The sequence below is a fragment of the Mirounga leonina genome, unplaced genomic scaffold (genome assembly GCF_011800145.1).
Source record: "Mirounga leonina isolate KUSES-001 unplaced genomic scaffold, KU_Mleo_1.0 Mir_151, whole genome shotgun sequence".
Classification (NCBI taxonomy): domain Eukaryota; kingdom Metazoa; phylum Chordata; class Mammalia; order Carnivora; family Phocidae; genus Mirounga; species Mirounga leonina.
Window position 1 is genome coordinate 66,396,585 of NW_023270377.1, and position 72,089 is coordinate 66,468,673.

A 72,089-nucleotide genomic window follows, 5' to 3' on the forward strand; every position below is an offset into this window, starting at 1 on the left:
GCTATAACTCCCCTTCGGGCAATTTAACTGTTAATATCTTTCCCTTATTTTCCTCTTATGGATAAAGACAGGTTATATCACCCTTTCCCACTCAGCTTACCAGTCTCTCAGGTTATATATCAGTTTCGATCTGTGTTAAATAAAGCATATATATATCCGGGCTTAATGGAGAAAACACATAGGAAATGAAAGTTTAATAACACTCACTAAACATTAGGGTCCTAGAAAGGTCTGCCATTAACTTGGTTATAAGATATTGAATATTACTTGTTTTACAATATGGTTAAAACTAATCTCTTCAGACTGCATTTATCTACCTTCTTCTAGCAGCCCTGGTTCAGAGGTATTCCCAGTGGAGAGATTGTGATTTGTCTCCTGGTCTAGATTTATAAAGACTTCTGAGATTTTATTCATCCTACCAAAAGTCAAAAGAGAAATAGCAACTCCCTTAATATACATCAGAAGCACTGATATTTTAAGAATTATTTCTTCCAAACTTAAAAATATATATTTCTCTCTTCCCTTAGGAAACTTGGATCTTAAATAGGTCAATAACCTGATGAGTTGCTTTATTTTAAATTCCTTACTTTGTGTTACTTTTCTTTTAATAGGTTTTAAAATGCTAAATTAGTTCACTTAAACATGTACCATTAAATTTAGCTAATAATGTTTGGTTAGACAGTATATGGATTTTACATAACATTTTTCTAATTTCTTTATATCATGTTTTTGTAAAATTGTAAGATTGGGAAGAATTAGTTATAATCCCACAAATGCATAGGATCTTAAAGTTGGAGTATTAAAGATTACCTCATTCAATTGCATATTTGCTCATCACTTAGTCCGAGTTTCAGTTTCTCCCCATCAATGATAACCCCCACTTGCTAAAACTTCCCGTGTGGCCAATGATGTGCTAATGCTCTTCCAATATTCTTATATTTAATCCTACAAGAATATAGTGAGGTGGGTCTTAGTATCTACATTTTGCAGACAAAGAAACTGACACATAGGGAGCTCGAGACATTTCTCAAAGTTTTGCAGCCAGTGAGTGGCAGACTTGACAATCAAGCCCAGGTCCACATGATGACACAAGCTGTGCTCTTAACCACTATCAACCATATTGTATGCCTAAAAAGCAAGGAGAGTATGAAAATTGAATGAGATAAAAGGTGAAACTGGATAGCTCAGTGTCTAAGAAATGGGCACTCAGGAAATGATAGTTTTCTAATACTGTGTGAGCATGTCACAACAGGTGGTCAATTTATCCTCCACTGGAATTCTTATGGTGACAGAAGGTTGACTATTTCACATTCTGCTCCATTTCTGGATAATTCTCCCTCCTAGAAGATGCTTTCTTACACGGAGCTGAAAACTGTTCCCCTATAGCTATCACCTCTTTGACCTATTTCTGCCCTCCGGTTGGAATATTGATTGCAATTTCATTAAATTTAGAGCTTAATTTAGGGAGAATTGGCATCCTTACAATATTGAGTCTTCCTATCCAAGAATAATTTGAAGCTCTGATTAATTCAAGTTTTCTTCCAAGATGTCCTGCCCAGGTGATTTTGAATAGTATATGCTTTTTGGTGGTACTGTGGCATAATGGAAAAAGGGTGAGTTTCACTTCAAAACAATTCAAGTTTAAATTTTGGATTCATCTTTTATTGAATGAGCCTTTGACTTGTCTGAGTCTGTTTCTTAATTGATGACATGGAAATAAAATCATCTCCCTCTCATGGCTGTCGTATGTAAAAATGCCTTGCACAGTGTCTGGAACATAATTGATATTCATTGACATTAGCTACTATAATTAATATTGATCATCCTGCCTATTTTCTAGCATTTTAAGAAAAGACTCAACACACTCTTTTGGAAATCTATGCTAACACGTCCTAGCCTTCACTACCAAAACATTCTTCTCAAAGTAATGATAATAGCAGAAGTATTTTTGTATTATCTTAGTTTTCTTCCAGAAGATGAAAGTATACATAGACTAAGGCTGTTGCAAGCTCAGGATCTCAAAACAGACACAACTGGGTTTTGATACTGATTTGTACATTTATTAACTGTGTAACCTTGGGCAAGTATTATTACTTGTTTAGGCTTAGTTTCCATGTCCGTTAAAATGGGGAGGAAAGATAGCACCTCTCCATAGAGCTGCTTCAACTATTAAATGAGACTGACACCTGTTAATTCTTGCTGCTCTCAGTATTAAATGAGATCATGGATATTAAGAGCACACAGGACAGATATGTTACCACAACTATTGTAATCTTTATTCCTTAGACCAAGCCAGATTTGTAATAAGATACATAAAACAGATTTGTAGAGCCTGCATTAACAGTGGCTTGTTCCCTTGATACAGTCTGCTCATTGGCAAAGGCTGCTAATCCCCATGATTAAGTTCCTTAACAGAACTGTCACTTACTCATGCATTCCAAAGAAATGTGTGGTTTTTTTTTTTTTTTTTTTTTTTCCCTACAAGTCAGGACTGGAAGAAGGCAGAGCCAGCTAGAAACACTTCAAGAATCTCATTTTTCCAGCAACACAAGGGTGTTACTTTTTAGGATGAGTCTAAGCAAAAATTATAAAACGGATGACCTCTCAATCCCATCTTCTTTGTCCCTTCATGCTTCTTTTATTGTCTCTCATTTGTCCCATTTTATATCTCTTTATGACCCTATACTCATACCTCATGTGTCTGAATACGGTAGTATTGCCACCATTCCTTTTTTTAAACCAATGATTTGATCAACTAATACTCATCAACATGTTTGTAAATACTTAAGGCTTTTTGCATCTAGGAAGATGAGGAGAAACAGAGTATTGCTTAGTCAGAGGACTGACTCCACAATGTGAACATTCTGGATGTCTCAATAAGAAAGATAATTTCAGACGGGTAGCCTTTTTTTTTATTGTTATGTTAATCCCCTACATTACATCATTCGTTTTTGATGTAGTGTTCATGATTCATTGTTTGTGCATAACACCCAGTGCTCCATGCAGAACGTGCCCTCCTCAATACCCACCACCAGGCTAACCCATCCTCCCACCCCCCTCCCCTCTAGAACCCTCAGTTTGTTTTTCAGAGTCCATCGTCTCTTGTGGTTCGTCTACCCCTCCGATTTCCCCCCCTTCATTCTTCCCCTCCTGCTACCTTCTTCTTCTTTTTTTTTTTCCTCTTAACATATATTGCATTATTTGTTTCAGAGGTACAGATCTGAGATTCAACAGTCTTGCACAATTCACAGCGCTTACCAGAGCACATACCCTTCCCAGTGTCTATCACCCAGTCACCCCATCCCTCCCACCCCACCCCCCACTCCAGCGACCCTCAGTTTGTTTCCTGAGATTAAGAATTCCTCATATCAGTGAGGTCATATGATACATGTCTTTCTCTGTTTGACTTATTTCGCTCAGCATAATACCCTCCAGTTCCATCCACGTCCTTGCAAATGGCAAGATCTCATTCCTTTTGATGGCTGCAGAGGGGTAGCCTTTTAATTGTATTCCTTAGGTTAGTTCCAGACTTAGTCCTAACTCAACCATTTCCATCTTCTGGCAATTTCCCATAGACTATTTGTGCAGAATGTAAAAATACAGGTGTCTCATACCACATAAGTAAAATACATTTTTTAGCAAATGTGGATCTAGATGACATGCCTTTTTCTCTCTGCCCAGTGACCACCTTCCCTGCTGTAAAGGGAAATTTCAACTGATAGTATTAGTTATCAAGTATAAACCTTCATGAGGTAAGGACAAATTGGTTATTATTTATTTTTTATGTATGAGAAAAACCTTTTAAAAAATCATTGTAGTTAAGGGGTGCCTGGGTGGCTCAGTCGTTAAGCGTCTGCCTTCGGCTCAGGTCATGATCCCAGGGTCCTGGGATCGAGCCCCACATCGGGCTCCCTGCTCAGTGGGGAACCTGCTTCTCCCTCTGCTGCTCCCCCTGCTTGTGTTCCCTCTCTCACTGTGTCTCTCTGTCAAATAAATAAATAAAATCTTTAAAAAAAAATCATTGTAGTTAAATTAACTGGTTAATTATAGTTATACAGAACTATTTATCAGAGCTACAATCTCCTGTTTCAGTTGTGGGCTGTCTGTTCCTTATTATAGTTGATCTGAAGATTAGAATGAGCTTGCAGACTTATTCCTCGTTGTGACAAAGGAAATATTCTAGAATTTAGAACACAATGAAATATACATAGCCAAATAACCAGAATGTAATTAGTGCCTTTTGTGTTTTTTATTTTAGTAACGATTAAAAGTCTAAATCATTACTTTTTCTTTTTCTTCTTTTTTTCTTTTGTTGAGAGGGAGAGAGGTGGGGTAGGGGCAGAGGAAGAGGAAGAAGGAATTTTAAGCAGGCTCCACGCCCAGCAGGGAGCCTGAGGTGGAGCTCATCTCACAACCCTGAGATCACGACCTGAGCAAAAATCAAGAGTCAGATGCTTAGCCGATTGAGGGGATTAACATTACCCAGGCGCCCCTAAATCATTACTTTTTAAAAATGGTTGCAAAACTCCCCTCAGATTGCATAGTTATGAAACAACTTGCTGGTTGAGGGAAACTCAATTGTTTCTTGACTGAGGAAGAGTGCACAAAAAAGGTGGGGTTTTTTATTGGTTCTAAACATTTATTCTCAAGGAAATAAACAGATGGAGTAAGCTGGGTTATTAAAAGGAAGTCAGTAGTTCTAGTGATAAATTATTCTGTGGTTGTTCCTGTGTTACTCTATCAGTTATGAATTTAACTCAAGTGAAACAAAGTTGAAAGTTCCTCCTTTTTTCATAGCACAAAACAGAGGCCCTCATTCATCTGGTACTGTGACTCTTCCCCAATTGGATCCCAATCTTAAACCTTAACTTATTCTTAATTTGTACTAAAAAAAAAAAAAAAGAATCTGGGCCTAATCCTGTCCTTTCATACTAGTAGTGAATTATCTGCAAATTAGTAAGGCAAATAAAAACTTCTAATCAAAATATATTACCAAGCACCTCATTTTTATATTTCACATACCTTGCTATCACCAAATTTTGCACATTCTAGAGATTTAAAGTTATCACTTTATATTCTAATGTGCTGAATAAATGTCTGCTTTGAGTAACAACAAAAACAAGCAATTGTACTTTAGAAAATAGTTCACAAAAACGTTTTATCTTTTAAAACAGGAATCAAATTGTTAAAACTTCAGTTTGTCACACACTTGAGCGTACACCAATAATACATTTTTTATCATTTCTTAATAGGTGAAATTTATCACTGAACAATTTTATGTGACCTTTGTGAATTTAGCAGATATTTTTCTCAATAAAAGTTGCAGTTTATATATTGACAAGATTTTTAGAGTTCCATGAAAAGGTTGCACTTACAAATAGCTAAATTTGAAGCAGGCTTTGAAATAAGCACTGAGAGAAAACTCAGACAAGGGCTTGTTCCTACGCATCCTGATGCTGTTGCGAGGCCAAAAGAAGGGGGGAGGGCTAACTTATTACCTGCCTAGCTGGTTCTAGGCACTCTGATAGGGAATTTATGAATAGTATTGCATTTATATTCAAATAATTTCTCAGTAATTTATTATTGATACCATCTTACAGATAACATTAAGGCTCAGAGATATGAAGTGATGTGCCCAATTCATGTACGCAATGAGTAAGTTTCAAGAAGGGGACATAGCATGTGGTTTGGTCTGATTCTGATATTCCTGCTCATTCACAAAGTTGCTTGTTTATTCAGCAAGCATATAATGAGTTCTTATTATGGATGTAGCCCTACCCTACCAGGCTATGGAGGTTTTGTTCCTTTTTAATGATGATAGGATTCCAGTTATATATGAAGGATTAAACACAAATATTATCTCACACCCATATGAAAGCCTACTACAATAAGAGCAGAAGAAATGATCAAAAGTGTGAGATAAACAACAAAATTTTGTGATTTGGAAAACGAAGAGACTATTAATAACTGACTTATGCCTCAGCAATTTCCATTCAACTAAATCACTAATGGTTAAGGATATGCTGGAAAGTTAAGCTCTTCATTTCTGGGAAACTCTTAGTATTTCTTTGACAGTGTCTTCTCTTCCATGTTTTCTGTTCTTTCCTTCTGGAGTTCTACATTTGTTAGAGGATGAAATTCATAAGATTATTCCCTAATTATCTTGTTTTTACTCTTCCTTCAACTTTCTAAGGTACTTTCTTAACGTTAGCTTCAGGGCTTCTAAATTGTCTTTTTTATTGTTTCTTTTCTGTTTTATTTTTAGTATCTTAATACCGCTTTTTCATCCTTTTAAACATTTTTTCTATCAATAGTTTTTCAAAAGCTTTTGCTGATTTCCTGAATATTCCTTTTGTAAAGAATAACATTTTTTTAAAAATGAGTCCAGTATTTTCTCTTATCTTTCTGAGGATATTACTATAGATTGCTATTTAATTGATTTATATACTTGTTTAATGCATCTATTGATTAATTAATGAGGTTGCTTCCTTTCCCACTACCCAATTCCATAGTTGGAAAGAGTATATTAACATGTCTGGCTATTTCATTTTTCATTATTACTTTCATGAAATACTATCATGTTTCTCATTTCTTAAATTTCAAATTCATTACCATCTCTCACTACTTCTCCCTCCATCCCCCCAAAAAGGCAGAGATAAATCTTTACATAATAGAAAAAAGTCTTATTTTTAATTCCCCATTCATAAAGAAGGCCCTTGCTTGACAGCAGATAAGTAGGAAGAAAATTTACAAGAGCCGAGGACACAAGTTTTCTGGGGGGACCCAATTAACTCCTTCAGTCATAATAACCATGCACTGAACACTTGCTATGTGCCAGGCAGTGTACTGAATGCTTTGCAGTTATGACCTAATGTAATCCTGATTATAAACCAACAGTGCAGGATTATCATCAGAGATGAGGAAACTGAGGCATGGCTGGGCTTAATAAAATATGCAGTATCATCTGAGCAATAAATGTCAGAGCAGGAATTGCATCTTATCTCTAAACCAGTTAAGAGGTAAAGTTCTTATTAATCTGAAATGTAACAACTGCCTATTTCTCTCACCAGAGAGTAAAACGGAGCAAGGTTGGAGCTGTGGTAGGCTCATCTCGCTTCTGTTCCTTAAAAACGCTCATGCCCTGAAAGGTAGGATTGGGAAAGAGAATAAAAAAGATGAAATGTTTTCTTTTTCAAATGGAACAAGGGTAATAATCAGAGGGACCATATAAGAGCTCATTAGCTCTTAATGAGAAACTCTGATTTATTGTTAATGAAGGTTGGCCTCAGTATGTCCAATGTCTTCTAATGTACAAATGATACTGAAATGGCAATGAAACCTGGTCAAAAATTAAGTTAGAACAGATACAAATGGAGACCTGCATACAAAGGAAAATTGGATATTATAAATGATGATTCAAAACTAGTAAATAAAAGAAGACAACTTTGGAACGATTTAATGAACTATTTTCATGAAAGGTACCCCCCAAAATGAACCAGTACATAGAAATTAGCTTTTATTTTACTTATATATATATATTTTGCCTGTGCCAGGGTAAATGAAATTTTTTTATTGATATTCTTATGGAATCGGAAATATCACTAAAATCAAGGCCGAATAAATGCAGTACAGTCAGAAAAACCGGAAAGTAAAAGAACAGAAAAACTCTTTTACTATTAAGTGTTTAGTTTATAGAAACAAGGTGAAAGTTAACAATTAATCATAAAACTTAATATTACCTTTAGAAAAGTTAATTATAAGCCCATAAACTATAATTCTTAAAGCCAGTTTATTATAACCCTAAAATCTTTCCAGTAGCTTGAGGGTTTTGTCCTCACCCATATTTCAGTAGCAGAGGAAGAATCAATATTACTAATCCTCTTGATAAATCATAGTAAGCATTTAAAGAAATCAGAAAATGGAATTAGGAAAGTTTAAAACTCAGAAAGATATGATTTCCTTTATCTTACATTTGCTGCAACAGAATAATGAGGGTTTTTTTCTATCAGTCAAATTTGTGTATCATGATTCTGCCATTTTCTAGCTATTTGGTTTAGTAAGTTAAATTTGAGTCTCTCTGTGCCTCAACTTACCATCTATAAAATAAGGTTAATAACTCATTATTCATAGTTTTTGGAGGAATTAAAGGAGGTAATATCTGAAAAGTATTTAATATTTGGCCCTTAACGGTAAATAAATGTTATTTATTACTAATATTATAGAAGTTCATATTTTGGTATTTCCGGTTTTAATTATCTATTTATACAATCAATAAAAGTCCTAATTCTAAATTTTGCCAAAAACATCTACATCTTCTAAGTTTCTTTACATATATGGAGATAGAGAGATAGAGAGAGAGATACTCAGGTTATTTCACAGGGCCCATAGAGAATTGTTCATTTATGTATAATAATAGTGATTTCCCTGGTAGTTGAGGGATGTTTAAAATATCCATGTTTTGAGACACGATTTATTTTAAAACTGTTTTTTTTTTTTTTTTTGTAGAGTATTGGGAAAAGCTCTCTTTGGAGTTGTAAAGGAAAATGCTTAGGAGACACGCTTTGTGAAATTAAACAGAGTGCTGGACTGTCAGCTAGGTCATCTGGTACTTCAGTAGCTGCCACTTGGAGCAAGCTCCTGAAAATCTCTAAGTCTCAACTTTCTCACTTGCAAGATTAAAAAGTAGACTATCAGTTTTGCACGGTATTTTGTGGATTAATGAGACAGAGTGTGGCAAATGCCCAGAATGGTTGTGCCCACGGAGGAGGCACCTAGAAAGCAGAGGTGTGTCCTTCAGCCCCTGCCAGTGTGCTCAGCGTTCTTGCAGGCACATCTTGCCCCTTACAGGTAGGACAGCACATATGGTGAAGCCAAACTGCTGAGGCTCCAATGGTCCTCTGGTACTTACTAGCTGTGTGACTTTGAGCCGCTTACTTAACCTCCCTGTGACTGAATAGTCTCGTATGTAAAAAGAGGATAATAGTACCTACTTCAGAAAACCATGCAGAGGATTCAATGAGTTAAGATTAGCAAAACTCTTAGGATAGTGCCTGGTATATTATAAACACTGTGAAGTATGGGTTAAATACACTTTTGGTTTTACTCTAAAACATACCACCCCCTTTTTTGATGTTTAAAGTATCCAATCGGGTTTCAGAAGGGGGGAGGGGAGTGGGTGGTTGGGGTAACCAGGTGATGGGTATTGGGGAGGGCACGTGTTGTGATGAGCACTGGGTGTTATATGCAACTAATGAATCGTTGAACACTACATCAAAAACTAAGGATGTACTGCGCGCCTGGGTGGCTCAGTTGGTTAAGCGACTGCCTTCGGCTCAGGTCATGATCCTGGAGTCCCTGGATCGAGTCCCGCATCGGGCTCCCTGCTCAGCGGGGAGTCTGCTTCTCCCTCTGCCCTCTTCCCTCTCGTGCTCTCTGTCTCTCATTCTCTCTCTCAAATAAATAAATAAAATCTTTAAAAAAAAAACTAAGGATGTACTATATGTTGGCTAGCTGAACATAATAAAAAAATAAGCATCCAATCATATTAAAATTTTTCTTCATTTTAACTCCAGATACACTCTATATTACTTAAGGCATTGGTTCTCAAACTTTTTGGTATTAAGATCCTTTTAGACCCCTAAAAATTATCAAGGACTCCAAAGAGTTTTTGTAATATGGATTATATCCATTGAGATTTAGTGTATTGGAAACTAAAACAGATAATTTAAAACTCTTTTCTTTATTAATTAATTGGAAAAAGACATAATGAACCCAGTACATGTTACCATAAGCAACATATTTTTGTGAAATATAAATATATTTAAAAAACATTAGTGAGAAGAGTGACAGTATTTGCATTTTTGCAAATATCTTTAATATCTGGCTTAATGGAAAACAGTGTGTCAAATCTGTATCTTCATCTAATCTATTGGAAATACGTCATGTTGGTTGAAGTACATGAATAAAATCTGGCCACCCACAGATATATCATTCGAAAATGAAATGATCGGAAAATCATTCACAGATAATCGTGAATGTTCTTTTTTGATATGTTACCAAAACTGACAAAGGGTAGTGTCTGAAAGGTTAGTTGTAATGTGGAAACTGAAACCATATCTTATGCTCTGTTACATTAAAATACATCTATCTTTCTTGTATTTTGAATGGATCTTTATGAATGCAAGATTTTATACCATCCCAAATTAGTCCTTTGAAGAATATTGGTTCACTGACTAATGTGAAATTTCCAATGATACATTTCATTACACAGGATCAAAAAATCGCATTCCTTACTACCACAATCTCATCAGAAAAGTATTTATTTTTATTTTTTTATTAACATATAATGCATTATTTGTTTCAGGGGTACAGGTCTGTGATTCATCAGTCTTACACAGTTCACAGCACTCACCATAGTACATACCCTCCCCAATGTCCATCACCCGGCCACCCATAGCACATACCCTCCCCAATGTCCATCACCCAGCCACCCCATCCCTCCCACCCCCACCACTCCAGCAACCTTCAGTTTGTTTCCTGAGATTAAGAGTCTCTTATGGTTTGTCTCCCTCTCTGGTTTCATCTTGTTTGATTTTTCCCTCCCTTCTCCTATGATCCTCTGTCTTGTTTCTCAAATTCCTCATACCAGTGAGATCATATGAAACTTGTCTTTCTCTGAGTGACTTATTTCGCTTAGCATAATACCCTCTATCTAGTTCCATGTCATTGCAAATGGCAAGATTTCATTTTTTGATGGCTGCATAATATTCTGTTGTATATATACACCACATCTTCTTTATCCATTCATCTGTTGATGGACATCTAGGCTCTTTCCGTAGTTTGGCTATTCTGGACATTGCTGCTATAAACATTGGGATGCATGTGCCCCTTTGGATAACTACATTTGTATCTTTGGGGTAAATGCCCAGTAGTGGAATTGCTGGGTCATCGTGTAGCTCTATTTTCAAGTTTTGGAGGAACCTCCATACTGTTTTCCAGAGTGACTGCACCAGCTTGCATTCCCACCAACAGTGTAGGAAGGTTCCCCTCAGAAAAGCATTCTTAATTATTCATAGCCATTAGGCTTACAGTGAAGGAGATCTCCCCCAAATTCTTATTTTCACTGAACTCTCCAGTTTCATCACTGATGGTTTTTCTTGAAGTGATAGGCTCCCTTCATTAATTTTTGAGAAAATGTCTGCCAAGTCCCCACATCTGAAAAACTGCAGTTTGTCTGTCAATCTTTTTTTAAAGCAAAAATTGTGTTCAGCTTGCAGCTCTAGCAATCCCCAGGGTATATTTCTTAGGGACAACTGTCACACTGCACTCTCCGGGAGAAGCGCTTTATGCATACTTCCCATTTTGTCCAACAGTATACTAAAAATAGGTGCACTCATATAATATGAGATATTTAATAAAAGTAACAACTTTCCAGGCTTCACCAGAGACATTACTAAGTGAAACCGACTTGCCTCTTTCCTTACCCTGAGGAGGTTGGCGCAGAGAATAGGACTGCAAGTGCAGAGCGCTACAGCCGTGGTTTGTGCGTCAGTGTGGGCAGGTATACCCATCCCTGGTGTGGTTTTTCTTAAATAACAACAACTTTATTGAGATATAATTCACATACCATAAACTTGACATTTGTGAAGTATATATATGTCAGTGGTTTCTAATATATTCAACAAGTTATTCTGCCATCACCAAATTCTGGAAATGTTTCATCATCTCCTAAGAAGCCTTCTACTCATTCCCTGGCGCTCTCCAGCCTCTGGAAACCACCATTCATTCTCTCCCTTTAGATTCCTCCTCTCCCTTTAGATTCCTCTATTGCAGACATTTCATATAAATGGAATCGGACAATACGTGATATTTTGTGTCTGGCTTTTTTCATTTAATGTAATGTTTTTAGGATTCATCCATGCTAGAGCATGTTGTATTGCCAAATAATATTACTGGAAATAATTTTATTGCCAAATAATATTCCATTGTAGAGGTATGTGGCATTTTGTTTATCCTTTCATCATTTGATGGACATTTGTGTTGTTCCCATTTTTTGGCCACTATAAATAATGCTGCTACAAATTGTCAGGGACAGGTTTTTGTGTGGAATATGCTTTCAGTTCTCTTGGGTATATACCTAGGAGTAGAATTGCTGAGTCATACGGTAACTCTATATTTAATCACTTGAGGAATTGCCAGATTATTTTCCAAAAGGGCTGCACCATTTTATATTTCCACCAGCAATGTGTGAAATGTTTAATTTCTCCAGATTCTAGCTAGCACTTTTTATTACCTGCCATCCTAATGGATATCAAGTAGTATTTCATGGTGGTTTTGATTTGCATTTCCATGATGACTAATGATATTGAGCATCTTTTCATGGGATTACTAGCTTTTGGATCTCTTTCTTGGAAAAATGTCTACTAGGATCCCTTGCCCAAGCTTTAATTGGATTATTAGTCTTTTTATTTTTGAGTTGTAAGAGTATCCTAGATAATAAATCCTTATGTGATCTATGATTTATAGATATTTTCTCCCATTCTGTGGGATGTCTTTTCCATGATGATACCATTGAAGGATAAACGTTTTTAGTCTTGATGAAGTCCATTTGACTTATTTTTATTTTTGTTGCTACTTCTTGTATTGTCCTATCTCAGAAGCCATTGCTTAATCCAAGGTTAAAAAAAATTATTTATACATGTGTCATGTACTTTTAGCTCTTACATTTACATGTCTAATCTATTTTGAGTTAATTATTTTTATTTATGATGTGAGGGGGAGGTCCAACTCTTTTGCGTGTGGATATCCAGTTATCCCAATACCATTTGTTGAAAAGACTATTGTTTTCCTATTTAATTGTCTTGGCACCCTTGTTAAAATCCATTGACCATAAGTGTAAGAGTTTTTTGTGGTCTCTTGATTCTATTTCATTCATCTATATGGCTATTCTTATGCCAGTACCCCACTATCTTGGGTACTATAGCTTTGTAGGAAGTATTGAAATTAGGAAGTGTGAGTCCCTTAACTCTGATTTTCCTTTTAAGATTATTTTGGCTCTTCAGGATCCTTTGCATTTCCATATGAATTTTAGAATGAGCTGTCTCAATTTATACAAAAGAAAAGGCAGCTGAGGTTGTAAAAGTGATTGCTTTGAATCTGTAGGAGAATTTGGGGAATGTTACCATCTTAACAATATTGACTCTCCTGTTCCATGAACGTGAGATATCTCTGCATTTATTTAGTTCTTTAATTTCTTTCAACAGTGTTTTATTGTTTTTGGTGTATAGGTGTTACACTTCTTTTGTTAAATTGATTCCTTAGTATTTTATTCTTCTTGATGCTATTGTAAATAAAATTGCTTCCTTTATTTCTTTTCTGGATTGTTCATATTGATAGTCTATCCAGCAACCTTGCTTAACTTGTTTACTAGCTGTAATCTTTTTTTTTAATTTTTATTTTGCAGTTTCTTATATATGAGATTATGTCACCTGCAAGTAGAGAGAGTTTTATTTATTCTCCCATCAATGACTTTTTTCTACTTTTTGCCTAATTGTCCTAGCTAGAATTTTCAGTATAATGTTGAATACAAGTGGTAAAAGTAGACAACTTGTCTTGTTCCTGATTTTAGGGGGCAAGCATTCAGTCTCTCAAAACTAAGTATGATGTTAGCTCTACTCACAATTGTTTTTGCATAATCAGTGCAAATGTCAACAAAGTAAAAAAGGCAAATGTCTTTTTTTTATTATTATGAGCATACTTTTTACCCATAGATTGTCTAACAAGTGTCTTGGGGATCCACATGGGTCCACAGACCTCTTTTTGAGAACCCCTGAATTAAAACATTGGAATGTAATGTAAAATCTTTCTCTTTATCCTACATCTAGCCATGGTCCTAAGAGATTTCAAGATACATATACGTGATCCATCTTACACTACATTCCTTCTAGTACAACAGCTCTACATTACCTACACTAAATCTATGTCCCTCACTCTAACAGATACTGCCTGGATATTGTCATTGTTTTAGCTGCAATATCCCTAAAATCTTAATCTACTGCCTATTTTCAGAACACTTTTATTCTTCCAGGCTCCTTACTTTCTCATTTGCACAATGTCTGATTTTCAACCTCACACTCATAGCAACATCCAGAGTTTTGGTTATTCTATTTCTCTGAGACCACCAGCATCACCCTTTCAACATGGAATCCCACTGTTGATAGCTTCAACAATTCTTTATAGCAGCCTTGTTCTCCTGCAGTACCCCTAATGATATTATAATGTGAAAAAAAAAAACCTATACAAATCAGAAAAATAGCAATCAGGAATGGAGTAAGATGTGTTCAAGTGAGTAAAGATCTTGGAAGAAATTAAAGAAGGGCTTATACAGTGAACAAAGGATGAAACCACTTGGTGAGTATATGTTATCTTGAAATTCTCTAGTACTACAAGCCTGTGACATATCCACTACCTGGGATGTTTCCATGTATATAAAGAGTTAAATCAATTTTGTCACCACATTGTTTCACCTCTTCCATATGAATTTTAAATCAATTTTGTCACCACATTGTTTCACCTCTTCTATTTGCTGTAATATCTGAATGGAAACAACCCCAAGAGAAAACAAGCTATTTGAGTCAACATATTTGAGTTATCATATCCCAAGAAGCTTAAGGAAATGACGTAAATATAACCAAGAGGTTGGGGTATGAAAAGATTGACTGAAAAAAATCAGCTTCTGACATCTAGAAAAAGAAATGTCGAAAGTGATAAAGATTTGAAAACAGAAAATAGACTGGTTTATCAATTACTGGAGTCTAAGAACAAGAACTTAGACTTTTAAAACAGTAAATTCAGGACAAATAAAAGTAAAGTAATATTTTGGCACATCAGGTGCTACATAAATGGAATCCATTATGGCAAACAACAGTATACACTATAAATAGTTGCAAAGGGTTTTAGTCAAATTCATAGCTGACAAATTGATATTGGGTTGTGGCAGAAAATCAGGATATATTAAAAAGTACATTCTAGTGTTTGAGAACTTAACATCAAGGAAAGCAGTTGCTCAGTGGAATATTTTGAAGGGCAAGTTTAGAGCCTGAATATTGGACTAGACCAAAGAGATGACCAAATATGCCAATATGTGTGCTTCTAATTGGAAAAAGGAAAACAAACTACAACAACAAAGCACTGGTCATTCCCACTTAAAAAGCTAGTCATTTTGAGAACTGGTTAATAACCACTTGTAGTGATGGTTGTGTTGGGGATATTGTCATTGTTTCCAAATAAGTTATACCTGTGGATAAGTCTGTATAGGAATACTTTGGTGTTAATGGCACAATTTATTGATTTCCTATGGTACGGCTTATGCAAAAATGGAATAACCCAGTAGCACACAAGTATTAGATACCAAAACCTCTCTTTAACCTTCTCTCTTTGGGCTATATGATCTTCTTTAACCTTTCCTGATTGGGACTATTTTTCATCTGTTAGATACTGTCTGTCATTACTATTGCATATGCCCTAATATTCAATAAGCACATATTTCACAGTGGCAGTACTACATTACTGACTCTTATTCACCTTACTAAGAGCCCCAGGTCTAGTTCTGGCCACTCATTCTGGCCATTCCCATCTTTTATCAGATTAGTGATAGTCTGAGCCTAATACTTGCTTTGTACTTGCCCTTTTCTGAACTTGTGTTGACAGGCCATTTCTTATTTGTCAAAGTCCCTTTGAATTAATTTCCTCTTTTTTCCTGCCTAACTGGGTTATTGGAAAATCTAATAAGGATGCTTTCTCTTCCATCATTCAGAGCATTGATAAACATTACTGGAATCAACCTGATCCCAAAGGAACATCCTGCCTTATCTTCCTTTCTTCTGTTTCTCATGTGAGTGCAGAATTTTTTCCTGTGAGAAATAATCATTGATGGGCAGTTCAGCCTGACAATGGTTTATAGTATAAATGCAATCAGTCTAATTCCCCTTCCTTATTGCTGATGTTCCCCAGTCCTTGATTAGTGTGGAAGCCATTAGGTTATGAATGCTGTCCAAATAATATTGTCCATTCCCCATGTAAACATAGAGGCTTAGAACTTCTTGAGGAGCCAAGGTCATCATTAAGACATGTAATATGATATAGAGTTGACCAGATGGTTGTTCCTACTTGATAACTATGCAGCCTGAAGATATTAGGATGCATCATGTTCATTTTACAGATGGGAGCTTGGAAGCTAGTCAAGTCATACTCCATTGGACATGCAACCCATCATGGTGAAGCTGGGGTCTGAAAGAAGTACCACATCTAAAATTTGTCATTTTGCCTTTAGATTACACTAAATTTCCTAATAAATTAAAGGAGCACTTGTTTTAACTCTGTTTTTTTAAGGGTCACCGTGGCCATATATAACAATTTGTAGGAAGAGTTATGTGAAAGATCTGTTTAAGGCTGGGTGTGGCATGATAAGGCAGAAGTTTAAATGTTCATAAATGTAATAAAATTAAGGTGTATATATCCACAATTCCTATTCAATTCAAAACGCTTTGAATGTGTATCTGTTTGCCTTGTAGTTGACATTCAGAATGGAGAGGTTCTGAATAACTTCTGAGTAGCAAAATTTCTTTTTTTTTAAACAAAGTTTCTTGATACAGCAAAGAAGCTGATATTTAAACATGAACCTGTGAACGTTTTTGAGTTTCCAGGCAAGGAGAACATCTTCAGAATTTATTCTTCTATGATACTATTATACTAGAACCTTCGAAAGCTATACCACACATATTGGATAGCAGCAATATCAATTTAGCTGTCATATATTCTACGTATCACTTTTTTTTAATTCTCTGTAATCATTATGCTTCCAGACAAACAGTTGGAGAACTGACCAGCATCTCATACAAAGTCAGCACGGTGTACTAGTTTGCTGTCCAGTTACATAGAGCAGTGGAATATCTCTTCTGAAGGAATCATATTTATCTATTTCTAAGCATGGTGGTAAAGGAGCTTCTAAATGGCAACTCTCAAACTGGGCGTCTAATTTAAAAATGGTGACAAGGGGCACCTGGGTGGCTCAGTCGTTAAGCGTCTGCCTTTGGCTGGGGTCATGATCCCAGGGTCTTGGGTTCGAGCCCCGCATCAGGCTCCCTGCTCTGCGGGAAGCCTGCTTCTCCCTCTCCCACTCCCCCTGCTTGTGTTCCCTCTATTGCCGTGTCTTTCTCTGTCAAATAAATAAAATCTTAAAAAAAAAAAAAAAATGGTGACAAGATGGCTGACCGCTAATTTTCTAAATTCTCAAATCATTTAAGTTGAACATTATTTTCCAACTATTTGTTATATCCAGAATTATTTTGAAAGCTAAGTGTTACAGAGTTCGCATGCTATAAATTAATAGAAAAATATGAAGAGATAATGAATATAATTTAGACTATTGAAAATCTTCAGGTCTATTTATTTAACAAACACATAGGTAAGTGCTTACAATGTGCCAGGCATTGTTCTAAGTGTCTTACAAAGCAACCTTATGGTTGATGCATTGTTATTATCATTCTCATTTTATAGATGAAGAAGTTGAAGGACTAAGAGATTAAATAACTTGTCCAAGGTCATATTACTAATAAATACCAGAATTGGGATTGTCTCCAAATTCTGTGCTTTTAAGCACTATTCAGTTCTATCGAATAAGAGTAGAAGGTTTATAGCAATTGATAAATCTCTCATTTATAACATTACAATTGCTAAAAGTTTATATTAGGCAAAACATGATTTTGACACCATAAACAGCAGTACACCCACAACTTTATACTCATATTTTGGTTTTATAAAAGATACAATTTTCATAAAATTTTATGATGAACAGCTTTAAATCTGGAAGAAAAAAAATTCAAATTAGAATGGTAGGATTTTTCCCATCAAGAAAATCATTTAGAATGTCAGAAGACAAATGGGGAAACCAAAACAATCACCTTTCAAAAAGCAGTGTTATCACAAGAGACGGTAACAAATCTTAAGTCTCTTCAACTCTGGAACACCGAGTACTGTGCTTGTGCACACAGAGGGTCAGTAAATATTTGTGATAAATGGAGATTTCTGCCAGCGATCTTCCCTTCTTAGGAGACTCTAACATTTTTATCCCTAGAGGTAAATGTTCAGTTAAATTATTTTCCTCAATCAGAAAAGCTCACATATTTGGGAACCCAGAGTCCCTCATAGAATTTTTCTTGATAAAATGACTAAGCTGGCTGAAGGCAAAATTTCTTGTCCTTGGTCTTCCCTTCCCACTTCTTTTCCAAAGCTTCTACCAAAACTCATCTCGGGAAATAGGTGGATAAATCCATTCATGCTGAGATGTAAATAACTCAGAGAACTCCGGGCATTACACTACCCTGGGTGTATGTGGATCATAACAACAAATGTAAGCATTAGCCAGTGGGCTGGGGCGGTAACTGAGAGTAAATGTTTTCAGCTCCCTCCAAATCATTTCATCTTTGCAGTCTTTTAATAAGACAAACTTTGCTCCTCTGCATTTTCCTTATGGCTCCTGTGGAGACGGGGTAGAGTGGAGAGCTCAACTAGTGGAGAATGCAACAGACCCACTCCTAATGGGAGGTAGACAAAAAGGCCACATCATTCTCAGCACTCCATTCCTTATGAAACTAAATGATGGTTGACAATGAAATTCAAGCTTCTGATTCTTATTAAGGCTGACTATTGAAACTTGATTAGGCCTATAATTACACACTCCTTGAATCAAGAATGTCAAATAATGGGGCAGGACCTCTATAGCTGAGGAATCAACTTACAACCCAGGTTGGTCCATGAACAACCTGCTCAGACAGCACTCAGTCATAAATTGTCCCAAGTTTAACCTGGTAAGAATTGTTGGGAGGATATCTTCTGTCAAGTATCCAAAACTAAATTCTTTATTTCTAAGATCTTAGCTGATCCTGAGGAAAGAGAGAGAAAGAGAAAGAGAGTCAGGTGGAATAAAGATGGCCAAAATGGACTACAATTTTGTGGCTAACAAGTAAAACCAAACAAAATGATTAGATTTTATCGAAATTTATTATGTTAAGTATAACAACTCTAACCAGTTTAATGCAACTGTTAAAATTTAATTGTTTTGTTATTGATTGTTATATAAAAACCTAAGCAGAATGTGCTTTTTATCCTTTGTTTTGAAAGGAAATGAAATTTCAATGTACTATCTGCATTGTATTGGAATTTTTAAAATAATTATTTAATTATTTTAAATAATTATTTAAATACATAGATTAAAAATATCTTATTCTGTATTTTGTAGAGGTTGATTAAAACCTAATGGGAAATGTGAAACAGCATATGCTTATAACATGATATACAATGTATGTAAAAATCTGTACTTGTGCTATGAGAAGTTTTCCTAATTCTTAGTTTTACGAATTTCACAGTGGTTATCAGTTACATACACCCTATTTAGCTACACTAGAATAGCTACCGTTATAAACTAATAGCAAGTTTGGATGAAGAGATTATAGTCCATGTCAGACGGTAGCTTGAAACTGGCCAATGTACACATTCAAGAGATGGAAGGCATTCGCATTAAAAAGCAGCAAGTCTAGGCAAAAGCATTATAATCTTGATTTTTTTCACCTTCCCTATGAATTCTATAACCCATGCTTACCTCACTCCTTGGTTCCACATCAGCCCAGTTGGATTTGACTTTACTTCTTCCTAACCAACTCCATTAAGTTGGGGTTTCTGGTAGTCGTGGTCCTCACTTGACTCCCTCTCTTGCCATGTCTTTCTCTGTCAAATAAATAAATAAAATCTTTATAAAAAAAAATGGTGACAAGATGGCTGACCGCTAATTTTCTAAATTCTCAAATCATTTAAGTTGAACATTATTTTCCAACTATTTGTTATATCCAGAATTATTTTGAAAGCTAAGTGTTACAGAGTTCGCATGCTATAAATTAATAGAAAAAATATGAAGAGATAATGAATATAATTTAGACTATTGAAAATCTTCTAAACCCAGTCGTGGTCCCAGTCATGGTCCTCACTTGACTCCTCCTTCAGCTTAATCTTATACTGCAGACCAACCTACCTCTGCAGTTTCCAGCAGCTGACTTGTCTTTCTGGGATAATCAACTTTCTTTCTTTTTTTTTTTTTTTCCTTTTTAAGAAAATTTAGGAACTTGATAGTTTAGACACTAACTAAAGCCAACATTTCTTTTTAATGCATGAGCTTCTCTGAATATCTATAACATTCTTTTATCATACAATTTACAATCCTTCCAGTTTCAAGGTTCTGCTAGATCAGATGTTAAATCATGCTATCTGCATTTTTTCAGCTTTTAATGCTCAAAACATCTACAAGTAAAATGATTGTTTTTGACATTATTTGACTTTCTTGATTCAAGTAGAGTGTAATTATACCCCTGATCAAGTTACTGTAGACAGCTTGAATCCAAAGAGAGATACCACATATGGAAGCGTTATGTTTAATCACAAACAGATACAACTGGATTTTTCTTACCACACATCATATGCTTAAGGTGATATGTACTTTTTACAATAAGTATGATAAAAAACACACTTAAATGTATGCTAATATAGATATTATTTCAATTTAATTTTAAATTAAAAAGTGAGTGTAAATTTAAAAACACGACTCCCAAATTTATAGTGTAGTTTTATGAAGACTTTTAAATTGAAAAGTTGTATTGTAATAATAGTCTATGTGTTTGGTTACTTCTAAAACTCAAGCTGGTTACTAGTAAAACTCAAGGTGATCATTTTGACCTGGACCACAAGGGTAAAATATCTGATCAACTCAGTCTAAAATAACCTCAGAAAACAACAGAAACAAACAAACAAACAAAAACCTATTAACTCATGTAGACTCAACTTGTATGATAATCTTTTTCATTCTTTTTACATTGTAAGTACTATAATTACTACAAAGTATTTATCTCACAAAGTCAAATTTCAGAGAAAGAGAAGCTATAAATTCTCATATATATTATTTATTTATATACCTATCTATCATAAACTATCTTCTGAGATTATTTTTACTCTGTCAACAATCACTAAAATGGAGGTCAGTTTCTAAAAATAAAATAAAATTAGTATTAAATTATGACTGGAAGAGACCAAATTGAATTACCATTATGCTAAAGATTTGTGGGTATAAGTAAGTAAAGACTATATTCCTCCAACCTTGCCTGAAATATGAAACAATTATGAGTTATTTAAGTGTTTTATCAATAGGATAACAAAGTTTTACTATTTTGAAATTCTTAATATATAAGGTACTATAGTTACCTCTAAAACGTAGTTACTGAGTAGCTATTAAATATAAATGCTGTAAAAACATTGGGCATTTAAATGGATGGTACAAAAAAATTAGTATGTTGTACAAAAGCGACCTTTTAAAGGTATGGTATAGAAAAAAATGGCTTTCAAAATAGAAAGCTTGTAACATCCAAATCTATTTTCTAAAAACTTAGCCTAGTAAGTGAAAAACAAATAGAATAATAGGAAATTTATATTGGTGTCAGCAATGCAAGTGGAAAAGCCCATTATATTTTTGGCTAAAATTTTATGACCGCTGAGTAATAAGATATGGTTTTTTTCCTTAAAGATACTTCTAAAATGATAAGTTTGCATACTTATTTTCTAAGGTTCAGCCATTGATCACCTACATCCCTGTTAAAGGTTGATTTTTGCCACCACCGCTGCCCCTGCCAAAGGCCTAACCCCAGATACCTGTGAATGTGATCCTATTTGCAAATAGGGTCTTTTTAAATGTAATCCAGTTAAAGTGAGGTCATCAGAGGGAGCTCTAATATAATATGACAGGTGTCTTTATGAGAAGAGGAAAATGCCGTATGTGGAGACAGACAAAAGGGGAAAGAGCCTTGTGATAACAGAGGCAGAAGTTGTATGTAGCTGCAAGACAAGGAATGCCAAGTCTTGAAAGACCACCAGAAGCTGTAAAGAGTCAAAGAAGGGTTCTACCCAGTCTCAGAGGGATCATGGCTTAGCTGGTGCCTTGTTTTCGGACTTCTAGCCTCCAGATTGAGAGAGAATAATTGTCCGTTGTTTAAAGCCACCCAGTTTGTGGTGCTTTGTTATTGCTGCCTTGGGAAACTAATAGTCCCTAAGCAGCATTCTTCATATTACCTTGGTTGTAAAGGAGAATGTGCACTGTATTAAGGAAAGCTTGATATGACAGTATCTTATCAGCCACTCTGCACTCATGGGTGACAGCTTTCAATTCCAGTGTTTGAAGACAGCCTGAGGTTTCGATGTTGTAAGACATGGCATTTTAAAGATATAAAACCAGCATCAGCTTAGAGTATGACACCCTATTTTTAATTTAATTTATGGAAATGCATTTTCTTCCTAAAAGGCTTATTATTATTAAGAATTCACACAGAGAAAGTTCATTTCGGAAATTTAGAAATGGTTGATCTTCAGTGGAAGAAACACTTGATAGTAGTTAGGGCATCTGCTTTCCTCTTTTCTGATTTTTGACCAGTTCTCATTTAACACGAGAAAGAGAAAAACAACCTCCTTGATCTTGTAAGCATGTTTTTATTTTAATGAAGTTTTAAAAGGAATTGTTTTTCAACTTGAGTTAAACGCTGTCCTTATTACATGTTTATTTATCTTGAAAAGTGAAGAAAGCACAATCAACTGTAGAAGTGGAGTTTTTGTGATTTTTAGCTGTGCCTTGATTTGGTTTAAGAGGTGATCAAAATCAGTTAGGCAAAATGCAGAGCTTTTTAGGTGTTTGGACAGTGTCTTATAGGGAAGTCAATACTACCAGCTAGAAGAGTGATGTGACCAAGAGGGCAGTATAGGTCATTCCTGACTTCACTCCCGCTCATAAGAAGAACGACATCTGTTCAAGAACAAAACACCACTGAGACAATCATAGAATATGGGGGTGAGGCTGAAGTACTCCCTGCACTGCAGAGACCAAAACACACTGCATTAGAAGGGTAAGAGAAGGGGCTACATGTTGACTGCATTGCTCCACCCCCAGGACAACACTGCACCACATGGAGAGGTGAGCCCTGAGCCTCAAGTTCCTCCAGGGGGAAAAGAGAGCCCAGGAGGGTAACCAGCCTCCACCACCATTGCAAATTGCTTTGTGAAAGCCCCTCTTCTGATCTTGCACCACAGGGATTGCAGGGGAATCTGGGGCCCAGTCACTGGGAATCTGATTGTGACAGAGAACTGGGGGTGGAGGGTGGGGAGGGAACTTGCAACCACCAGCACACAGATCTTGGCCGACTGAGTTCTTACCTGCAATGCTCAAGTAGTAATCCCAACCAGTGGTTTTGCACATCTGCAGAACCAAGTCAGGGTTGCATTCTGCTCAGGGAACTCAGTGGGTGCAGATCTGTCTGATATGGCTTCTCAAATGAAGAGTTTTGCTAGCTTTAAAGCCCAGTTTGCCTAAGCCCAGGCAAAGTGCTGACTCACAGCCCCACCAGGCACTTTAACCAAGAAGTGGGTAGGCAGAGCTGATCATACTGAAAGCAAAGCCAGTATCACGTGTGGAAGTTTTTCTTACTACACACAGGCGGGGGTGGGGGTGGGGCACTAATTCATAACCAAGGCAAAGAGTAGCTCCTGGCCACTCCCAACCAAAGAACCTATTTGGGAAATTGAGAGTAGTCTGGAGCAGCCCCTTCCTGTCCTATTCAGCCAAGGGGGTTGAGATATAACCCTGCTGTGGAAAGTGTCTTTTGGCCCCATTTGACCAAAAGGGCTGATGAGAATACCTGAAAGCTGTAGAACCCAGTGGTGCTCAAGCCAAGAGAAGGACAGAACTGACAGTTTGCAGAACAAAGTCGGTGGCCCTGTTTGGATGGAGAATTTGGGGTGTAGATTGGCCTGAATTAAGACAACAAAGAGCTATAGGGGTGCCTGGGTAGCTCAGTTGGTTAAGCAGCCAACTCTGGATTTCAGCTCAGGTCATGACCTCAGGGTCCCGCATCAGGCTCCATGCTGGGTGGGGAGTCGGCTTGAGAGATTCTCTCTCTCCCTCTGCCCCTCCTTCTGCTCGCACTGTCTCTTTCTCTCTCTCAAATAAATAAATAAATACAACAGCAACAACAAAAAAGACAACAATGAGCTTTACTGGTTCTAGAGCTGCTTCCACTCAGTTTGCAGAAGGAATCTAATTGGTAGCCCTGCTTATCAAGGAATGCAGCCTTCAGCCTTTCCAACCAGGAATCTAACCAGAGCACACAAGAAGTTTCATAGCTGATCAACAGCCCTACATACAGTAGCACTTGAACAGAGTACAACCTGTGGCTTTCTCCATCTGCAGAACAAACTGGTGGACTCACCTGACCAGAGAATTCAGTGCACATGTAGGCCTGAATCAGGCCCCCAAACAATGAGCTGTACAGGCCTTGGTTTCCAGCCTGCTGCCCTGCCAGTGCAGGGAACTTTATTCATAGCCCCATTTATTACTGAATATAGTACCCAGTCCTGACTACCTAGCAAGCCCGACCAGAGAATCCAGGCAACCATGGAACCCATCCTACATCCTCACTTGGGTAGGGAACCAAGCCAACAGTCCTATCCAACTCTTCTCAGCCCCATCTCCATTCTCAGAACTTGAACAGTTGCTTTGCCTCAAAATAGACAATAATAGCAGGACCCACCTGCTCAAAGACATTGCCAACAGACATGCCCAGAAACCCAAACGAGGCTGACTGGTGAAGAGCTATCTGACAAAGCAAACCTGAAAGTCTAGAAGAGTAACCCCATTACTCAAATGCACAGGTACTAATGTAAGAAATTAAGAATCACACACACACACACACACACACACACACAAATCAAGTAAATAGGACACCACTAAAAGAAACTAATAAAGCTCCAATAACTGACCCTAAAGAAATGGACATCTATGAACTGTCAGACAAGCAATTCAGAATAAATCTCTTAAGGAAGTTTAGTGAACCATAAGGAAACACAGAAAACTAAATAAAATTAGGAAAATAATAAATGAACAAAATGAGAAGTTAGAAAAGGAAATAGCAGCCATCAAAAAAGAAAAAAAATCCTAAAGTTATTGAAAAATTATTTAAAAATATAATAACTGAAGTGAAGAATTCAATAGAGTTTTAAAAGTGGACTCAACTATGCAAAAGAAAGAATCCATGAGCTTGAGGATAGGACACTGGAAATCACCCAGTCAGAGGAGAAAACATTTAAAAAGAATTAAAAAGAGTGAAAAAAAATCCTACGAGAATTATGGGACACAAGGAAAAGAAACAATATTTGCATTATGGGAATTCCAGGAGAAGAGAAAGAGAAAAAGTCAGAAAGTATGTTTAAAGAAATTATGGCTGAGAATTTCTCAAATCTGGGGAGAGAAATCGATATCCGGATCTATGAAGCCCAAAAGACCTTAAATATGTTGAACCCAAATGGGGCTACACTGAGACACATTATAATTGTTAAAAATTTTAAAAAATAATAATTAAATAATAAAATTAAATTAAAAAATAAAAATAAATAATCAGAAGTCAACAACAAAGAAAGAATTTTTAGAACAGGAAGCAAAAAGAGAGAAGTTACATGCAAGAGAACTCCCATAAAACTATGGACAAAATTCTCAGCAGAAACTTTTCAAGGCAGGAGGGAATATGACATATTCAAAATATTGAAAGAAAATAACTGTCAATTCAAATTTCTGTAACTGGCAAAGCTATCTTTCAGAAACGAAAGGAGGGATAAAACTTTCCCAAACAAAAGCTGAGGGAGTTCATTACTACCACACGTGTCATACAAGAAATGCTAAAGAGAGTTGAGTGGAAGTAAAAGCACACTAGTTAATAGCAGAAAAACACAGAAATGGTGGCATAAATCTCACTGGTAATAGTAAATATATAGTCATAGTTAGATTCTGCAATATGGTAATAATGGTGCATAACTCACAACTCCAGTTTAAAAGTTAAAAAAAATTTAAAAATAAAACAAATAGAATATTAAAAAATTCATGTAGCAAAATAACCATAAATACAATACCCATTTTTAGTTACACAATATAAAAAACATGTAAACTATAATAGAAATAACCTAAAATGTGAGGGGGAGAAGAAGTAAAAATATAAAGTATACTAGTTCTATTTAAATTACCAGCTTGAAATAGAGTATTATAAGTTTAAGATATTGTATGTCAATTATACTTCAATAAAAAAAATGGGCCAAGGATCTGAATAGACATTTCTCCAAAGAAGATATATGAAAGGCCAACAGGCACATGAGAAGATGTTCCACATCACTAGCCATTAAGGAAATGCAAATTAAAACTACAATGAGATATCCCCTCTTTTCCATTAGAATAGCCATCATCAAAAAGATAAGAGGTAATATATGATGGCATGCATATGGAGAAAAGGAAAATGCACTTTGGTGGAGATGTAAACTGGTGCAGCTACTATGGAATACAGTATGGAAGGTCCTCAAAAATTTAAAAGTAGAACTACTCTATGATCCAGCAATTTCACTTACGAGACTATATCCAAAGGAAATGAACACACTAACCTGAAGAGACACCTCCACCCTCATGTTCAAAGCAGTGTTATTTACAATAGACAAGATGAGCAAAAACCTAAGTGCTCATTGATGAATAAATGGATAAAGAAGATGTGGTATATATACAATAGAATGTTATTCAGCCATAAAAAAATGAGAAAATCCCAACATTTGTGACAACATGGATGAAACTTGAGGACATGAGACTCAATGATATAAGTTAGAAAGCATAAGATAAATATTGTATCATCTCACTTGTATGTGGACTCTAAAAAAATAAAAACAAAAACAAAAAAAACCCTCATAGAAAAAATGATCAGACTTGTGGTTAACAGAGGCAGGGAGTGGTGGGGGCGGGGGAGGGGGATTGGAGGAAGGTGGTCACAAGTTACAAACTTCCAGTTGTAAGAAAAGTACTAGGGACGTAATGTACAATATGATGACTACAGCTAATCTGCTCTATGATATACAGAAAAGCTAGAAGAGTACATTTTGAAAGTTGTTATCACAAGGAGAAAAAAAACATTTTTTTCTTTCTTTTTTTTTTTAATTGTATCTATATGAGAGGATGGATGTGAGCTGAACTTATTGTGGTAATTATTTCACAATATATGTAAATCAAACCATCATGCAGCATGCTTTAAACTTATACAGTGATATATGTCAATTATTTTTCAATTGAACTGGAAAAATACAAAAAAAGAAAAGAAAAATTTTTAAATGTTTTTTTAAAAACTTACCACCTATTAACTATTTTTTTTAATTAAATAAACTCTACCCCCAAAGTGGGACTCAAACTCATGACCCCAAGATCAAGAGTTGCATGCTCTACCAACTGAGCCAGGCAGGCTCCCTACCCTATTAACTATTTGAAAAATAAATTTCAGTCTTTGTTATTCATCTACATGATGAAAAAGTCATAACAAGAAATGTTTATAAGCACAGTATGTCTCCATCCTTGTTTGGAGTGCTACAGATAATACTAAAAAAATGGAAAATTTATTTCCTATCTCTAAGAGGAAGTTTAAAATATATTTGAGAAGAGAGGATGTATAGTAGATCCATTAGACAATTAGAAAATAATATAGCAAAACTTAGATTGAGCCTCAAACTGTGTAGAATGATACTCACATTCTGCAGTCACAATTTCAATGTCAATTAAACACTGAAGTCATCCTAAGATGTATCCAGATATGATAGAGCTTGGAACTTTACCAAAGTAAAACCAACTTCAGCTTGGGGCATATATTTTTGCACTCTAGATTTTTTTTCTTAAAGAAGAGGTTATTGTAGCATAGAGCCACCCAGGGGCCTGCATTGGGGTGTGGGGACAGGCATGGTGCATGGATATTCCTTCTTAGCACTGAAGAAAGGGGTAGGTGTGGGATTGGAAGAGAGAAAAATAGGCCCCATGCTAGGGTGTTGGTGGGGGTTGGGACTAAAAAAACACGCAAAATCACAAAGTTAGAGTTGTATGACAGATGGGCTAACATTATAAAGTGGTTAATGTTATAAAGACATCAACATTATTTGAAGCCAGATGATGTTAGAAATAGTGAAGAAGTGTAAATTCAGGCATGAGTGAACTAAAAGAATGTCTCCCTCACCACCACTGCCTCCCCCCACAAAAAATGAAAGAAAAAGAAGAAACTTTGTCTTATCAGCACATTTTGGTCTGCCATTCCTGTCAATGATTTTTCTTTAACTCCAACTTTTAAATGTACCAGGTATCACAGTGGGGGTTATAAAATCCACAGATGGATGCTACGGTTGTAGACTGCCATAATTGTGAACTGGGATTAAACATATCATTTCAAATAGCTTCACTTGCATCATCTTCAATAGAGAAAAATAATTCTCCTAGGAATATGCTGCTCATCTCCTTTATAGAAATGCAGTGCTTTCCTCCATGGGTTAGTTTATATATTAATTTAATTGTAACCCTCTCAAAGGTAATTGTATGATTGGGAAGCAGAGTGGACACAAGAATGTTTAAGAACTAAATCTCAGATTTATTGTATATTTGATTGACTGGGGAGATGACTTTCAGTTGACATTTGAGCCAACAAGTTAGCTGAAATAAAATTTTGCTTAATACCTTTGCATCAATAATCTAGGCACAGCCTCATTGATTGAGAAAGTCTGATCAATAGAGTATTACTGGCTGCCTAACTATAACTTTTTTGCTAATTCTGCTGATGACCTTCTTACCACTGCTTCTCAGGTTCACCTTTTTTTCCACTTTGAAATTCAATTTGCTCCATTTGCTGTTATTTAAAGAATTTACACACCCAATTGATTCTATCCACCTGATATGGTTAGTATATAGGATGCAAAAGATTGCACCTGATTGTGATGAAGCTTTAGAACTGCCAAAGTACTCAAATATTTAGCAAGCATTTTCATTTTGAATATACTTGGGGGAAAAAAGAACCAAAAACAATCAATCATGTGACCAAAATAATTTAGAAAATGGAGTATTCCTATTTTAAACAGTTATTCATATAGCAAAGGATTTACGAGTATTAAAGAGGATATTGTTGAACTGAAAAAATAAAAACACACAGAAATAAGAAAATGTGGCTCTGGTTTTCAGGATAGCAGGATAATAAAGAAAGGAGGCAAAAAACACTGTAACTGAGAAAGAAGGCTCATGAATGTGTTACAGCCTGATGAAATTTAGAAACAATTGTCAAGAATCATGAAGGTCTGAGATTTTAATCTACATACCAGGTAAGAAATTAACCTGCCACAGTTTCATGGATGCTGGCAGAAGACACAAAACCCCTGGGTCAGAGATAAAGAACTTAATAGCACATAACAATAACAGTAGTCAAATTATCAGCATTTGTGCTATTCCCCAAACCCTAATTTCTCAGTGCATCATGAACAGGACCAGGTAACACCAGCACATGGGGTGTATTGTGTTACAGAAGAGGACACCCGAACTTGGGAACCCTAACCTTTTATAATAAACAGTAAGCATGCCTTCCCTTTACTCCAGAGGGAGACACTATCTCTATCTTGCAAGACTTTGCTCTACACATATCCTTGAAATGACAATCCAGAGCAAAAGTCATTAGTGTCTTTGCTTGCAAAATGTGCAGAAAAAAGAGACATATGGAGAACTATCTCCCAACAATTATCTGGTGTAAACTTCTTGTTTTACTGTTACTGAAACTAGAATAGGCTGAGATCTGGAGAACCACATCCCCCAACCAAATCCCTTATTCCTCAGTTTATTGAGCTCTCCATCTCCAAAGACTTTCTCTTCCACTCTAATTAAGCCACTCATTCTCATGGCTCTCTGTATCACCAGACCTATCTCTGGAAACTGAAATTAAACATCATTCAGTTACTGCCCACAATGTCCTCCCCTCCCAGCCCCCTCCCTCCATGACTGCACTTTTCTTCAGGACCTTCATTTTCTAGACCATTAGTCTTCACATACCTCTCTTTCCAACTTAGACTCCATTGCCCATCCCTTCAACTGTTCTCATGTCAACATCTTCAACTTCCTCATCCCATTTCTCTTCCTTGGCATTTTCCCAATAAAAACTCAGTTTTGAATAATGTTAATTTCCATCTTTTCTCTCAGGTACACCTGGTGCTGCTAGTGAAGATCTCACAACTGTGCAGTTTGGTTTCCATATAAATTCATGATCTCCAATCTAAACCAGATGCTCGAGACAGCATTTTTTAGCTCCATCGCTCTTCTTAAATCTGACTCAATGTGACCCACATTTGCAACAAATGACATCATTTCTTCTGCACAGAAAAAAATAGAAGTCACAAGATAAAAATTTGCTCAAATTCTGAATGACCAACCTGCAAAAATAACTATAAAGCCGGGTGCCTGGGTGGCTCAGTCGGTTAAGCGACTGCCTTCGGCTCAGGTCATGATCCTGGAGTCCCGGGATCGAGTCCCGCATCGGGCTCCCTGCTCAGCGGGGAGTCTGCTTCTCCCTCTGACCCTCCTCCCTCTCATGCTCTCTGTCTCTCATTCTCTCTCTCGCAAATAAATAAATAAAATCTTTAAAAAAAATAACTATAAAGCCATTCATCTTGTTTGTCTGCCCAAATGGAGGTAATGTGTCTCCTGTCACCGGAAGCCAAGGTAAATTCTGCTACTGTGCTTTAGAGTTGTGTCAGAGTCTGCTAATTTTTCCCCAATATCCCAATATCCAGTCCCCCTTCTTCTGAACTAATATAATTGCAAAATCGTAGTGGGGCATGTGACCATCCAGAGTCAAGGCTACAATTTCCATCTATACCTTCAGTTTAATGTAACCATGGGATGAAAACAAAAATGTATGTAACTTCTGGGAAACATCTTTAAAAGAACTGGATATAACCTTCTTTCTCTCCCTTCTTAGTCCTGTACAGAACATCAGTGTAGTCTAGAGCAGCAATGTCCAGTAGAAATACAATGCAAACCACAAACACGAGCTATAAAAGTAACTTAAAATTTTCTGCTAGCCACATTAGAAAAGTAAAGAGAAACAGGTGAAATTACTTTTGCTAATACATCTCATTTAATCCAATATGTCTAAAATATCATAACTTGAATATGTAATTTACATAAAAATTATAAATGAGGTATTTTACATTTTATTGTACTAAGTCTTCAAATGCCGGTGTGTATTTTATAATTACTGCACACCTCAATTTGGACTAGCCACATTTCAAGTGTCAGCAGTACAAGTAGCTGGTGGCTACCATATTGACTAGCACGGGGATAGAGTTTCACATTGGGGATATTAGCCGTATAGAATGAAGCAACAACATGGAAAGAAATCAGGTTTCTCACAAAATGGTATCCCACCAGATACTAAATGGTATCTATTTGCCTGGATTTTGGGATGACAGAAAAATAAACTTTCATCTTAGCCCAAAATTATCCTGGGTTTTCTGTCACTTGCAGCTGAAACTCATCCCCTTCTGTTTCATTGAGAATGTGTTTCCTTTCTCTGCTACACATTTTACTGCTACTATTCATTTGACTCAGTAGCATGAAGTACAAGCAACCTTGCCCAGGGATGGCAAGAGTGCAGAGTAGTTAAGAATACCAACTCCAGGACCAGGCTGTCATCAGTTTCATTCCACCTTCCAGACTTTCTAGCTGGTGACCTTGAGCAAAATACTTGATCTCTGTGCCTCCGTTTTCTCCTCTATAAACTGAATAATAATATCACTTACCTCATAGGGTTGTTATGAGGATTAGAAAAAGTGAATCTATATAAAATACTGAGAACAGTGCCAGATACCATAGGTGCTAAATTAAGTTAGCTTTATTTTTTACTTATTTATTCTTTTTAAGTAGACTCCACACCCAGCATGGAGCCCAATATGGGCCTTGAACTCACAACAACCCTGAGGTCAAGACCTGAGTTGAGATCAAGACTCGAGCTGAGATCAAGAGTCATATGCCTAACCCACTGAGCCACCCAGCCACCCCAAAAGTTAGTTTTATAAATCCTCATATACACACCCTCCTTACGACACTTAAATATTCAATATCTTTTTATCTTAAAGAGTAACAATAATAACAAATCTTTCAACTACTTGTCAGTCCTTTCTTCATGACCAAATTAAGAGTGGTCTATGCCCACAGTTCCACTAACTCACTTCCACAGATGCTTTAATCCACTGCAATCTGGCTTCCATTACCATCACTCTTCTGAACTACTCTCATCTCTACTGCATTAGAAAATTAACCAGTCCCCATTTTGAAACACTCTCTTTTGTCGGTTCACTGGTTTGTTTGTTTTTTTCTTTTCTCTCATGGAACAACTTTTCTCAGTCACCTCTTTGGGCTCTTTGTCTCAGCCTCATATACCTCAATTTCCATCTTCGGCTTTTTTGTTCTCTTTCTCTATGTGCTTCTGGATTAACTCACCATCCCCATGAGGCTCACAGTATCTCAAGTCCATATAACATTCCTGTGCTCTAGACCTGTATTGATATTTTCACTTAGATGTTCAACAGGGACTGCCTGATTTTAACTTCCAAACCCATTCTACCTGCTGATATTCCTATCTCAGTGAATGGTATAAACACCTGTCCAGTTGCCAAGCCAAGAATATGGACATTATCCTTAACTCCTCTCCCTCCCTCAACTCTACCAAACCAATTAATTATGAAGTCCTTCTAATTCTACTCCTTAAATAAATTTTCACACTCACTTTTCCATATTCCTATAACCCATTCAAGCCATCAGTATCTTATACTTCAATTAATAGTCTCCTATATTTAGAGACACCTGGGTGGCTCAGCAGGTTAAGTGTCTGCCTTCGGCTCAGGTCATGATCCCAGGGTCCTGGGATCAAGTCCTGCATCAGGGTCCTTGCTCAGCAGGGAGAATGCTTCTCCCTCTGCCTGCCATTCCCCTTGCTTGTGCACTCTCTCTCTGACAAATAAATAAATACAATCTTTAAAAAATAGTATCCTATATTTATTATCCCCAATCTCCAGTTCCAATTTTCTTTGATCCATTCTTCATACTAAATTTCACAAGCATGATTATTTATTCCCCTGCTTAAATATTATTTCCTCACTACCTCAGGAAGAAGTAAAAAATCCTTAAAATATTTTAGAAAGCCCTGCATCATCTGGTATTTGCTTACTTCTCTAATTCCAAACTTGTCCTTCCCCATCCCCAGCCTCTTCAGATGCTGTGCTTTAGACTCCTTAAACTTAATTTCAGCTCCTTGCACATACCATGCTCTCTCTCATCCTTTAGCCTCTAGTGGGCACTATTGTTTTCCTCCAAGGATCTATTTTTCCTCTCACCTATTGGATAGTAGTTTGATTCCTGGGTCCTATAGATCCCAGCTCTAGAAAAACATTCTGAATAACCAAACCATTCAATGGGACCCCGTATCTCATGTCCAGTTATTGGTTCATGGATAAGCACATGACCCAAGTTGGTCGATCATAATGAATTCCAAATTTTTTGTTTGGTGATTAAGGAAAAAAAAAAAGCTTTCTTTTCAAGTTTGGTGTGAAGCCAACTGATATAGTCATTTTGCTACCATAAGGAGATCCAAAATCAGGACAAAATGAAAGCAGAGGAAAGCAGAGTCAAAGAATTAAAAGGATATTGAATTAGAACCCAGATAAAGCTACATCTGAAAACTTTCCTGGACATTTTAGTTACATGAGCTAATAAACTTCTATTATTGTTAGCCTGTCTGAGTTAGGTTACCTGCAAAAGAAATCCTGACTGAAATGGGAACTTTTGCTTGCTGGTTCCTCTACTTGGAATATGTTTCTCTCATCTCTTCACCTAGTTAACTTCTATTCATTCTAATTTGGTCTCGATGTACTCTGCTACCTGCATAAATCTTTCCCATTCTGTTATAATGCCTCTTCTATGTATTTTCATAGCACCCTGAATCACCTCAGTTTCAATGATTCGTAACTGATTGTTTCTTGTCCCTTGTGAGATTAAAAGTTCTGTGAGTCTAGACACCATGTCTTGAATGCTCATAATTGTTTTTCTCTGGATTTTAATATACTTCCCAGTACATAGTAGGGGCTTTATAACTATCTGTTGAAATAATTATAGCTAACATTTATAGAGGCACTGTGCTAAGATCTTCACATATCTTACCCTATTTAATGATTACATGTGCATGTATAGTTGTCATTAACTATTACTATTTTATAGATGAAGAAATTGAGGAATAGAGGGGTGAACTTTGTGTTCACACATCTAGCCAATGTTAGATCTGGAATATAAAGCCAAGTAGTCTGTCTCTATGGTGTATGCCCTTAGCTGTTAACAATATACTGTCTGCATAAGAATGAAAGAATAAATAAAAATCATACTTGGAACTCTGATCATCTAACTCTTTTCAGTGTTTCTCCAACATTCCACTGTTGAAAAACACTTCTTAATCCTCTTCCCAAAGCTCTCTCTGCCAGATCCAAATCATGGAGAAAAGTGATGAAACTTTCAGCATAAGGAGGAGTGAAAAAATATGATTAGATTCTTCACTTTCAATGAAACATTCCACCTAGTACATCCTGAGCTTAATTGTATTCTTAGTGTTTGCAATGCTCTATTTTAATGTAGTTCTTTCATATTTTTTTACGAAAATTTAGAACTAACTCCAATTAAGTTCTTTTGAGAAGGAAATTTTTCACAACTGTGAAATTTCAGAGCATTGAACTGGTTTTGGACAGCATTATGACTGCATAACATTCCTGACATAACTCAATGTTTATTTGTAGAAACTAATGCCCCAGAATATTCTCACGGGACTTGAAATCTCCCTTTTGCTTTATTCCCCTGGCTGGCAATTCTTGATATCCATTATCCAACTACAATGATGTAAAGTAGGATGTATTCTTCTTGGAAAAAAAATAAGAAATGATTTACAACTTTTCTCTATTTCTTTAGTTAGTATATTAATACTTGTTTTAGGGTATATATTTGAGTACTTACAGCATACTAGGCTTTGAAGAAACAATGTTTAAAACAAGATCCCTACCTACTTAATATGTGCAGTCTCTAACTCAAATACTCTGGAATTTTTAGATCACCATTTGAGTGATTATTCTAGGTTTAGACATACATTTTTAGCTGAGTTAGTCTTTAAAATGTTTAAAATTAGTTTTTCTTATTATTACATAAGCAATACATGTTCACTGTAGGAAAATTAGAAAAGCATGCAAACAAAGAGAAGAAAATAGAAGTAACCCATGATCCCAACACTCAGAGATAATCACTTTAATTATATTGTGTGTGTTCTTCCAGACTTGTCTTGTGCATAAATGCACCAACACACTTAAAAAAATACATATATATAATTTTTTTCCAATCCCATATATATATGGGATTTTCATCTACATCCTGTTTGCAAATTGCCTGCTTTACTCAGGAATATTTGGTATGGCACTGATTTGGGATATAATGATAAATTTAGTAGATGAACAATGGTAAACAGACTAAACTAACTGACTTTATCTTACTTTAGTAGAGGATCCACAGCAGCGTGATACATATCATTTGTCCTTCCTTCTGATATAGAGGGAATCTTGACTCTAATAAATCTGACAAACTTACTCAAGCTCTATAGACAAAGCTCAGGGAATATTCTGGGTAACAATCAAGAAAGTTTATAGTTTTTGAAAGCTAAATGTATAATTGAAGAAAGAACTAAAGCCTGAGGCCCTATATCATCTCAATTACTTAATTACACCAACCAAATGCACCAGATTCATTCAATAAGCCACCTAATTCTACATAGATTCTAACTACAAACCATCAAAACATTGTAAAAAAATTGGGGATGGGGTCATCAAATTCAGCATAGGCAGATAACTGGCCCCACTATTCACCTTTCATTCACACAAATTGCATGGTGAAAAGACAGACCTACTATGCCCTATAATAAAAAATAAGTAAACCTTCCATATTATAGGCAATGATTCACATCATGTTTCAAAGGATTTTAAAAATAGTTGGTGTGTGAAGGGTGTTTGGAGATTTAAGCTTTCCCCGCTGCATGGTTCACTGCTAATATATCTGGGATATATCTATATTGGCACAAACATAACCAGTGAAATAATGTTTCAGAGATGACATTTTTAATGTGGGAGAGAAAAGTGTGACCTAATGTTAATTACAGATGTCAATTATATTTGTGTTGTTTAGGGAACATTATGTCATTGGCAGTGTATTAAAAGATGGGCAGCCATAATTTGAAATCATTTTGGCAAGTTACTGTCTGTAATGGAAAACAGTGGCTGCCATCAACTAATCTCCCAGGGATATCGGAAAGCTTAGTAGCTCTAAAAATAAATTGTATCATTAGAAAAAATAAGAATCTATGAAAAAAATATATGAATAGGTTGTGATGATTGCAGCTAAAAAAAGAAAAAGAACATTGGATGATTCTATTGTTTCTTGCAAGCTTAAGGAGGATGGTCATAAAGAAGATGGTGACCAGCTGTTCCATGGGGTTATTGCAGGAAATAGCTTAACTTGCAAGATAAATTTAAGTTGACATAATGTAAGAACTTCTTGACAGCATTGAATTTTAATCACTTAAAATAGGCTCCTAAGGACAGCTGAGGGAAATGTCTGCTTTGAAAATCTTTAACGTTATGATTATGATAAGCATGACAATTGGCTGCTGGGGTTTAAGTAAGGTCCCATCTAGGAGAGAGATGGTTTTAGGCAGGATTGCTAAGTGTGTCCAAAACTCATCCTGCCTTACCTTTTGGCATTGTCTCACACAGCCCTTCACAAAGGAGTCTAACCAAATCACCCACTTATTTCTTAATTCACTTAACAGTACTGGGTGCCTCCTCCTTGCTCCAGTATGTGGAAAGAGTGAATTCATTGATTTGTCCAAAATGTATGGGTGCAACATTTATGCCATGGCCCTTATGGTCGTTGTGGTCTTTTTTTGTTACCTGTGACTTTTTTGTCCTTTCAAACAATAGGTACTATGTATACGACACAGTTATCACAACAATATAAGGCAGCAATGGTAGAAGATAAGAATACAGAATATATTTCTTCTGACCCTGGGGGGTAACAGGTGATGTTCAGACCATGTAGGATTTCCAGCAATATCCAGGAAAACAAAAGAGATAATTGTTTTGATAAATTTGCATCTCTTATAATTTAAAAGTTTGTATCTGTTGTTCTTAGTTATTTTTAAGAAAACCCCTGTAATATAGTCAGATTTAAAAAAAAAAAACCCACATAACATAAAAGTTATTCTAATCATGATGTCTAATTACTAAGATGATGAAAACACCAGAAACAGCTTCAGGGTGTATATGAGATGTATGTGAGCACCTAGGCATTGGGCCCTTAAATATAATAAAAAAGAATAATTGAGAAATTAGTAGTTATTGACAATCTCACAAGATGAAGTAATTGGAGGAATGAGTTCCAACATTAAAAAATGACAGATACTGGGTGGTGGTGAAAAAAAGAAAAAAAGAAAGATGTTGGAGTCCTTAAGAAGGGAAAAGGAAATTACACAAAATCAATTAATTCCATTTGAAAGGGAGTCTATACTACTCAGTATTTCAAGATTCCTTCTGGAAGCAGTGAGACTCTCTGAGTCCCCGTTTCTTTATATCATGAAGTCGATTCTTTCAGGCCTATTCAGCCTCATCAAACTGGGTCTCCCACTGAGAAACATCATTAAGATGGCAGCTCCCCCAATCTTCCACCTCAGAAATGGCTGCTGAATTCACAGATTTTCATCCCCCACTGCACTCCCTCATATCCCACCGATTTCAAAGGGAGCTGTGTATGTCGAAGACAGATGCAGAGAGGCAGAGAGGGATGTTTGGACACTTATATTCCTAAAAGCGAACCGAGTTGTACCAGGAAGATCAGTATTTTTCTACATAATTTAATCAGGTGAACTGTACATAGCACAGATATTATATTTATCCAGAAAGATTGCTTTAATGATTCGTTGTATCTTTTTTCATTTATTTATAACTTTCTATAACTTTATAACTTTTTAGATCGAGATACATATATCCTTTTCTTAAATTATATTGTCTATATTAGTACAATATAAGGTTTTGTTTGCCTGCATGCTGATGTTTGACTTCCACAGCCAATATTCGTGTTATACTTAAATGTATTGTCTCACACAGCCCTTCACAAAGGCCTTACACAAATTTAAATGTGTAAATTAAATTCCAAAAAAATAATATTATACACAAAACCTATCTGTTCTTATATAATATTGCTTAACTTTATGCAACAGGTGTAATCCTGAAAATTTGGGTAATGACTGAATTTTTTAAATGAAAAATCTATTCTAAATGACCTCAAGGACCTAAATGAGCTGACATTTCAAGGAAATCTAGGTAGAATCTTTTTTAAAAATAAATAATTTTTTGGAAAAATAAGGAAACACCTTGTACAATAGTTAATATTCTACGTATTTGCTTATTATATTTTCTCACAGTGGTATAAATTAAGCAGTTTTTATACACATGTTTATATGGCTATAGTCAGACATCGATTTAATAGATATCTACTGACCTTACTAATTTATAATCTTTCTTAATATCATTATCTCACATTTGGGTCATATTACTGAAGACAGCATCTGCCAATATGTTCTAAGAGATATTTTTACTTTGATCTGCTTTCATATTTCTCTTAATGGATAATACATACATTTGCTATTTGTTTTTAAAATCCAGGGAGTGCATATAATACCAAGCTTTCTTTAGCTAAGGATTAAAATCAGTAAGATTAAACTTTCCCATCGTTGTTACTAACTGAAGAAGAAAAACATATTTTGTTTCCCTTTAAACATTTCTAATATTTCCATATTGAACACCTAAACATTCTGTCTTTTATCCAGTTTCTGTCTCCTTCCATATCAAATGTCTAAGCATTATAATCTATAGCTTTTCAATAAGATGCATAGATTTTTTTCTGCATTTTGCTACACAAGTAATAATGAATGCACTCTTACAAACTGTTCAAACAATACAGAAGACCTTTGAGTCTTTGCATCTGCTGCTTCCCCAATATGAAACACTCTCCTTTCATTCGAGTCTTGGTTAAGATTTCACCTTCTCTGAGACACCTTCACTGACCGCTACGTAACGCTATATTATGTATTTATTTATTTTTTGAATTGTCTGTTCCCAATAACAACGTAAGCCCTGATGAAGTGGGGCAGGGGATGGGTGAATAAGGGGCAGGGTATCAATATTATTCACTGCTACATCCCCAATTCCAAGAATGATCTAGTATCTCACATGTATTAGACACATATTAGTTTTAGTTCAATGGATGAATTAATGGATTTGTAAATAAAATGAGTGCATTTCGAAGAGTTTTTAGAAAGTATTACTGCAATAGAATACGTGGACTTCATGTGATTAACTTTTCAATGTTACGTCCTAGATCTTAAGTTCCTAAAAGCATAGTTATATATAGTAGATATTCTGGTAGACCTTATATCACCTGTGTGCTGTCACATGGTTCCAAGTTCAGTACAATAGCCAAAAAGTCACTTGAGGTCGGTATCTCTAAACCAACTAACGCCATGTCTGAAACTTCAAATGAAAACATATATTCCTAGGCAAGGGTAAATCATATATGTTGCTGGTTCAAATCACTGTCTTTGTCTTAAGTTTATAGTTGTCAGTGAGTCCTTTCCACAATTAAAATGGTTGCACATATCTCCCCCAAGGATCTCTGTGAATATTCATGAATTTAAGATTTGAAGCAGGAGGAAGAACATTCAGATGAGTGACAGAAATGATTGTTAGGTGAAAATATGCTACGGCTGTCTAACTCTTTGAAATATCTCATTGAAACAAATAATCATTATAATAAAATCTTTCTGATCATTAGAACTGTCCAAATATGAAATAGCTTTCCCAGAATGATAGTCAATTTCCCATTTCCAAATTATATAATCATAATTTGAACCACTGTATTTTGGACACTGTAGAAACAATTGTTTAATCTAATTATTGAATTAGATCAAAGGATGATTATTTTATCAGAAAATTTTGTCCTGTGGTAGACATTCTTTAGGATATTAATATTTTTTAACATATTTTAAAGATTTTATTTATTTGACACATATTACAAAAAATATATAAAGTTTCTGTTACTGAACACTTTGGAGAATCTTATTTTTGAAAATCGAATCAAATAGTTGTTTGTTTACTATATGATGCCTTAAAGCCACTAATATGTTAATATGCACTAAGTAATTCCTAAATAAAAATATACTATGCTTGAAGTTTCCCATGAAATCCAGTTTGTAGGGAGCATCTAAAGACAGAAGCATTCCAAAAAACATCCTTTGGCTAATAGTGAAGTTGATGAATTCCAAGTCACTTTCCCAAATTCTGTTATTAGAGCCTTTTTAAAGTCTGTGCCTTAGAGACCAGAGAGCAGGGTAGGTTTAAGCAGCTGTGTCTATGAACCATCCATCTCACTTCTAACCAAGCCATTTTAAATGTTATCTCTTGGAAGTATTGGGGATTTGCCTAAGATTTTATTTGAAAACAAAAATGGTTTGACAGCTTAAAATAAACACCCACTGTCTGTAAATATTGTCTTTCAAAATCATTCAACAAAACTGTTTACTTGTCATGGTAGTGTCAGTTTATGTGTATGCAATTTTACCGGCAAAAAACACACATATTTGGTTTATTGAGCTATTGTGCTGAATAATTTATGTTAAAATATCTGCTTTATAATCTAAATCCAGAACATACCCCTTCATGTATCTTTTCTTAAACTAATCATGGTTATTTGACCCATTTGTAACCTTAAATTTGGTGACAAGAATATCTTAATTTTAATTAAAATAAGCATATTGGTCAGTAAAAGTATATATATACAGAGAGAGTATATATTTTAATAATATATATTATTGAAACTCCCTTATATGTTACGAATTTAAGAAATCAAGACAAATCTCACTTCAAAGTTTCTCAGCATAGTTACAAATTAAATATGTAAAGTTATTAAAACCTGTAAAATGAATATTACTTCAAATAAAAGTTATTTTTAATGTCAAGCTGCTAACTAAAATAGAAAACACAAATAATAATGCTCAAACTAGTGAGTGGGAATATGCAAAATAAAGCAACAGTATTAGACCATGCACACTCTACTGTGTTTCTGTGTCCCAAGACCTTACCACAGCCCAATCCTGAGAAAAGACTAAGTAAGATAAACCAAATTCATTTAAGAAGAGACAGAGTCTCCAAAATAAGTGGTAAATGACAAATGTGCATTTTGAAGTAGCTGGGAGTAAATATAGAAAGTGCAATCATGTCATCACTACTTTGTCAAAATATGCATATTGGAAATAATAAGTACATTGATGATCATTAATGACAATGAGTAAATTAAATGCCATATAAGCAAAAGGTAAAAAATTTTAAGAACCAGAAATCTACATAAAAACAATATAAAATGAATAGGTAAAAATCCACTGTAAATAAACTGTCTTTTCCCTAATATTTGCCCTCTGGTTTGTGGGGTGGTATTTACACTTGGTAGCAAGGCTCCATCACAGCCCTAGCAATGTAGCACTTAGTGATGACACAAATTTCAATATAGTCAACACTCAAGTAATAAGGGACCACTCCCAAATCACCAACTCCACTGAACACTTTCAAATAAGAAATAAGGGGTTCGGTAATGTGAGGGTTTGCTTTTACTTTAATAAAATGGTCAACAGAATGCTATTTGTGCAATTTATAGTCTCTGGACCGGTGTGAAAGATTAGAAATAAGGTTAAAGGTATTTTCAAAATATATTTTCTTTTTAATCCGCAACCAAACCAGAAAGTGAAAGCCTTAATTGAAACGGTTACTTATTTACAAATTAATGTATTTGTGGTTAAGATTTTGTCAGCATTTTCATCCAAATAACCTTATTTTAAGTAATCTCTATACCCCATGTGGGGCTTGAACTCACCACCCCAAGATCAAGAGTCACATGCTCTCCTGACTGAGCCAGGTACGTGTCCCTCAAATAACTTTATTTTAAAGAATAAAGTATTATGCTTCCAATAAATAACAACAAATTTAAACTTAAAGTATTCAAAGTTTTTTTTTTTACTTTATGGATTTTCTTTAATTCACAAACATTTAGGCAAAGAAAGTTCAATTTAAATGCACTTAAAAGTGGATCATGCACATATTTGCTAATCTTACTGAAATTGAGGAAACTATCTAGTATAGATTAGGTATACATTGCAAAATATGTGATGACTCGTTCATGCTTGCTCTTTTACCATAACATGTCGGTGCTATCCACAGATTTATAGAGAAACAGGTCGGGGGTGGCGGAGAAAAATGTGATACAGGCTTACCCCTAAACCATCTGGAGCATCCACAGTCTCAATGTGCCTGGCTCTAGTTTAGTAGTTCTCTGCCTTAACCTTACATTGACTCTGATCCAGGTATGATCTATGGTTGATGGAAGGGGTTAGGAAGAAGCCGAAAAGGTAAAGAGAATAAAAAGGAGAAAATTGGCTGTCTTCCTCTGACAATGGCTTCAGCAGAGCTAATAAGGCCTTAAGTTAGCTCAAGACACTTGTAGGACATTAGTGAGGGCAAAGAGCTTCCTAATTTCTCTTCTAAAAAGTTCAAACTATTCAGAAGTCAACTAGGCTCTATATCCAGCCAAGTGATACCAAAAAGGCCTACCCTCAATTTACTGTTCTTTTTCCCCCCAAATTTCCTTTAGATTCAGCCCAGGATCAAAAATCTCAGGCTCCATTGCCCATCCAATACTTAAGAAAGAATGATACCCACTCTCAGAAATTGAAATGTTTGGAGATATACACAGATATCACTGCTACAATTCAGTCTTAGTGTTTTGGATACTGTCACTGATTTGAGTGGGGATGATGTTGATTTCCAATCTTCCCAACAACAATAAAAGGTACCATTAATGGAAGCCTACTTATCATTGGCCTGTTTATTTCTATATCAAAACAATTGCTTTAAGTTAAAGGTGATAACAAAAGAACTCCAACCTGAATCAGATCGATCGTATAAATATAACTTCCAGTTTACAGTAAATCGAAAGATAAAAAAGCATGTTAAATTACATCACAGGGATGCAGTTGACCACATGCAAAATGTAAATTCTAGAGACACAAAAATCAGAAGAAAAAAATAGAGAGAGAAAGAAAACAGTTCTAAATTAAAACAAACCTAAGAGATACATAAATCAAATGCCATTTGATATTGATTTAACAAACAATATTATAAATAAACATACTTATGGGGCAATAAGGGACATTGAATACCAAATGTATATTAGATGATAATAATTTAAAATTTTTAAGGTATAATGATGCTACTGTAATTATTTTTTTAACCCTAATTTCTTAGAGATCTATTCTGAAGTTTGTGGATTTAAAATATGATTAGCAACTTGCTTAAAATAACTCATGTAGGTGAAATAAAATTGATAAATTATTGATATTAGGTTATAAATAATATGCGTTCACTATACTTTCCTATTTTGGGTATGTTAAAATTTCCCATAACAAAACTTTTAGTGAATAAATAATGGGGATGATGACATGTATGTGTGTGTGTCTTCGAATGTTCATACCATTTTGCAGTGAGTAATCAAAAGCTAAGCTGAAACTTTCTTTCTCTACTGTAAGTGAACTAATTTCTACAACAGGTTTCCTTATAATATTTTGCTTGGCCACATTGGATCTACATTAAAGAAAAAATGTTCAAAGGCCCTGATACTGAGTATTGGCTCATTGAGATGAAGCAAAGAAGAGGGAGAATGACCAAAATATATGACCTAAGTACAAGTTTTACAAAGTGAGAATGGTTAATAAACCTGTAGCAAACATCATATTGAAATATAAAAGACGAAAAAGTCTTCCCTTAAGATAAAAACAAAGTAGGTACCTGCTACCACTATTTCAAGTCATCATTGTACTAGAATCCTAACTAGTACAATAAGGCAAGAAAAATTAATTTAAAAATATAAGAATTGGAAAGGAAAAAATTAATTATTTTTATTAATCACAGGTGACATACTTGTTTATGGAGAAAATATTTTAAAAATAATATTAATAAATAAGTATATCAAGTTCACTGTATACAAAGTCAATATACAAAATCAATTGTATTTATATATACTAGCTTTCTATTAGAGAATGAAATTTGGAAAGTGATAACATTTATAATAGCATCAAAAACATAAAAATCCTAGGACTAAATTTAAGAAAAGACATATCCTAATGCTACAGGAAATATATAATACATAATAACAGGACTATGTCCATGGATTAAACTACTGATTCAATATTGTAAAAATATCCATTTTTTCTAAACTGATCTATCTACTCAAAATAATTACCAATCAAAATCTTAGAAGGGTTTTATTTTAATTAAAAAGTCAATTCCAAAATGCATATGAAAACATAAAGCAACAAGGATATCCAAGATGATCTTGAAGAAATACAATGTTGGAGGACATTCACAACCAGCTATAAAGACATATTATAAGCTACAGTGATTAAAATAGTCAATATTGGTTAAAAGACAAAAGGACCAGTGGGAAAAAAAAGAAAGTCCACAAACAGACCTATATATATAGTGAATTAATTTATGACAAAAATGACGTGGCAATGCAGTGAGTTAAAGGTTATATATTTGTTAGTAAATGATGCTGAATCAATGAGATGTCCATATAAAAAAGACCCCGTACCTCATATCATACTCAAAAACCAATTCCAATAATAATAATAATTTCAAATATATTGTAGACCTAATGTAAATGTAAAAAAATAAATTCCCTAGAAGAAAATATAGAGACTCCCTTCATGTCCTCTGGTAAACAGTACAGAAAAGCATGAACCATGAAAGAAGAAAGAAATTGATGAAGAAAAAAAAATTGATATAGTGGACTATATTACTACTAATAATTTATGTTTCAGCAATAGAGAACAATTGAAAGAGCAAGAAAGCAATCTAAAAAAGTGGGAAATTATATGAGAGTGTTGGGGAATGTTACCAAGGGGATATGATCACTGGTTGACCTGTGAGCTGGACCTGGGCAATTGGAGGCTCCTTTCCCCCTCCCCTGTCCTTGGAATGTGGGTTGTGCTTGCCTTCCCTGCACCCAGAAGCTACCCAAAGGACACAGCCTTGAGATGGTTGTGTGGTGTTGAAACAGTTTATGTGACTGAACCATTCTATATAGACTTTTAAGATTTGGCATTCAGATGTGGAGATCTACTTGCTCCTCAGCTGCCCAAGTCAAGCCTTGTATCTAAGTGCCCTTATTTATTAAACTTTCCACCTACCAATCTGGAGTGACTTGTCTCTTTCTTCAGTCTCTCCTTGCTCTGCATGTACAAGACCAGTTTGCAAACCAAGAGAAAGAGAGCAAGATAGACCCAGATATCTGACAATGCATATGTATCCAGAATATATAAAGAACTTCTACAAATCAATAAAAAAAGTAAAATCCAGTTAAAAAAGCATGAGCGCCTGGGTGGCTCAGTCAGTTAAGTGTCCAACTCTTGACCTCAACTCAGATCTTGGTCTCAGGGTAATCAGTTCAATCCCTGTGTTGGATGTGGAGCCTATTTAAAAAAAAAAAAAAAAAAAAAAAAAGGAAAATCATGTTAACTAGGCACTGCCCAAAGGAGAATAACCAAAAGGCTACTAAACATTTAAACAGGTGCTCAACCACACTGTTCAACAACAAAGATATGCTACTGTAACTAAAATGAATTGCTACAACACACCCACCAGAATAACCATAACATCAGAGGTTGATGAAGATGTGAAGCAAGTAGAACTTTAATACACTGCTATTAGGAGTATAAATTGATACAACCCTTTTGGAAAGCAGTTTGGAAGTGTCTACTAATGCTGAACATATACATCACCTATGACTTAGCACTTAACTCTCTGTGAAGGTGTACAGCAAAACATACATCTAGAATGTTCATAGCAGCACTATTCGTGGTAGGGCCAAAAGTACAGCAACCAAAAGGTACAAAGTAGAATAGATAAATAATGATGGTATGTTCAAGCCATGGAACACCATATAATGATGAAAATAAATGAATCTCACAAACTTAATATTGAGCAGAAAAAGCTATCACACAAAAAAGGACACACAGTATGATTTCATTTGTATAAATGTCAAAGTCAAGCATAAGGGATAGATGGCATTAGAAGTCAAGACAGCATTTACATGGGAGGGTGGTAGTGACTGGTGCCTTTGGGCACAGGTACTGATTTTTTTCTTGATCTGAATCTTGATTGTCCATTTTCCTTATTAAGAAAAAAACCTATCCAGTAGTACAATTATTATTTGTATGCATTTCTGCTATGTCTATTATACTTGAAAAAAAGTTTAATTTTTAAAAATGGGGATATTTTTGCAAAGGGTCACTACATATCCCTGTAAGTCACAGTCATTTTTAAATTTTCAACTATTAAACTTGAATATTTGAGCAGGATAAAAGAACTATGTAGTTGTAGGCATCCTGGATCATTTGAAGTTCTAAAGACCTGCCGCTAGTTCCATGAAATACATGGAAATAATCCTCCACAATTTCACTAAAACCATATATACAGTTACTGTCAAAAGTGACTGATAGGTGTTACCTATGATACCAGTAGTTACCTATGATTTTTTTTTTCTAATTTAGGTATGCATATAATCTATTTTTCAGGTTAGAAATATTAATGAAAAAAATATTTTGCTTTTACGTCATTCTCCTTTCTTTACCAAATTTATACTTGTATACTTCATTCTTTCCCATGATTCTGTCTTCTGAGACATTGACTATGCTCATTGATCCCAAACTTTTGAGAATGCATCTGTATAAGGCAAAAAGATTTTGAAAAGCAAGAATAATTTTTTGAAGCTAGACCAATCCTTGGGCAGACAACACGACACTCATCTGTGGCTGATCTTGTGGTGCTTAAGGTTAAGCCCTGCATTTATATGGCTGTGAATTCCCTTTACAAACAGCTGCTCGGCCGGGAATGGGGGGTGAGGGGGTATCTGTCCTGTCATTAATCAGTTACATTTCTGATCAGAGAGCAAGCATGGGGATTTAGATCAGGCATAGTGCCGCTTCCAAACTTCCTAAACATTACTGATCCATCCATTTTTAGCCTGAGTATTCTAGATATTATATGATCAATTATTTCACCATTTCCTGCCTTCAAATTTTTGTAAGGTTTACATTTCAAGATATCCTACTTCTCATAAATTTGTTTCATTTAGCAAAAGCATAGATTCCTGCAGATGGGTGTAAGACAAGTGTTCCACAAATGAAAATACTCCACAAATATAAGGTGTAATTATAGCATTATTATTTAGAAAGTATCTGTTGAACATTCTCTTTTCCACTGAGCACTGAAGACAAAACATACACTTCCACTTAGCTTTTGTTCGTGGCTTTTAGTTAATATGAGTTTTGTTAATTACATGAGAAGCTGTATGTTTTTCCTAAGCGTGGTAAATGAAATACAATATCCCAAGCCATACATGAAAATGAAAATCAACCTTTTAACTTTGTCGTTATGCTTCATGCTTTTTTTTTTTTTTTTTTTGACTATTGGTATTCGAAAGTTAGGATATGGAAAATCAGTATTAAATATATACCCTAACTTATCTCATTTAGGTATTGTTGGTAGACTTACTATTTTTAAGAAAAAAAACCTTAACCCTCTCTTTAAATTTTCCTAAAATGTGGGAAACCCTAAATTGTATAGAAACAAATAGGTATTGTTTGTTTCTTCCAGTAAGTAGGTGGTTTGATTTCCCTGAGGGCACGTGGTGAGAGCAGGAAGGAAGTGAGGCAAGACTTTGTGGGAATTATCTGAGGCTTAAAGAAATTTAGAAGGTTTGGAAGTTAAATAAGGTTCAAGTTGGTTCTTATTGCGAATGTCTAAACTACTTTGCCCTTCCTTGGTGAAGTGCCATAAAGTCAGGTGTGAATAGACTGTGAAATGGGCTTTTCTTGTGCAGCAAACTTCAGCCAAATGGTGATCTCCTTTAAACACATATGGCAGCAACCTGTTTGGTGGGAAAGTTTGTGCATAAACCTGAGGAGCTGATGAAATGTAAATAATTCTTAAATTTTTAAAAATCATTTGATAATTCTTAAGATTTTTTCAACCATATTAAGGCATTTTTCATAGTCTAATTAATTAGGATCTGAAATTTGAGAGCGATATACACACAGACACATATATTTACATATACACATATACATAAAAGAATATATTTCAACTTGATATAGATTAAAATCATTTAAATATTATTCGTTATACAGAATGAGAAGAATGTAAAATCTAACCAGAAGAACACTGAAATAAAGATGAGAAATTGAGTGTGCATTTGTCAAAACTGAGCACCCATTACAAAAATGACTATACATTTTCAATTGAGAAAACAAGGAAAGCAAAAACAAATGAGCATATGAGTTTTTTGAGTGCATGATTTTTTTTTGGAGTTTCTGTTTTATAAAATGTGTGTATGCTTACCCTAGAAAATACAGATAAAAGCTACAAAATAAGCAATGTGTTTTTTATTTTTTTATTTTTATTTTTTTAGTAATGTGTTTTTTAAAGATATTTTAGAGAGAGCATGAGAGAGAGCAGGAGGAGGAATAGAGGGAGAGAGAGATAGAATCTCCAGTTGACTCTCCAGGGAGCATGAAGCCCGCCTGAGGTGGGGCTCAATCTCTCCACCCAGAGATCACGACCCTGAGATCATGACCTGAGCCGAAACCAAGAGTTGGACACTTAACCAACTGTGCCACCCAGGCGCCCCAAAAAGTAATGTATTTTAAATGACATGTATAGCCTGGGTGTTTTATGGCATTGCATTAATTCTCGCAACCACCTTATGAGGTAGCTATTATCATGATTTAAGATATTAAAGTTGAGGAAACTGATTTGTACAAAGGTTGACTACTATCCAAGTCACACAGCTAGGAGGTGGTAGAGCTGGGATTCAATTTCAGGTCTCTTTGACTTAATAACCCAAACTCTACTAAAGAGTAGAAAAAAAGAAGACAATGATCACCTACAATAGTACCATTCTGATATAGATACATATAAAGCCAGACACATGTATAAAATCTCTATAAATTCTGTTGGGGAATATGGTATTTATTATTCTTTTACTTAAAAGTAGATTTTCTTATGAGTCCTTCCTATTTCCATTTATCAAGTATCTACTGGGAAATGCTATTTAGAAAAACTTTACCAAACCAAGATATTCTAATTCCTGATTGAAAAGCCTATACTCTTCAGGAACACATAAACATCTGTTGGAGGAAATGAGATTGTTTTTTTCTCCCCCTTACTTTTTCATGGATCCAGTAGTATGAGCACAAGACCTGTGGTCTTAAAACAGGGGCTTTTTTCTTTGTTTCTTTGGGGGGGGGCATTTTACAGATCTGCATCCGTGAATGATGTTCTTGCCAGTTTGAATATAGACAGGCCAGGAATAGTACTTAACTATGAATCAACAGGTTTGATTTCTTCCACCGTTGGCATGTTCTGCCTCTTCCAGACCTTGGCCACAATAGGCCCTGAATTTATACCATTTACTAACTCTGGGAAGAATATTGGGTTTTTGAAGTGCATTAAATACTGCTCTTTACGATGTTAGAAGAATAAACAACCAATTTCAGAGCCACAAGACTGAACTCCTTATGCTTAAAATATTTGATAATTCCTCAAGCCAGGTCCCAGCTACACCTTTCAAGTTCCCGTGTGGTGGTTAAGATGGTGCACTGAGTAGGGGCCCCTGGGTGGCTCAGTCGGTTGAGCATCTGCCTTCGGCTCAGGTCCTGATCCCAGGGTCCTGGGATGGAGCCCTACATTGGGCTCCCTGCTCAGTGGGGAGTCTGCTTCTCCCTCTTCCTCTGCCCCTCTCCTGCTCATGCTTTCTCTTCTCTCTCTCGAATAAATAAATAAAATCTTAAAAAAAAAAAAGATGATACACTGATTATCAGCCATAGTCTACAGAAGTCCAGTTGAAACCTGGCTGGAGCCATTCCCAAAACCATCCAGAATCTAGTTGCTGCTAAAGTACAAAGAAAGGCCCCGAGGAGGTTGAGTCAGTGGATATTTTGAAGAAAGAACATATTTTGCTTTAAAAACAAGTTTCGGCAGAACACTAATGTGAAATTATTTTGTGGCAGAGCATCCATACCAACACCTTATAATAAATAAAAACATGTACATTTATTAGGCTTAACATTTGAATTTTCTGCTTAAAGAGGTACCCAAAAATGTATAGCATAAACAAAAACCAAGAAAAACTGAAGTGAAAAGCATTTTTATATGAAATGAAGTCTTCTTATATTATATTAGATTTCTTTCCATTGCTGGTAACTCTATCTTATCCAATATATCAAATCAATTCTGACAAAAACATTAGTTACCGAATGAGTACAACTATATAGCAGTATGAAAAGTCAGGCCTCGGTCTAATTCTACTTCTACCACTAAATTCTGAGGACAAGCCAATCAGTAGTCTACTTTATACCCCCATGTTATAAAGTAGGTACATTTTGCTAATTTTTACCAATATTATATAAGGGATATAAGAAACAAATGTCATTTTGTGTTCAAGGAGAAAGATGGTTGGCACTCTTCCTATTCAACCTAAGTGTTTGAGAGATAAAGTGGACAAAAAAAACTAATTGTAATAATTCTCTCAAAAGTGACCATGGAGTTGAGCAGAATCACCATACTGTGAATCACCACAAACCCATGAAAATGAATATGTGAACGAGTGGATCTCCTCTCATCTGGTCTAAACCAGGTAAATATTCTTGCTGTTTTGAAATGAGAAATGAAGTATATAAAATATTTACATAAATAAAAACATTTGATTCTTTCTTAGGTTTTTCAGATTTTATCAGAATGTTCTCTTTCACATTAGCTGCCACCTCAGAACAGACATAAATAAGGCTAAGTAGGCCTGTGGAAGCTAGTGCTCTGGAAAACTAATAATTTCACTAATTGACCTCATAAGCCCCCCTTCCCTCACTGTCCCAGATGGGACTTCAGTGTGACTGGAACATGGATACTCAGTGCCTGTGGCTCTCAGAGAAATGGCCAGTCCCTGTGTGATGGGGAGGTGCAGAAGTCACCTTCTGCAGGTTTGTAGAATTGTGTTTTCTAACCAACAGGAAAGTACAGAATGATTTCTTCCCTTTTCCAAAAATCACCCCCATTTTCTCTCCAGAATGCCTTAAATTAAGATTTTGCCTAATTTAGAAAAAGCATCACTTTCATTTTGGAGAGAACTCAGACAGCAGCATGCTTAGTATTAGTCCTCTGACCTTTCTGTGAGAGTTAATGTGCAACTAAAATATCTTCAGGAGACGTTTTGCTGCCGCATGAGAGAGACTCAGATACACAAATCCCATTGAAGAGAAGGGCTCTAACCCTAATAAAATCTGTCTTCAAGGGGGAAATAAGCATTAATCGGCACAGCAGAACAGATATGCAGTTAAACACATTTGTCTTTTTCTGAAAGATTGTCGCGATTACTGCCCCTGTCTACTGTTCTGCATTGCCTTCCTTTCTTCCGCATTAACACATACCTGGTAATTTAATCTGTCGACTGCACTAAAAACAGAAAAAATGCTTAAACTTCAATGAGAGGAGACTGTCACTTGGATCGCTAAGTCTTATCACACATGTCACTGCAAACTCTCATTAATTATTTTTTTATAATTGTTAAAAGTTACCACAATGACTGTGGCCTATAGAAAGTGTGCAGAATTCGCTGAATGTTACTAACTGGGCCTGGCCTCTGGTTCTTTCTTTTTCTGCACTGACTGACTTATAAAGAGGGGAGGTAGAGATAGTGAGGATCACCATATAATTTCAGAAACTTAGTCTTTTTTTTTTTTAAGAGAGAGAGAGAGAGAGGGTGTGTGGGGGTGGGGAGAGGGGCAAAGGGAGAGGGAGAGAGAGAATCTTAAGCAGGCTCCACGCCCAGTGGGGAACCTGACATGGGGTTCAATCTCACGACCCTGAGATCATAACCTGAGATGAAACCAAGAGTCAGATGCTTAACCAACTGAGCCACCCGGGCACCCCCAAAACTTCCACTTTTAATAGGAAATACCACACTAAGAAAAGACAGTGTCCATATATCCCTCTGTTGACAATTTTATCAGGCACCAAAGTCCCACTACAAATTCACGGCACCTTATTTGTGGCAGATGAGCTTCTCATCTTTTCAGTGTGGATCCCATCCTCTGCCTCCTACAGGTGGTAAAATTTAGTGAGCAATTGCCTGCCTTAAGCCAGTATGTGCATAAGTCAAGCACAGAGTCAAAAATAGGACACAAATCTCCTGACCCCTCACCTCTTTCTCCATCCACAGCACTGATTTTCTTTCTGCTCCATGGTGGCAATCGTGGGCATAGCCAGATGCCAAGAATTTGTTCCTTCTGTCATCAAGAAATAAATTTCATGGGTAAGAGAGCTCAGCTAGTCTCTGATTGAAAAACGTTTTGAAAATGGAAAACCAAATACAGTGTAAGTGTAGGTGCTACTATTATTCAGGAGGAAAGAGACTGAGTGCAGAGCTATCATTATGATTATTTGCACCTGGCATACAGAAGAATTTGGGAAAGAAAGAGGGAGGGGCCGTAGGTAATATGGTCGAGCAACAGGAAGAAGCTTCTCTAAGAAAACTTAACATATTTTGTGAGGCATGAGACCCTGAAATAATAACTGGAAGCTTTGATTATATTAACAGGTTAGTAGCTTTCTGATTCTTAAATATTTGCAGGGAGGAACAGCAATGATGAACATCCAGAAATTGTATTTTTCCCAGTTCACCACAAATAAGAAACACACTTCTGAGCCGAGAAATGCAGTGATCCTTAAAATAGAAACTTTGGTGAAGGGAACTGGCAAATAGTATAATGACTCATAGTACTTAGAGTAAGGCATTGAAACAAACTCCTCCAAAATTCTCCCAGTGAGCACAGAACCTCTCTTATTTATAAAATTGATACTACTATAGCATAACCATAAATAAAGTTTCAGAGAGCCAGCTTTGTCATCCTTAGCAAAGAGCTCCCAGGAATGACTGTAAAGTGAAGCAAGTTAAAAGTGACATGTCACTTTCACTTAATCTCTTGACTTGTTTATATCACTTCCCTTTCAGGCATGACCTCCCTCTCTTATTCCATCTACCTAACTTTAGCCCAGTTTTGAAAGCCCAACAAAATCCCCAAATCTACATTGAAGTCTTCAGTGAGCAATTGAGCTCACACTCATGGCACCCTTTGATTAACTGGTAATAGCCAGGGCCCAATATTAAAATATTTTAGCTGCTTTTTTCATAATTTTTAAGCATATAGAAAAGGAAAATGAATAGTTCAATAACTACCCATATATTCACCATCTAAATGCAACAACTGACATATTTTCTTTATCTCTTATTTTTTGCTAAATTTTTTTCAAAATAATTTGTAGACATAATGATACTTTATCCCTAAGTATATCAGTATATATCTCCTAGAAATGAAGATATTCCCTGGGGCGCCTGGGTGGCTCAGTTGGTTAAGCGACTGCCTTCGGCTCAGGTCATGATCCTGGAGTCCCGGGATCAAGTCCCGCATCGGGCTCCCTGCTCAGCAAGGAACCTGCTTCTCCCTCTGACCCTCCCCCCTCTCATGTGCTCTCTCTCTTGTTCTCTCTGTCTCAAAAAAAAAAAAAAAAAAAAAAAATCTTAAAAAAAAACAGATACTCCCCTACATGGTCACAGCACCATTTTCATGCCTATGAGCATAATGCTATAATCTCAGATCAAGTCTATATTAAAATTTGTACAATTTTCTCAAATAATACAGCTGGTTTTATTAAACCAGAGTTCATGGTTTATGCTTTGCATTAGGCATTTGGTTGTTTTATGTCTTTAAGTTTTTTGCCTTTTCTTTGTCAAGAAATGTTCACTTGTTTTCAAAAATCTTTTTGAAGATACTCAACCAAGGATGTTTAATAATGTCTCATAACCTGGATTCATCTGCTTAGTACCGCATGCTATAATTTAAAAAGTTCATCTACCCCTTGAATTTTCTTTAAAAAGAAAATATATCAAAAGGACTGATTAGATTCTTTTTCAACATTTTTGGCAAGTACATTTCACAAGAAATGTTGTCACCTATTTTCACATAAGGGGCCACATAATTTTAGATTGTTTGACTCTTAATGATTCTAAATTTGACCACGTTTAAGGTGATCGCTGGGAGAACTGTTCTTTGCAAAGGCTCCATTTTCCCTTCTAATTAGCAGGTAATGTTTCATAGCTAAAATATTTAATCTGTTTCTTTCCAGTTTTAGACTTCTAACCACAGGTAGCAGTCTAGACATTGGGAACTATGTTTGACATTTTATTTTATTGGCTAAAGAACCCATAACATTACAATGTTAAGCATTCAGTAGGCTTCTGATGAATATTTATTAGTTGAGGGATTTGCAACATATAAAATCAGACACATTCTAGTTCTTAATATCTCCATATTCTGCTGCAGTAAGGTACATTGCCCTAAGAAAAGGTAGACCTTACTTCACTTCTAGTTATGATGAAATAGTTTATAGCAGACAAATGCTCCTACTAAGAGAAACAAAGAAAACAATATTAAAAGTTGCCCTAATTTTCATAAATAGCACACTTTAGACAACGATGAAGAATACCCATTCTTATCAAATGGCTACATTTGCTGAGATATCAGATTATAAAACAAGCTTCAAGTATTTTTAAAAACTGAATGCATTCATGAGGTTTTTAGAGAATAGTGGAATTAAGTTAGGCATCAAAACAAACAAAATGTACAACAAGAAACACACACAGCACACAAATACATCATTCAGAAATAAATCATGGACCAAAAAACAGTAAAAGTCACAACAGGAATTAGAAAATATTTACACCTGAATGATAATGAAGATAGTATTTATATCAGAGTTTATGGGATATAACTACAACAGTGCTTAGAAAAAAATACAGTCTTCAGTGCATGTAAAACAGAAGGCTGAAACTCTACAATCAAAACATCGATCTTAGGAAGTTTAGACTGAAAAAAGAACTAGCAAATTACACCCAAAACAAGCTAAAATCAAGAAAATAATAAAGAGGAGGTCAGAGATTAATGAAATTAAAAAAATAAGCATTTAAGATACAAGATCAACAAAATTAAAACCATGTTCTTTATTTAGAAAAAAACTAATCTTTATTTTTAAAAAAAATAATAAAAAGTTAAAGCATTCTCTAACAGAAATATTACTAATAGTAGTTATTAAAACATATCACCTTAGATCCCACACGTATTAAAAAGATAAAAATTAGGTTTATGAGTAACTTTATGCCATTAATAAAATGGATTAAATCCTGGAAAAAAAAAAATCTAGCATAACTAACACAGTAAGAAATAGAATCCATAAGTTAAAATCATCCCGGGAAAAAAAAAACTATATCTAGGACTGAAATTAAAAAAAGTGCCAGTCTCACACAAACTCTTCCAGGGTTCAGGAAAAAAAAAAAAAAAAAAACAAGCAAACTTTATAACCTTTTTATGATTTGAATAAAATATATAAATACTTTATAAAGACCCTCAAGGAAGGAAAACTATAGGAAAATCCGTCTAATAAACATAGATGCAAAAATTTTTAAATATTAACAACTTAATGCAAAATATAGAAAAGAGATAATATAAACAATGAAGTATGACTATCCTAGGAACATAAGGCCAGTCTAATATTTAAATTCAATCTGGATTTACCAAAATAGTAGAATGAAGATGAAAAATTAAATAATCATCTCAAAAGAAGTAGAAAACACCTTTCATAAAAGTCAGCATCTTTTTACAATAAAACTCTTAGCAAACTAACCAAAAAGAGAACGTTCTTATTCTGAAAAAGTATCTACAAAATCTTTCAACAAACTTATACTTAATAGTGAAATATAGAAAACTGTCACCCTGAGATTCAAATTAAGACAAGAACACCACTATCATCACTTCTATACAACATTGTACTGGTGGTGCTAACCATTAAAATTAATAACTATGAATTATTAAGATACATAAACTTTGGAAAAAGAGAGACATATTTGCCATTATTTTTAGATTAGCATGATTTTATAGTCTAGAAAATCCAAATGAATCTAGAAACAAGCCATTAGAATTAATAAAAAAAGGTATTAAGGTTTGTGTATATAAAGTCAATATAAAAATTATATTTCTATGACACAACAAAAAATGGAGCATGACAGTTTTTTAAAAGATACAATTCAAAATATTGTCTAAAATATTCAATACCAAGGAAATCTCTCAAAAATATTCAATTTCTCTATATAACAACCTATAATACATTATTATAATAAAAAAATGGAGGGATATACCATATTCATGGAATAGAAAGTCTCATACTATATACAAATATTCTGATTCTTCCCAGTGATTCATATATTCAACAGAAGCATAATAAAAATATAAGTAGGTTTTTTTTCTTGGGTTGGCATTTGAGAAGCTGTTTCTAACTGCATATGGAAATGCAAAGGGCCAAGAATAGGCAAGATAATCTTGAAGAAGGAAAGCAAAGCTGTAGGACTTTCAAGACTTATTGAAGTTTTAATAATGACAGTGATGTTCAGATAGACTAATATACCAGAAAAATGTAATATTGAGCCACAAACAGACTCACACTTACATAGTCGCTTATATCATGTACATATTTCACTGTAGTGAGGTGGGGGAAAGGGTATTATCTTCAATAAATGGTGCTGGGTCAAAAGAAAATCATACATATTAATCCCTTCCTCACACTATAATCTAAAATAGATTCAAGATGAATTCCAGATCTAAATGTGAAAGATAACACTTCTAGAATAAACAGAAGAAAATAGCCTAATAGGCCCAGAATAAGGAAGAATTTCCCAAGACCCAAAAACTCTAACAATAAAGAAAACATAAATAGCCACACATTAAGAATTTGTGCTCATTAGAAGACACCATTGAGAGGAAAGAAAAAGCAAGCCACGGACTGATAAAAGATATTTATAGAAAAACATGCATGACAAAAGACTCGTGTCCAAAATATATAAAGAACACTTAAAATAGTTAAAGAGATGAAAAAAAACATGGAAAAATAAAAACTTGAAGAGGTACAACACAATAGAACAATATGAGCAAGATGAGAAATTCAATCACAACGGTATACCACTATACGCCTACCAGATCTAAAATTTGTGTTGCTGGAGATGTGAAGCAACAAGACCTCTCATACACTGCTACTCTGGTGGCCTTTAGAAACCTGCCAGTGTATCTATTAACAGTAAACACATGTATATCTTATGATTCAACAGTTCCACTTCTAGATATATATTCTCCTCAAAAATATATACATATGAATCAATGATGTTCCTAGGAGCACTGTTCGTAGAAGCCAAAATGTATAGACTAGGCATTGGGTATATCAAAGCAATGTACAATAGGCAAGTGTGAACTGTTGTTACACACAAAACCACAAATGAATTCCACAACCAACTATTAAAAAAAAAAGTCACATACACACACTAATCTTATATGGTGGTAGAGGTCAGAACAGTGACGGCTTTTGGAGAAGATAGTACTGTGGGAGTATGTGGCGGGGAGGTGCTTCTATTGGTAGGAGATTTTCTATTTCTTGATCTGGTGATGGATATACAGTTGTGTTTCCCTTATAAAAATTCACTGAGCTATATGATTAGTATCAGTGCACATTTCTGCATGTCTATTCTTTTACAAAGTTGAACCATAAATTACATCACTCTTCCCAGCACCCCTAAGTCCCTGACTCCTTGTCCTTTGATTTGCTGTCATATCTTATCTGCAGATGGCCATCAATAAATAAAACAACTGGTCTGATGTGTGTGCTTGTTCCAGTTCTCCGAGTATTTCTGGAGGTAGTACATTTTTTGCTCTCCAAGCCATTTTGGTCTCTGGGCTGTCAAGGATGCTCACAAAATCCTGTCCTCTCTCCAAGCTGCCTCCCTTTTTTAAGATTTCTAATTATCGCTATCCTAACAAATCTACCACTCCATGTCTGTCTTCTCCCTCATCAGCTGACATTGTTTCCTCTGCTTTCATAAAACAGAAGCACCACAAAGACCTCCCCATACCATATCTAAAACAGGAAAATTACGGACAGAAATCTCATCTGTGGTAGCAGGAGACACCAGTCTGTGGACAAAAAACTATCGGTGCACACTTCAAATGCTTCCATTTATCAGGTAGTGTAGGAGTCTTTCTTTGATGGTGTGTGAGCAGCAAAACTCAGCAAGGACTCCACCATAATTTAAAGGAGTTGGACAAATAATCAGGAATAAACAGCTTCTCCCTTTCCTCCCCTGATTTCCCAGCCCCTTCCCAAAAATGTACTTTGATGTTCATCTTCCTTCTTAAAAAAAAAGTCCTTTCTCCTTTGCGCAACAAACACATCTACCTCTGATAGATTCACTATCCTTCTCATGATCCAGGATTATCCTCCACTAATGAATCCCTCTTTGCCTTTATCTCAATCTATACTTGTACTCTTCAAACTCAAGCATGTTTAGTCCAATTTCTATCAAAAGGAAGAACTCTTTCTGTCAATAAAACCTGAGCTTTTATCACATGCCTGCACTCCAAATCTTTTCATCTGGTGCCTACTGGATATGCTCAACTTACATGTTTTACAGCACCTCACACAGATCTGTTAAGAATGCCTACAAAGTCTCTGTTTACCGAGTCCATATACTGATGTTCTTCTCATTTTTCTGTGTAAGCTAGAAGATTGGGAGTCATCCTTGACTTTCTACCTGTTGCAGTCAAAGTCATCAGGTCATGTCAATTCTGCCTCCTAAAGTCTCCCTTAAAGGCATCTGGTCATGTTCATCTCTTACTGCCTTAACTCAGGTTTCATTACCTTTAAAAATGATTAGATTGAATTAAAAACAAATCTAGCTGTGCTCTGTTTATAATATACAAGAGGCTTACAAAATGTGAAAGTAAAAAAAAACAAGGGCAAATATATGATAGACAGATAAAAAGAGAAATCAGAGATTCTGTACTATATGCCTAATACGGTATATTTAATTGATATTGATCAAACTAGAATTACCTTCCCATAGAATATTTTGAAAAATGGATAAAATATTATTAGCTCACAGGTAAAAAATAATCCTCTATTATTTTAAAAACTGTAAAATTATATATGTCCCTTTTACACATATAATAAAAAACAGAAGCAAAATAAATTTAAAACATCAACAAAAAGATCTCATGTAAATAAATCTTTAGTCACTACCAATTAAAATTCATTATTAGAGAATACTTAAAAATAATTAAAAGAAGAACACTACAGATCAAAACATAAGACAATGCAGAAACAATCAAAAGGAAATCAGAACCCCAACTATTTTCAAGGTTAAATGAGAAGAAAATTAGTAAGCTGGGCATTCAACTCTAAAGTAAACACAACATAAACCTGAAACAAATTTAAGAAAAGCAGGAATTAATACAAATAAAAGCAGGAATTTTTTAAAAGGCAGAAAATCAGAAAAATTAATGAAAATAGACTAACAAAAGTAGTGATGCCTTTCCTAAGTACTGTAAATAACTACTTACAATATAATGATAAGAAATTCCATTACTAGTAATATCCATAACATCTAAATTATTAGGAGTTAACTTCACAGGACATATAGAACATTCATTTTACAAACAAAAGCTTGACTTGAGAGACACAAAAAATGATATGAATCAAAGCTGTGGCATATTACTTTCCTGAAAGAAAAGTTCTTGTAATAATGTCAGTTATCTCTGTATTCATTTTCTATTGCTGCTGTAAGAGGTTACCACAGATTCTGTGGCTGAAAATAATATAAATGTACTCTTTTACAGTTATGGAAGTTAGAAGACCAAAATGGGTCTTATTAGGTTAAAATCTTGTTATAGGTAGGCTCCTTTCCTTCTGGAGGTTTGTTTTCTTGCCTTTTCTAGCTTCTAGAATCTACTTGCTCTCCTTGGTTCATTTCCTTCATCTTCAATACCAGCAGTGTAGGGTCTCCAAATCTCTCTCCTCCCTGTCCTCTGCTTCCATCATATCTCCTTCTCTTCCTCTCTCTCTCCTGCTTCACTGTTTTGCTTACAAAGACCCCTTGCTATTGCATTGGGCCCACCCAGATAATCCAGGAGAATATCTCAAGATACTTAGTTTAATCACACCTACAAAGTCCCTTATACCATGGACAGTAAGAAATTCTTAGGTTCTAAGGTTAAGGTATGGACATCTTTGGGTGGCCATTATTCTACCACAATATCCAAATTGATTTAGTCATTTAAAACAACTCAATTATTTTTTAACTGACAGAGTGATTCTAAAGTATAACTGGAAACTTAAACTGAGAAAACTGAGAAATTGCATAAGGGTAATAAAAGGAAAGGACTTTCATTGCCAGATATGAAAACATATGGCACCATAATAATCAAGGGGATGTGGTTGTATAAGAATAGATGTATCTTGGAAAATAATTTTCGAGAATGTATATGTATATGTAATTAGTATTATAACACATGATAAGAAGTGGCTTTTAAGATCTGAAGGGAAAGGGCTGATTACTTAGTAAATTATGCTGGAAGAAGTTAATTATTTGGAAAGAAAAATGTTGGGATTTAAGTTAGATCTGCACTTTACCCCCACACACCAAAATACATCTATGATGGATAATAGCGTTAAACAACGACAACAAAATTAAACTATTGGGCTTGAAAGTAAAAGATGGGTGAATAATTATTATCTTTTAATGAACTGAGTAAAAAAGAATGAAGTATAAAAGAGGAAGAAATAAAAGAAAAAATGGAGGGTTTTGACTACTTTAACCCATAGACCCATGAACTTGCAAACATCAAAAAATACCATAAACAGAAGTAAAAGAAACAGGAAAATAATGGGAAAGTGTATTTTCAATCATATGACAAACAGTTCAGATAAAGAAAAATAAAAATCCCACTAGGAATATAGGCAAAGAAATTGTTATGACTTTGTTAAATTAACATTTGTTAAGAGGACCACAGGGTACTGATGGGGAATCAAAGTTCAACAACAGACCACAAGAAAAATTGAAATAGAGAAGTTTACTAGTCACAAGTCCTGAAGGAAAACTTAAGGGGCCACATGAGGAGGTCAAGGCAGGGCCATGTCTTCCTTAGGGTCTGTGAGTGGAAAGAGTGAAGTTTGGTAAGCCCCTTAGGAGTTTTATCTAAGCGGTGCCCGAGGGGAAGGCCCTGGGAGGCAGAGGATGTTATGGATCGCAAGGAAAGTCCTATCAGGAGCTTACATTTGCTTGTGACTCTGTGGGCTGCTCTTCAGGGCATCTGTTATAGGAGAGGCTAGTGTCTGCTTAAGGTCGCTGTGGGCCCCTTGGCCAAAACAAAATGGATGTCAAAGCAGCAATACCATCAAGCAGCTTAGCTAAACCCTTGACAGAGATATTAACTGCCAAAGGGAAAATGCGAAAGTCCAATAAATACATTTTTTAAATATTCAAACTGCTGCTTATTAAACAAATGCAAAATAAAATACCTACAAAATGCCATAGTCCTCTCCCAAATGATAGAAACTTTTTTTTTTTTTCTTGTGCTCTTATCCATTGTTGCCATGAGGGTAGAGAAATAAATACTTAATACCATTCTAGTATAGACATAAATTGGTATAAGATTACTGGAAGATATTTAGTACCTTTTTAAAGGTGTTTTTAAAAAGAGAAAAAGTCAGAGAGTGTGTTAACTCTGACACATACAGAAATACTTTTGAAGATAATTGCAAAAAAAAAAAATAATAATGGAACAACCGAAACTTCTGTCAATAATGGGTTGGCTAAATAAATTATGTTTACAGGAGTAAATATACATCGTAATTAAAAATCATGTTTTACAAGCATATTCAAAGATGGAAAATATTCATAATATATTAAGTGGAAAAGTTTCATGTTATGAAACTTCCCAAATAATTTTTAAAGTATGCAAATGCATACTTTATTTAAGAGAAAGCTAAACAAAAAAATACTAACAGTTTTTTTTCTAGATATTGAGGTTTCAAATTTTAATTTTTAGTTTTTTCCTTTGCAATTTTCTCTGTTTTCATTGTTAGGTTACGCAATGGTTATTAATTGTTTTTGTGATCATAGCACAAGCAGTAGATGTTATTGTTTTTAAAAACATCTTAATAACAGACCAGAAAGAATATAGAACAATTAGATTGTCCCTAATCAAGTCTTAAATTTTTTTTTAATTGATCTTTCTGGGTTTTTTCCTCCATCTGAAGCGATTCTACCTAATTTTTTACAATGTTTAGATCACACTGCCCTCATAATATATTCTTACACAGATCAACCTGGTACAGCCAAGATGCAGTTTTCTGCTTCCCACCAGTGAAATTATTTTTCAACACATCTCAGGCAGGATTTGAGGTAAACCTCTCCAGCTAGAACGAGAGCTTCAACAGTTAGGGACATTTTCCTATTTCATACCCCTTAGGTAATATTACTGGACCCTGGAACAGTGCCCTGACCATATTTGCTGTGGATAGCAATATAGGCTCAGCTCCAAAACGAAACTCTTTAAATTAGCGGTAGATGAGAAAGACAAGTCAGAAAGAAGATAGGATCCCGTTTGAGTTAATGGTGTTTAAATGTGTCCTTTACGTTAGTCTAGCTTCTGATACTGTATCAGATATAATGCCTTCTCTGTGCCATGCCCACCTGGCTTCCCATGATTGCTCTGATTCTCCATAATGCTTTCTTCCTCTATGCTTATAATTTCACAATGATTTATTTTTCAACTATTTTCCCTTTTGAGATTATTTCTATGCCCCCTTACACATGGTTACCTGAACATAACCGGCCTAGTATATTTAAGCTGTAAGTTTCAAGGTTAAAATTAAGAATCTACTTTGCGTTTTCTTTATATTGCTCAGTTTACAAACATCTAACACTGAAAATTTACAGAAGATGATCTCCTGCCCATGTTTGGCTCATCGGTACCAGGAAAGTGATTAATGGTCACACTGTGGCTTCCATAAGAATGACATTCTTAACAATTATCACAGGCAGTCAGAAAGTACTGTGATGGGTGCACATCCAGGAGTAGATGCCATTCACATTTGACATATAAGGGTAGAAATAATTAAACATTGAGATATAAACAAAATTTTTACCTTGCATCAAGAAATGAGTTGTCTAAGGAACAAAATAGGTATCTTGGAGAAATAAACATTCTATCATGTGGTGCTTGGTCAGAAGAGGCCATAATTTTCATTCATAATATCAGCGCCCACATTTTTGATTCATATCATCTCCTGAAATAGGTGAAACACCACCAGAAAACATTTTTTCTACATTGACCTCCCAATTTCAGAGCTAAACTCTCAAAGCTTTGGTAAAAGAGGACTTTGCTTAAGAAACTTGACTTGGAGAACAGTTTCAAACACAGTAGCGTTTACTTCAATATACCATTTAAACAATTTAATAGGTCAGACATATTTTTAAGCTAGAATTTTTCCTTTCTACCTTTCCTTTCTTTATCACTTCCTTATCTGTTTCTAAATAAGATTTTAGGTTGGGTCTTGTGAACCTAGAGCCCTCTACAGAAAGCTATAATTTGACATGTGACAAAAAACTTTGAGGTCATGGATAAGCTGGAACATATGCTAGTTATTTAGAAAGCTTTCAGATTTTCCTCTTCATATATTTATTTGTTCTTTAAATATATACATATATAAATGGTCTGATCGATGTAGTCAGTTCTATTGACCAGTCAATTTAATCTGAATAGTGGGTTTGTGTGAATAGACAGGACATAGTCAAATGCAAATTTGGATGTCACCCATCTAATTTGATCTAGGAACAGAGTAAACAATTACTGTCAGTGTTGAGTTTGGGATCTGATTTACATAGCCAGGCCCTCTATACTAGGTAGAGTAAGATAATTGCCAAGTCGTAAACACTGTTTGGTGAGTTGATCTGTTGTATAGACACAAGGGATTTCCCTTGGCTTATTCATTCTTCTTCCCTACACTGCTAGAACATTATACTCTAAATTGCATCCAACCTTTTGCACATTTGTTCTGAGTTCTTTACATTGTAACTACAATGTAGCACATTTGATGTCAAATCTGTACATTCTAATTACCCAGAACCAAAAACAGACAGGCCTTGTGTGCTTGTGAACCAAATACAACCAAATGTTTCCATTTGTGAGCCCAGATTACTGGGGAATTTCAAGTATTTCTGTATTTCTCAATGACAAAAAAAGGGCATGCTTCCAGAGTTAAGGCAAAAAATAGTCTTCTTTAAATTTATAAAGTTGGTCATAAATAAAAAATCTCTTTCTTTGTATGTGCTTGCTTAGAATCTCGTTTTAAGAATTTCTTACAATGTTTTCAGTGAAATGTTGTAGCTTGGTTTTGTTCCCTGGAATGTAAGAGGTGAAATGGACTAGCAATAAAAATTAAACTGACTAGTCCAATTTCATTGCCTAAACTAAATGAAATTTGGGGATGTAGAGAAAAGCAGAAACGAGTGCTAAAAATGTACATTTGTATTTTAAAAGTCCATTTTAATCTTCTAAATCCTTATTGAAAACAAGGCAATAAAATTTACATGACATAAGTATATATGTGGTCAGGTATTTAGGAATAAAAACAAGCCTGGCACTGATTTATGGAATTCTTTGTGCTTTGACGTGACTAAGGGTGAAAAGGTTTCTTTTGCTAAAAATAATGACACCCATACCTAAGAAAGCATCTGGATGCCATTCTTGGAACTATAAGACTTTGCTAAAAATCAGGCCTGTGACCCTGGTAACCAACCAGTCAGTCCATAATAGGGTTCATTTTTTTTTTCACAGTTTTTTTTTTTTTGAAGTGGAGGTACCCTTCTTAGCTGTAATTTTGCTTTTGAATACTGAGTGTTGGAATATGAAGCAACCATTTCGTATGTGATGTTTTCTACTATAGAATTAGATAGACATTTTTTACATAATTTTACTGTATATAAAGATGGATTTTTCCTGCTAGTAAAGCAGTAACTTAATGTTACTTAATGTGTGTGTGCCTGTGTGTGTGTGTGTGTGTCAGTGTTTGTGTGTGAATATGTGTAGTCACTGGCAAAAAAGAGTTAACTTTTCTGAAACTATGTTTCTGATCTGAAAATGTTCCATTATCATATTCAAAGCTCTTCTCTTCTAGGTGAATATGTGGTGGGAATGGTTGTTGGTGATGTACAGAAAAGGAATATTAGATGTATATTTTTCACACATCTATTTTATAATATTTATAACGTATATAAAGGTTAAGGAGAATAATACTTAATTGCCTATTCAAGGCATAAAATAAACTAGAATATAAAGAACATCGGGCAGCAGACTTCAAATGTTACAAAGTATCTCCTGTCTTTCTTTCCCCGGAGTGAGCTTTTGTTCAGGAGAGTATGGGATCTTGAATTTTGTTCTGAAAGAATATGAGTAAATTGTTGTCTTAATCATATTTTCAGATTGTAACTTTATTGTCTAATTAAGGAAATAAATGGTGAGTGTGTATAACATAACAAGAAAGAAGCTGTTCTACAAAGTCCATACCAGGTTCACCAGGGAAGGCCTGGATAGTTTTTCTGATTTATGGAGATCACAGAGGAAATAGGCGATTTTGCTTTTTTTGATGTGAATTTGAAATAGACAAATTAGGGTCTTTGGCATTTTTAGCAGACTTTTATGGAGAAAAGGATAAGTTATTGGTGATAGGCTCTAAACTCTTCCTTTTTCTAATTTTTGATTTTACAAATCCAAATCATTATAAAGTTTTAGCATTTATATAATAGGAAACATGAATATAATAAGCTGTTTAAATATAATATCTAATGTTTATCTAAATGACAAATTTCATTACTGAAGCTTGATGTTAGAATTTATAAATAGGATTTTATTTACATATTTCCCTCATACATTTATATGCCTTTGAGCAAAGTATAGTTCTCTTGGACATAAAGATGTCATCCTTTTTTTTTGGCAAGAGTGCTTCTTCCAAAAGGATACATTACCAAGCAAGGAAGGAGGAACAAGATGTTTGTATGGCAAGATAAAACAAATCAACAATGCTCCTAAGTGACTCTCTTACGCATTCATAAATCTATCGTTTGTGCATTACCAGCTACATATCCAAGCTTGTTTTTAGAAATCCAGTGTCTGGCATGTTGTAGGCCCTCAATGAATTCATTTAACAAATATTTGTTGAGCATTTACTATATTTTAGGCTCTGGCCCAGATGCTGAGGATACAGCAGTGAACGCAACAGGAAACTTATACTTTAATTATAGTGAATTGAATTGTGCCCAGAAGATAAGTTCACTCTGAACCTGAGAATGTAGCCTTATTTGGGATAGAGTCTTTGGACGTTAAGGATCTCAAGACAAGATTAGGGTGTGCTCTAAATCCAACTGTTTATAAGACAGAAGAAGAAGACAGAGACACAAATAGAAGAAGGCCATGTGAATACAAAAGCAAAGACTGCAGTTATGAAGCCCGAAGCCAAGGAATGCCAAGGAGTGCTAGCAGCCGCCAGAAGTTACAAGAAGGGAATGGAACCCATTGTCCCTTAGAGCCTTCAGTAGGAACTACCCCTGCTGATATCTTGGTTCTGAACTGCTGGCCTCCAAAATTGTGAGAGAATAAATTCTGTTATTTGAGCCACCCACATTGTGGTGATTTGTTACTATTATCTAATATTGAAGTAATAATCACCTAAAAACTCCAAAGTCAAAAGATTTTTGACCATGTGTGTTGCTACGTAGCCGTATCTGCCACTTCCAGGGGCAACTGGCAAACTCTTGCAAAACTCTTCATAGACCATGATTCTGACATGAGAAATTATTCACCATCATCATCAAAAATTTTGTCTAAGAATTTGGCAGGTGGGCAATTCATGTTCTTGTCTAATTCATGGACAAATCAAAACCCAGTACAACAAGCTATAGCATGCTATTTTTGACCTTCCTCTATGTTGACTTTTACTCATTAATCATTAAATTTTGTGTGCAATCATTTAAACCATTATAAGTCTTTATATGTTATTTTGAAATCCATATTTTTCACATTTTTACAGGAATATATATATCATAAGACTTTGTCACCTGCTAATTTAAATCTAGACATGCTACATTTATAATTCTTTTGGCTTGCCAATTTAATAAACTTTTTTAAAAAATAAAATTGTTTTGAGATAGTTTGAGTTACAGTCTTTTTTAAATTATACTCTTACAACAACTTCCTTTTCTGATGATTACTACTTCTACCTAAAAATTTATAGAACATATATTCGATCATCTGTAGTAGAATTGTTCTCAGGAATATGTTTTTTCTTTACCTAACATTTTGTCAGTATTTTAGCATTTGTTCCTATATAGTTTTCTGGCCTCTTTCAGTTTCCACCAATATTAAAGCAGTATGTGTTTAGCAAGCTCATCTGCAGATCATTTCAATATTTTAGAGAATAACTATAACATTTCTTCTAGAAAGTGAACAAATTTGTCAGAGATAAAAGCAAAAATTTGAGTTAATCTTTAATCCAGAAGTAAGTAAAGAGGGCCAACCCTTTTGAAAGAATATGTAAAATTTTGGCAGGAAAAGTACTGTTGTACCAAATTGCAGGAATATACTGGCAGCAGACGCAACCTCAGTTCTGTAAGAGATGTAAATACTTTAAATGCAAGTTACTAAAGGATTTGCTGTCAACTCCTGAATATTATTTCAAATGTGTTTTCTTGGCAGGAAGAAGGGCGGAGGTACAGGCTGCTGGGAGAAGCAAAGACTGACACGTGCAAAGCTATAGGATTTCAAAGATGTAATAGTCGGCTGAGAGAGATCTTTTCCTCAGACTGCAGCAGAGTGCAAGGGAAGGAACTGAAGAGCTTAGGGTACATGTGGGAAAGAAGATAAAGTATCTGGAAGATACTTTATTTTTTAAGATTTATTTATTTATTTTAGAGCAAGAAAGAGAGAAAGGGAGAAAGGGGGGGTGCAGGGAGAGAGAATCTCGAGCAGACTCCCCGCTGAGCACAGAGCTCTAAACAGGGCTCGATCTCATGACTCTGAGATTACGACCTGAGCCAAAATCAAGAGTCAGACACCCAACCGAGTGGGCCACCCAGTTGTGCCTGGAATATACTTTTGCCATTGTGGACCTATAGCTGGGTGGCACCTGTGTGTACCAAGTGTGTGTTTGTGTGTAAGGTGACTGCGTATGTGTATGTGTGTATTGTAGAAAGTAGGGTGAGACAAAAAGGTTATCATGTCCCATCAAACAGATGCCCATGAACTTCAATTTTGTTTGCTTATTTTCCCCTGTAATGGTATCTTTTACCAGTTTACTCCAAAGTAGAGGCACCACTTGGAAATAAAGGGAATTCCTTGCAGTAGGCAGAGCATACCATGAAAAAACAAAGGGCAGATGTTTCACAAAAGAGATTGGCTAGAGGGGCGCCTGGGTAGCTCGGTCAGTTAAGTGGCTGCTTCTCGATTTCAGCTCAGGTCGTGATCTCAGGGTCATGAGATGGAGCCCTGTGTCCTGCCCTACACTGGGCATGAAGCCTGCTTAAAGTTCTCTCTCTCCCTCTGCCCCTTCCCACCGCTCTCTCTTTCTCTCTCAAATAAATAAATAAAATGTTAAAAGAGAGAGAGAGAGATTGGCTAGAGTCACACAACACAAAGAAATTGTGAAAAGCTTGCTACTAAAATAGAAGTTGTAATAAACATAGAGAACAAGCATATATTTCCACTTTCTCCATCCCACTGTAAATGACTAAAAAACCAGATTTAAAAAAATATATATTGACAACTTTCAGTCAGAAAACAGTAGGCAGAGCAGGATTGAAATTCCTGAAAGAAGGGAAATAAAAGAGGTAAGCTTTATGATTGCCCTGGCTTCCTGCCTGGAGCCAGGTTTCAGGCCACAGCACAGGAAACTTGAAATAAAGCCTGGAGTTTTGGGACAGTGAGTTGAGAAGACAGCGATCTGAGCTTAGGGAAGTCAAGGAGGTAAGATTTTACAGAGAAGAGTAGTGGAGTGGTGGAAATAAACAAAAAAGAGCTTGGAGGTCGGCAGAAGGATCTCCTTAAGGCGTTGGCTGATCTGCCTGTTAGTGGGGAAAAAAAAACTTTCCTGAGTCTGAGAAAAGAACCACTGAAAAATCATGGTAAAGCAATAGGTTCAACAATTCCCAAAGTTCAAACATGGGTAAGGAAAGTGTATTCCAACCAACCTGAGTGGAAAGACCTCAAAATACACAAGACAAATGGTAGAGTTCTTTGAGAGATCACACTAAACAGTAGACCTAAATCGACTCCATAGAAAAAGCTGCTCTGGACTTGCTATAACAAAACTTAAAAATAAGCCTCAAAAGAATCATACTTATCCAGGAATACCTGTGCACCTGACAAAATCTAACACTCTTTAAAAGATCACAATGAAATCCAGCCCTCAACCATGTACAATCCATCATTTCTAGCATAGAAATAAAAAATACCAGGTAAGGTACACAAAGAAACAGGAAAATATGACTAAGAGAACAAGTGAGAAATCACATTTCTTCTCTGCACTAAAAACCTAAACTTAACCTTTGGTGTCAGAGTATAAAGCAAACACCAACCCCAATGTACCTTGGAAGAAAGCATGACATAATCATTGACCTGAATGCAGATGTTCTTTAACTAAAGCGTGGAGTGTTATCTTTAGTAATGTAAGGTGTATTTGAGCTGTCTCTGAGGACTATCACAGTTTGTTGGTAGAAGATATGATAAGGAGCAGAACTTGTATCTTTTCTCTAAGGAATTAGACTTTATTGCATTCGTATTATCCATCACGGAGCAGCTGGGTCCCAAAAAGAATATAAGGACTTGAAAATGTGCCTTCAAATTAGGCTTGGATTCAGAGTCATCTTTCTGAAACTGATGGCAGTAAGCCATGGACACAGAGGGGGGCTGGCATGCCCCAGGGCCCTCCTAATAAAATGGAAACACGCTCTATGGGCCAAGGGCTAAAGTTACAATCAGTCCTATAATGACAAAAGTAATAGCTAATTGCTTTTAGTATTTGCTACGCATCAGATGCACTAATGCAATATATTTAATACTCTATCTTTTTAAGGTAAGCATTATTTTTGTTCCCATTTGTATTAGTTTCCTATAACTGCAATAACAAACTACCACAAACCGAGCCACTTAAAACAGCAGATCTAGAGGTCAAATTCTGTAGGGCAGAATCTATGTCCTAGCTTGTGTATGTTGTTGGCAGAAATCAATTCCTTGCAGTTGTAGGACTGATTTTCTCAGCTCTCAGCAAGGGTAGTTCCCAGAGACCACATGTTCCTTGATGGTGGAAGCCATCTTCTTCCATGAGCAAAGCCACTGGCGGTGTTGATTTCTGCTCATGCTTCAAATCTCTTCTGCCTTTTCTTCTTCTGCCTTTTCTTCTTCACTGACTTCTGTCTTCCTCTGTCACTTTGCAGAGCCCATGTTATAATAATTCAAGATAATTTCTCTATTTGAAGGTCCAAATCCTCAATTCTATCTGCAAGTCTCCTTTTATTTCTTATGTATGATGACAGAGTTGGGTACCTACATCTACTGGGGAGAGACAGCATTATTCCACCTACTACAGTCCTCTCTCTGGCTCCCAAAAATTCATGTCTGCTCCACATGCAAAATACCCAGTGTAGACTGTGTAATAATTATCTTTATATCCCAAGACCCTGGAACATTCTTGACATTCAAGAAATTAGTCAATAAGTGAATGATATTTTTGAATTCTTGCTTTCAGCACTGCCTTCCATGAAGCAATCTTCTTTTACCTTCTTAGTAGCATTGGAAACATTAACACATTGCTATCTGTATGAATGAGTCAGATTGCTTCTCTTCACCTTTGGAACCTAGGCACAGAGGAGCAATAGAAGATCAGAAAGAAAGGGCACTAAAAGAGAAGCATGAAGGAAAACTATCCTTCCTGAATTTTCCTAGGGCCACTTAGAAATAAAACCCAAGTGTTTTTAAATCAATATAGTTTCAATTTTAGAAACTATAGTGTTTTAATATAAACCTTACTCCATCTCCAGGAATATAGAAGGGGAACACAAAATTTGTCTTTTCTCCCCTAATGACTCTTTTATATTCTCAGTTACCCAGTCTGAAATTGAGCCTTGCTGATTTTACTACAGTAAGTCTGCTGAATCTGGTGAATCTGTCCTCCTTCTGTTTTCATTGCCATTCTGCTAGTTAAAGTAACCTCACCTGGATTAGTAAAACAACCTCAAAATTTGTAGGTTTACCTCAAATAGCTTTGCTTCTATTTTGAACCCCAGACTATGACCCAAAGTTGTTTTCTAAATTATTGATCCAATTATGTCATTCTCGTGCTGAAAATATCTCAATACTTTTTAAAGTCACTTGCCATGTAATTCAAGGCCCTTCCAACCTCATTTTAACTCAGCTCAGAGTTTAAGCTTTAGGCACCGGTAGACCTGGTCCGAAATCCCTGGCCTACTACTTACTGGCTAGGTGGTATCAGTCAAGGCACTTATCATCTCCAAGTGTAACTTCCTGATTTATATAAATGATATAGCACAGGGTTTTACCGAGATTTCAAGATATGTGTCAAGCTCCTGGCACCTAGAAAATGCTTAATAAAAGGTTACCATGTAACCTTTATGGTGTCATTCCTCTACACTGCTCGCTATACACTCCAGACTCTAGTTGAACTGAACTGGCACTTGAGATACTCAGAAAGATCCACTTATAGATCCACTTATATATAGATCCTCTTATATATACCAAGCTTTTGTTCACACAACTTCTGTTACTCTAAAGCATCTCTACCCGTATCTTTTTTTCTCCACTCATATCTTAAGCCTGGCAAATTTCTGTTCATCCTAAGACACA

The 72,089-nt window shown here is 35.4% G+C and overlaps 1 long non-coding RNA gene across 1 annotated transcript; it reads right to left on the bottom strand.

The window, feature by feature from the left end:
- Nucleotides 1-18,496: 18,496 nt before the first annotated feature.
- LOC118012392 lies at nt 18,497-34,418 on the bottom strand. Its single transcript, XR_004679684.1, has 3 exons — nt 34,384-34,418; nt 19,658-19,782; nt 18,497-18,941 (listed from the first exon to the last, which is right to left on the bottom strand). It is a non-coding gene; the product is annotated as an uncharacterized LOC118012392 (long non-coding RNA).
- Between the last annotated feature and the right edge of the window lie 37,671 nt (nt 34,419-72,089).